The sequence below is a fragment of the Lynx rufus genome, unplaced genomic scaffold (assembly GCF_022079265.1).
Source record: "Lynx rufus isolate CCGP_SWC_20201006 ecotype Redwood Valley unplaced genomic scaffold, mLynRuf1.p SCAF_9, whole genome shotgun sequence".
NCBI lineage: Eukaryota > Metazoa > Chordata > Mammalia > Carnivora > Felidae > Lynx > Lynx rufus.
This window is the reverse complement of record NW_025814897.1, coordinates 49842676-49914764: the sequence shown is the minus strand read 5'-3', so window position 1 is coordinate 49914764 and position 72089 is coordinate 49842676. Positions and strand designations below refer to the sequence as shown.

General features: G+C 42.0%; 1 protein-coding gene and 1 long non-coding RNA gene across 2 annotated transcripts; both read right to left on the bottom strand.

Annotated features, from left to right (window-relative positions):
* Positions 1-34005: 34005 nt before the first annotated feature.
* Positions 34006-35724, bottom strand: FAM181B (family with sequence similarity 181 member B). Its single transcript, XM_047071521.1, has one exon. It carries the CDS (start codon positions 35708-35710, stop codon positions 34430-34432), a length of 1281 nt encoding a protein of 426 aa, XP_046927477.1. The 5' UTR covers positions 35711-35724; the 3' UTR covers positions 34006-34429.
* A 4298-nt stretch (positions 35725-40022) lies between these two features.
* Positions 40023-70825, bottom strand: LOC124506363 (uncharacterized). The gene is made up of 5 exons (XR_006960742.1): positions 70731-70825; positions 69425-69540; positions 64473-64559; positions 62968-63129; positions 40023-40815 (listed from the first exon to the last, which is right to left on the bottom strand). It is a non-coding gene; the product is annotated as an uncharacterized LOC124506363 (long non-coding RNA).
* Positions 70826-72089: the final 1264 nt, after the last annotated feature.

The window sequence follows — 72089 nt, the reverse complement described above, 5'->3', positions numbered from 1 at the left end:
CATGGTTAACTATTTCCTATGTATGTTTCAGTAATTTCTAAACTAATCTATTTGCTTACTTTGTAGGTCTGTTGGAGTTACAGATCACTTTAGATCAAGAGAGAGGAGTCCTATGATCCACTCTCTTCCTGTTACTGGAGTCATGCCTCTAGATGGGACCAGGTGCTGGTATTGTGGTATGTCAGCTCAAACATTACAAAAGGCAAGGGGATACATAGATGAATTCCTGTGGAGTTTGGAATAAACCAGGAACTCTCCAGATTAGTCACTAAAACCATGTTCTCTGTACTAAATTTATGTATCTTACCTTTTTTCCCATCTGAAGGGCTACAGCTGGAACTAGAAGGAATTGGACAATTGAAAAGCTTCAATGACATCTGATAGAATCATTACCAATATGATAATACAATGTATAACAATGTGATGCTAAGGCCCCAAGTGTGGGAGACACTGTCAGTGCTCTTTCTGTGCCCGTTCAGATCCCTCACTATTTACATTCATGTCAGAACCTGTGTCTTCTCATAGAGCTACCTCATGTTAACAGAACCCACTGCATGCACTGGAAATGCCTGGCATTTACACATACACACACCAGGAAAGGGAGGGTTAGGTAGCCTACAACCAATAACTACTAATACCCCAGCTCCTTCTTCCATTGGCTGGGAGAATTCTGAAACATGTGCTTTGCAGTGTTTTCTAGAGTTTCTCTATGGAACAAAGCAACCATTTCCCACTCTGACAACTAACTTAAAGCTCATGCTTAAGTGGCTGACTTCCCTCTCCCCATCACTTCCTCCTCACTTTCTATGTTTCTTCCACCTTCTAATAAACTGAATGCATTCAAATCCTTGTCTCAAGGTCTCAAGCTGGGGAACCCAAACCAAAATACCAAAGCCATCCACCCAGAAATAGAGGTTATCAGAGATAGGCCTGTGTCAACATGAATTTCCTGAGATAAAGTGGCCAGGTAAGCATGTGCTGACCTCCTTCCCTACAAAAGGAAATTCATGCTTCCATACTTTACCTCAGAGACTGCATGTTCCTCTCCCTCCTTCCAGGTGAGAAGAGCATTAACAGAGGACATGAAGCCAGCCGCACTCCACAGTTACACAGACTCTTCTTTCTGAGTCTTCTCCTTGCTGTCTTCTATTCATATTTAAGTTCTCAACCTACCACATGACACATCTCCCAGGAAGCCTTCTCGGATCCTTCATTTCTCTCCCTCTCCCTCCCAAACACTCTCTTTCCTAGCACCAACAGCCTGTTCGTGATTGCTGCTTCTGGTACTTTCCACCAGACTAAATTCAAGGACTGTATCTCATCTGTATCTCATCTGCTGGGACTGTATCTCATCTTCATGTTTACCTTCAAAATATAAAACAGGGCCTGGCACAGAGTAAGTGCTTAAAGAATAACTGTTGCATGAATGACTGCAATTTTCTAGATGCCTATACTAGTTCTGGTCATTGTTTACGATGTTTATGATCTTGGATCATATTCTCTTCCACTTACCAGAGTGAGTGACCTAAACTCAGGATACTTGGTTACAAAGGACCACAGAGATCTCTTAGGATATCACTTTCACAGGAAAACTCAGATCAGTACATTACAAGGCCAAGATTCAGAAAACCTGGCTTCTACCACTTTCAGATGCATAACCTTGAACAAATCTCAATTTAATTCTCTCATTCAACAAAGCCCCTGAATCTTTCTCCCCATCTATAAAACTGGGAATTTGCCTTACCTACTTCAAAGAACAGTGTCCTTGTCTCAATATTTATTGAGCACTAACTAGTTGCCAGATCCTCTGCCTGGAATTGAAAATATAACACTCAGCACTCAGACTGTCTGCAAGGAGCTGATACTGGTGATGATCCAATGAGATGAACAATGCATCCCACAAAGGGGGAAAGTGATATTCAGAAAGGTATGTTATCTGTGATATTCAGAAAGGTATGTATCTGTGCTGTTCTTTTAACAGCTAGTTAAAAGAATAAACAAACTCCAAATACAGCTTTATGTAAACAAAATACCACCTTTCCATAGCCTAGAGTTTCAGGTTCCCCTCTTCCACCTACCTCTAGTGCAAGGCATATATGTTCCTGCCCTTGCTTTAGATTTTAGCTTAGCTTTATATTTCAGTTTATAATCTAATTTTAGCAGCTGGCTGGTGGTATGGCCAAAATTAGCTAAATACTAAAGGAATAAAATGGCAGGCATTCAATAAGTGCTGGCTGCATTGAATCAAATTGAATAGTTTCAGTAATTGGGTTTCATAAGACGTGGAAAGTCCAAGGACCTGAATGACTTCAAGCACTCCAGCTATCTCCAATCAGTTCAATTCAACTCCATTCCATTCCATAAGCCTTTACTGACTGCCTCTGATGCAGGACACTGCACTAGGATGAATGATACAAAGCTGAACCTGTAGGACTAAAGAATATTTACAAAGAACTAATCTTAAGTGAAAGCAGCTGCTACCATGCCTGGTGCTTAGGTGCTGCCTGGTCAGTGTTTGTTGAGTGAATGAATGAATAGATAAGTTTGCATACTCCTATGATATTTGCCTTTGTAAAATGGCAAATGCTCTGAGTCACATAAACCTTTATTTGAATCCTAGTGTGCTACTGAGTCTCAGTTTTCTCATCTGTAACATGGTGATAATATTGCACCCCCCCACCCCTTTTTTTTAAATAAATAGTTTCTTGAACATTTAAGAAAGAGTGAGTTTGATGCTGGTTGCACTGCACTACTAAATGATGGATTTTAGAGCTCCTCCTTTGTACCCATGCTTCCAACATCTTTAGGATCTGGTCCTAGAAGCATAGACTAGAATCCTAACTGCTCAGAGACTTTGGGAAAGTCCGTTCATCTCTCCAAGACTTAGTTTCTTCATCTATAAAATGGGGACAATAATAGCAGCTAACTCACAGGATTATTGTGAGGACTAAGTAAGATAACATGGGGAATAAATAAACATTAAAAAATATATATATAATGGAGAAAGCTCCCCTCTCAGTGCCTGGCACAGAGTAAGCATTCTATAAATAATAGTTCTCTTCCCTTACACTGCTTCCTTCTTGCTGCCTTAACCCTAGCACACCAGGGTCTCATAACTCACTCCTCGACTTTCCATTGGGACCTTCCAGTTGACATTTATTAATGCTTCTGCCTGTACCACATCAAAAGCAGAAGCAGAAAGATCTCTCCCAACCTGAAATATACCATCTGTTATAACTGGGGGTGCAGCCACCCCACAGCACAGGAGCCTCATCGTGGGCCACCTAATTGCCAAGAAGATGGATCCTGTACCAGTTTCAGGTCATGAAAAGGAAAAGAATCACGCTAGGCCCTCTTTAACTCAAAAGAGAACCAACTCAGCTGTGCTCCCACCTGCCCAGAATTCAGAGTAAGCTTAAAGAGAAATCCCACCTACTGGAGGATGCTGAATCTGTGTGGAGGTCACGAAAGGCACCCATGGGCTCAAGGTGGCTGCTGCAGGAAGGAGGACTCTATTGCTGAGCTTGCAGCGCCACCCGGTGGGAATTCTGGCCAATACAGCTAATTTAATCCTCAGTCAAAAGCATCAATTTGTGGAGCCCTGCGATTCCATCAGCGTCAACCCTTACAGGTTTGTACCATGACTATCTACCAAGGGAAATAGATCCATCACCCTTTTTCTTAGCAATCAACATATTTCACTATTAATCACACCTTCCCCTGGGGAACTGTAGTGTGGGAAGTATGAGGGGGAGAAAGCATTGTATGGACCTGAGTTCAAATCCTCCAATTCCAAACCTACTGAGCTGTGGGTGGCCTAGGGCAACTTACTGCTTAGCTTCTGCATTTTCAGAACAGAGTTAGTTGTACTAACCTGGCGACATCTGTAAAGAATTAAATCAATTCTGTATGTAAAACACCTGGAACTCAGTAAATATTTGTTCACCACCACCGCCACCCCCCAACTACCACCAGCGTAAACTAATGTGAGCTCACTATATATACAGACATCTTACTCAAAGCAAGGAAGGTTAATGTCGAAATTAGTCCTTGGGTCCCATTTTCATAAAGCTTGTTAAGTGTTTAAATAACAACTTCCTGTTACTTTCTTCATAACCCTCTTCCCCAGAGACCTCAGTTAAGAGCCTCTTATTAAGATCCTTTTTTTTCCTTCTGTCTCACAAGAGAGGCCACACAAGAATTTGTGTAAAAGAGGGATTAAGCTTTCAAAGATTCAAACCTAATGATTCCCTGAAGAAAAAGGAAATAATAAAAACGATGTAGATAGAGCCCTGGCAACAGACCCTGAGCACTGGGTGCTAGGTGAGCCTGTCTCCACAATGGGTTGGAAAAGACTTAATGAGGGAAGATCTGATATCATGATGGAATTGTGGCATCAGGCTACAGTGTTCAGGCTAGAAAGGAATTTAAACATCCTCTCTCCCAACCCTTCATTTTATACGGAAGTAAACTAAGGCCCATGAGAATGGAGCTTTGCAAAGATAACATGAAATTAGTGACAGAGATGGAGACAAAACCCAGATCTCAAGCAGAGAGCAAGGCTGTTTGACATATGAAAAAAGAAGCCTTTCAAATCAGCAGGGAAAAGAAAGATTAACCAATAAATAGCACTGGGACAACTAGCTGGCCATCTTAAAAAAGGAAATAAAGCTAGATTCTTACCTTGCTTCCAATACCAAAATAAATTCCAGAGAGATTTTAAAAACATTTACATAAAAACAAAGAAATATAATTAGAGAAGTAACAGGAAAAAATAGGTTAAAAGTTTTATAAACACTTTCTAAGTATGACATAAGTCCCAGAAGCCGGAAGGCACATTTCACGTAGGAATTTATCTTCAGCCTTTTTTTTTTTTAATGTTTATTTATTTTTGAGAGAGCACGAGCGGGGGAGGAGCAGAGAGAGAGGGAGACACGGATTTTGAAGCAGGCTCCAGGTTCTGAGCTGTCAGCACAGAGCCCAACGTGGGGCTAGAACTCACAAACCGTGAGAACATGACCTGAGCCATAATCAGACGCTTAACTGAGCCACCCAGGTACACCTATCTCCTGCCTTTAAACCAAGGAAGGAAGAGCCCTCCCTGCCCCAGCAACAACACACGAACAACTGCCTGCAGCCACTGAGAGACCTACACAACCTCACACTGTTGTCCTTCTCCAGTGAACTTCTGTTCAGAACGACCCTCCCCAATTTCCTCCTAAAACCTAACTAAACGTTGACTTTCTCTTTGTTTCTTCAGACTTGCCTATGGTTCACCACAGCCTGCTTTTCCCAAATTGCAATTCCTCTGCTATTCCTGAATAAACTCACTTTTTTTACTTAAAGTTGCTCTTTGTCCTGTTTAAAATCAACACTACCTTACGATAAAGTTTACTTGATAAATCAGACACAGAGATTAACAACAATAGCTAATAATGAAACAGAACAATAATAACAAACTACTACAATAAAAGTTAAGAGAACGCTGCCTCACTCTCAAAACACCGACCGTACTGTACTCACCCTTCTTGTGATAACTGAGAGACAACATCCCGCCTGCGTGACGGGATGACGTCAAGTGAATGACGCAGGCACTGTGACGTAGCGTTAGGCTACTTATTGACCTCCCGATGATTCGTCAGAAGGAGGATCCTCTGCTTCCAGACTGTGGTTGACTGAGAGTAACCGAAACTGCGGACCGCGAAACCGCAGATATAGAAGAATACTGTATCCCCCCCTTCCACAGGGCTGGAGGATGCCACCTAGTGCGGAGGTGCGGGTCCAGCGTCTGTCCTTCACAGGCTGGACGTGGTGGTGCTTCTAGCAGCAGCAGAAACATGCCCCAGAGGGCTTGGGAGTAGGCAGTGCCCAAGTGTTGTAACGGATCTGGCCTCTGCCAGATGGGCTGGTGGTGGACCCTCTTCTGGATACCAGTAGTTCTTTGAAAATCTGTGAGCTCCTGGCTTATAGCCAAACCAGAGGGTTCCGTCCAGGTGCTACAGGCTCAGACGTTCACTCAGAGCCACTTCCCCAGAGGGCAAGAGAGCTGCAGGAGGGCTGGCTTCTGTGCACTCGCCACTCTTCCCCATCACTAGGATCACCAACATCGATCTCCCAAAGCAGAAGATAGATGCATGCAGGAAGGAAAGGGGAGAAGAGTAGAACACCCGGCCTCCCAGAGGGACTTTTTACAGCTATTGACCTAACTCCTCCCCAGAGCTTCCCATGGGCTCTATTAAACCTTTTATTCAGAGCAGGGACCCAGCCTGGTATACATTTGCAGATGAAAGATGTCATCCCTCAAGATGTGCTTGAGGGTGAGAGAAGCTGCCAGCTGCTTTCACCAAAAAAGAATAGTTAACGTATGGTAGGGCTCTCCCTTACACCAGGAGTGTGAACTGTAGGAATTTGCCTTACAGAAATACTTGAACAAGGACACGACGATAGCCATTGTAACAGAAAACTGAAAGCGACATAAATGTTCATAAATATGAGTGATTACGAAAATTATAGTATATCCATACCATACAGTGCCACACAGCTTTAAAAGCAATGAGGTAGATTTATGTTTACTGATGTGAAAAGATATGCAAGTTTCTTTAGTAATTGAGAAGGCATACCTCAAAGCACTTTTATAATATCCTCTTCCTCATTTTTAAGAGATTCTCTATAAAAATAACAAACACTACAAGCCAGATACTCTAAGTACTTTGCATATATTAACTCACCTACTCCTCATAACAACCCTATGGGGTAGGTGTCCATTTTACACTTAGGAAAACTGAGGCATAGGGAGCTTATGTAACTGCAGTTAAGCCCATGAAGCTAACAGGGACTGAGAGTTATCATTGTAACCAGGCAGGCTGGGTCCAGAGTCCAGCATCTCAGCACCACACCCCGTTTTTCTCTGTAGGTAGGTCTGCCCGCATTTGTTTGGAAAGAAACCAAGAAAACTCTTCTTTTTTTTTTTAATATATGTATTTATTTTTGAGAGATAGAGCAGGAGCAGAGGGAAGGTGCAGGGGAGGGGGGAAGGATGGTGGGTGGACAGAAGATCCGAAGCTGGCTCTGCGCTGACAGCAGCAAGCCCATGCAGGCTCGAACTTATGAACCACAAGATCATGACCTGAGCCAAAGTTGGACGCTCAACTGACTGAACCACCCAGGGTCCCTGAGAACTTTCAACACTAGTTACCTTCAAGAGTCAGGATTAGGAAACTGAAGGAATAGAAGGAAAAGTTTTATCTTTTAACTTATGGCTTTCTGTACAACTTGACTATTTTTATAATAAGCATGCATTGCCTTTACAATATAGACACATATACATGTGCATGTATATATACATACATAAACATATACATATATTTGTTATTTACAATTGAGTCTCTAGACTTGGACTGATGCCGTCATCCACCTTAGTCCTAATCCCACTGATACTCCCTACACTGATTTGCGAAAATCCTATTCAGCCTTTATTCATTCAGCCATTAACACTGAATCTGCTCTGAGTGCCTGATCACTGTCTCGCTTGAAACCTGCAATGACTTTCACCAGTCATGACAAAGTCTGTGATGCACTTCATACTAAAACTTTGGCACTTAAACCCTTGGCCCTTCATACTCAAACTTCATACTTGGGCAACACTAAACTATTAGTTGTTCCCTGCTCACAAATTTCTGTCACTAGTTTCCTGGATTGCTCTTATCCAGCCATCCATTTCTACCCTCACTTGAACTCTTACTCATCTTTTAATGACAGTTCAAGAAGTACCTCAGCATAGAAGCTTTCCCCAAGCTCCTCACTGATATCCTTCCCCATCAAGAATGAGTTTGGGGCCTCTCCTCCTGCTCCCATAAACCCTGCATGTGTCTCAATCCTAGGACTTCACACCTCATTTTAATTGCCTGATAGGGACACCTGTCTCCTGTGAGCTCCATGAGGGTTCTGTGTTCATCTTTGCTTCCTAGGCAACTAGCATAGAACCTGGAAAAGTATAAATCCTCGAGAACATCTGGGAACTAATAGAAAATATTGAAAATAATAGTTCGTCCAGTCATATGCCAGGCATTTAACCCTTTACATGGATTAGCTGTCAGTTAATTCTCACAGAAGCCTTATGATGGAGGAACTGTGATTATAGTTCTAGCCAAGAGGCCTTTTAAAAGCACAAAGTGATTATGCTATTTGCCTAAATTTGCACAGCTGGAATGTAGTAGTGGTCAGATATAGATCCAGACATGTGACCTCAGAACCATGGGCTGAACCCCTGTGCTACCAGCTGCCTCTTGATGGAGAGCTAAGTACTCTAATTCCATGCTTTTAACTCCTCTCCAGGTCCCCCATCACTGCCTAAGCTCTGACTTGGGAATGTAACACCCATGAAGCCCATGCTTTGTGGAATACATACAGTTGTCATTTCCTTGTTCCATCAAAGCTCCCAAAAGAGAAGCCAAATATTGACATTTGTGTTACCTCAATGATAAGCCAGAGCCTGGAGCCCAGGAGCAGGCACTAAGGTGAGTATCTTCAGAAGGAAGGAAGGGAAGGAGGGAGGGAGAAAGGAAGGTATCTCACCTCTTCTGAGTCAGTTGTCAGTGTAAAAAGCAACTTCAAAACAGCATCTCAGCCTCTTTCCTATGTTTTCTCTCTCTCTCTCGCTCTCTCTCTCTCTCTCTGTCTCGCTCTCGCTCTCTCACTCTCTCTCTCTCAAGAGAATAGGATGGTCCTTTCTTCCAGAATTCCTAGCTTCATCTAAGTGCCTCAGAACTGGCACTGCAGCGCCACCTTGTGTTCAAAGGCCATTATGTCACCCCAGTTGAAGCATGTAAATAAGGTAGAAGTCACTTTTTTTCCAGGTTGATGAATGTTAATGGTCACACACACAGTCATATATACCCCACCCTTTGATAAAATACCGTTGTATGGTGGACACAGTGTGCTCTGCTTACATTCCCTGTCAGTAAAGGAGTGCACCACTATTGACAGCATTTTGGTGTCAGCCCTAAGAACTGCCTCAGCTGCAGAGAGCTGCCTTGCCCAAGGTCACATCCTTCCTAGGGAGACTTATATACAATGTCTGATTGACACAGTGATGTAAAGGCTGGTGATCCTGGCCCAACAAAGATACCCCTGAAGAGCCATTCTCTCTCCAGAGCTCCCCCATGGGTTGGTTGGGGCTGTCACCAGACCTGCATTCAAAGAGCTTCCCCCTCTGCCCAGTCCTGCTTCCTGTCCCTCTTTTCCATAGGTGTCTATCTGAAGGGCACATGTTAATAACCATCCTACACACTAAACTGCATCACAGAATCTACATCCACAACACTGTGTCTCTGAAATGTGGAAGTATCTCTGTTTATTCCTCTATTCAAGAAGCATTTTCTAAGCCTGCATGTACTAAGGAATGAATGAGACAGAAGATCGAATTCTCTATTTCTATAATCTAGAGCTTAAACTCGTCTAAATGCAGCTCCTAATTCTGTCAGCTGGTTTATAGGCAGGCAAGAGTACAAATAAAGCAGGTGAACCAATTAATAGTAGCAAAACCCCCTTTGAGGTGCTGCAGTAACTAAAATAAATAGAACATCAGGGCCACATTGATGTTTTATCAATGTCATATGACCTGCCAATCATGGGGAAAGGGACAAATATTTCCCACATGGATACAAAGGGTACCTTTTGAAATTGTTTTTTTAAGTTAGAAGTGAGGAGGGGGGTAGAAAAAGGATCTTTCCTGTGGCAGCATTTTGTTACCCCTCTTCGCTTTAGCCCCTATCCTTAACTGAAGCAATTAAGGGCATTCTTGGGGAGATGTCAGATGCTCCCAATACTCTGACCCCTAATTCAGAGATGCAGGTCCTGGGAATTCCCCACCTATTTTCTAAATGTGAGCTCCTCGAATCTTCCATCATGAATTTCAACATTAGGGAAGCTAAAGCACCTTAACTCAATGCCAGCCTCACAAAAAAACCATATCACATAGACTACGTATCACCTAGCAGGAGGAGAAAGCCAGGAATTCTAAGGAGGTGCATGTGTTGTCTAGTAGCTCTGAATAGTTAACAAAATGCAGAACTATATGACCTATAATACCACTGCGTAGACACCCAATATTCTGTCTATCCAGCACCTGCACACCTTCACCATCTGGGGTACAACAGCTTCTTCTGGGAAATACTCTCTTTTTGCTCTAACAGGGGATGTTATGTCTGTATGTGGTTCTATCACCTCTGTCAACACCAATGTGGGGGACAGACCCCACCTAACAAAAGAAGTATGGATTTGCAAATCCCTGGAGGGAAACCATAGCAGGGGGCACCCTAGTAAGAAATAAACATACCAAGTACTAAAAGCTGGTTTGTTACACTCTAAATAAGTCACACACCTCTCTAGGTCTTCTTCGTCTGCAACAAAAGAAAAAACAGTACCCATTTTATGGCCTACTATGTCACGTGCCATGCTTGGGCTTTACTTACACTGCGGCCCTCACTTTTCTCAACTACTCAGGGAAGCCATTTTACAGATGAGAAAGTGCTGGCTCAGAGAGGTTAAGCAACTTGCCCAGTGTCACGGAGCTGGGAACTGGCAGAGCTCATGTTTGAACCTAGGTTTGTTTAACAGCAAAGCCCAGCTTGTTTACCTCACATATTGCTGTCTCTTAATAGCGTCTCACACGTTCTTAAAAGAGTGTATGTGAAAGTTCTTCCTAGCATAGCACCTGTACCTCATAGGCACTCAATAAATGCTGGAAGAGAATGGCAGCTGTTCAGTGGAAACTTGCACAATGGATTGCACAGCCCAGCCCACTGCCATCATATACCTGAACCTGTCAGTAAAGATGGTTAAATTACAACGAATATGGAAGAGGCAGTGCATGCTCCCTTACCCAGACCACCTCTCACCAAAACAGCATCCAGGGGGCAGTTTCAGGTGCTACCAAGACCTGAGTGTGCCTGAGGATTTCTCCCCTGTCACTCCAGCTCTTCAATTCAATGAACACGCTTTCTTCCTCTGTCTCAGGCGAGCAGTTTAAAGACTTTCATGTATTTTGATCACATCCCTCTGTTCCTGTGATTGATGCTTTTAGAATAAATGATCTACCCCTCAGTCACTAATTGCCTGAGTTTCAGGAATTTCTTCTGTGGTCACAGGAAAGTCAATGAGTCATTACTCACCCCCCTCAATCTCCTTTCAAGGCAAAACTGAAGCAGCGAAGCTGAAGCAATAGTATTTTATCGGCAGGTTTATGCAGAGACAACGAAGCATCTAACGGATCTAACGAATAAAAATAGTGAGGAGAATAGCATTCATGGCCCATACCCAACATATCTGACATCTAGTGGGGGTTATTTTTTAACATCTCCTTCCTCCATAAAATAAATTTGATTTCGGTAATAATCATGAACTAAAACAAATAATCAGGATGATAAAACAAGGAATGCAGGTGATAAAATTGTTCCCTTTTTTTGCACTATGTATATATATATATATATATATATATATATATATTCACGCCAATAAAATTAAAACTGAAATATTATGGGCGCCTGGGTGGCTCGGTCAAGCATCCAACTCTTGATTTCAGCTCAGGTCATGATCTCACAGTTCGAAGTTTGAGCCCTGATTCGAGCTCTGCACTGACAGTGCGGAGCCTGCTTGGGATTCTCTCTTTCTCCTTCTTTCTCTGCCCCTCCCCTGCTCACACTCTGTCTCTGTCAAAATAAATAAATAAACATAAAAGAACTGAAATAATTAAAGTAGAAAACGAAGGAACTGTGGATTAAGACTTCATATTTATATTAACTTACTTTTTCTTTAAAAGAGAGGGCAGTACGTGGGGCTGAGCTGACAGCTCAGAGCCTGGAGCCTGCTCCGGATTTTGTGTCTCCCTCTCTTGCTCTGCCCCCTGCCCCGCTCATGCGCACGCGTGCACGCGCGCTCTTTCTCTCTCTTTCTCTCTCTCTCTCTCTCTCTCTCTCATAAATAAAACAGGGGTGCCTGGGTGGCTCAGTCGGTTAAGCATCTGACTTGGCTCAGGTCATGATCTCACTGTTCGTAAGTTCGAGCCCTATATTGTGCTCTGTGCTGACCTCTCAGAGCCTGGATGGAGCCTGCTTTGGATTCTGTCTCCCTCTCTCTCTGCTTCTCCCTCACTCACGTTCTCTCAAAAATAAACATTTAAAAAATCTTTTAAAAAAAGAATAAATAAAATATTATTTTTAAAAAATTTTTTAAAATAAAAGAGAGGGCAGTAAAGACATAAAGAAATGCTTCCAAGAGACCGAACTGCATGATGTTCCAAGAATGATCAGCACAGAGAAGGATGGAACTGAAGTAACTCCAGTTTCTTCATCTCCCAATCACTGTGCTATCCATTTTTATTTTGAATCTACTGCTTAAATGCAGACATATATAGATCCATAGGAAACCATGCCCCAAATGGGCTAAAACAATTCCACATCATTTTGAATTTACTTTCCACACCCACACATGTAGCTGAGTCCACGTGTGTTGAGGGCTCATGGAAGAACTGTAAGTTCTCCAAATTAATTTCCATGTAAATTCCAATCTTTGATAAAAGATCAGTAAAAAAAACATACTGGATGAAGCATATATATGTGTACATGTCATAATTAATTCAAACTCCACAGTACTCACGGTGGTTTGTTTTTCTTCTCTTTCAGGGACAAGTATTTTGTAGCTGGCATTGTTTAGAATTCCTAGTTTATGGTGATAATAAAAAGCAAACCAATTTCCAGACAGCTTTATTACTGTTTATAAATTCTCCACAGACAGTGCACCCCTTTACTGCTTATGCAGGGGGCAGACACTTCCACCTGCCTGTTACACCACTGTTACTGGCTACTGTTTCTGGATTCCTGCTTTGTCCACAAACTGTGCCACATACTTTAAATACACTACTTAAGCCTCACAACAACCTTGATAAATGAATTCATGTACACGGGACGTTGCCGAGCACACGGTGGGGCTTCATCATCATCATCATTAACCCCACTTAATTAACACCCACACTGGGTAAGTGTGACCCAACTGGTAAAAAGCAGAACCAAAATGTGAAGTCCAATCTACCTGACTTCAAAAGTGAGTTCCATCCACAACATCATCTGATGAAACATTTGCAGGCTAGGTATAGTGTAGTAGAATGAGTAGCTGCCTGCCAGAGAGAGATTCAATATGTTCCGAACACACCTATGTCTGCAGTTAATTCCCTCTCATACTAGCCTTTCTTTTTGTTTGTTTGTTTCTTTCTTTTTTAAGAGAGAGAGAGAGAGCATGAGCAAGCGAGAGGGCAGAGGGAGAGAGAGAATCTTAAGCAAACTCCATGCTCAGTGCAGAGCCAACTCAGGGCTCAATCCCACCACCCTGGGATCATGACCTGAAACAAAATGAAGAGTCTCATTCAACCGACTGAGCCACCCAGGGGCCCCCACACTAGCCTTCCATAATACCTGACATTTAGCCACTCATCTTTCCTTTCAGTTTTTTGTTTTGTTTTGTTTTTAAATTTTTTTAAGTTTTACTTTAAATCCAATTAGTTAACATACCGTGTTATATTAGTTTCAAGTATATGGTATAGTAATTCAACACTTCTATACATCACTCTGTGCTCATCACAAGTGAACTCCTTAATCCCCATCACGTATTTCACCCATCCCCCAACCCCTCCACTCTGGTAACCATCAATTTGTTCTCTGTAGTTAAGAGTCTGTTTCTTGCTTTGCCTCTCTCTTACTTTTTTTTCCCTTTTGCTTGTTTGCTCCATCTTTTCAGCTTTAAGTAACATGCAGAGCATTTATTAGAGTTTAAATATTTCTGTGACTGTTGGATAAATGGTGGGTCCCTCATGGGCTGACAGCCACAAGAGGGCGGAGTGGGACCACATCTGCTTTGTTCCCAGTGTGTTCCCAGCACCTAGCATAGTCCTAGAATACTATCGGCATCAAAAGTGCATAAGTTGCATGAGTAAAGAATGAATGACTAGAAGAGTTTTTTAAAGTATATTTTCAGATTAAATGGGGTCCTCACAACAGGACAGGGAGGCAGACACTATTGAAACTAAATGAACACACTATTTTCACTAAATGAAAAATGTGAAGATTGAAAAAATGAAAACTTCCATCCCAAGGTTCTTCACTTGAGTTACTTTCTTGTCATTTCCCTCAATTTCAGTTCCCTTTAGCCTTCCTTCAAACCTGCCTGGAAACCTGCAGTAAGCCAGCACCTGCCTCCTTGGTTTCTATATGTTTAACTCCCATTTCCCTCATCTGTGTTCCCTGCTATACTGTGAGCTCTGTAAGGTCAGGGACAGCGTCTTCCTGTCATAACTGCGGCACCTAGAACAAGGTTTTACCAAAAATACACATATAATATGAACAAGTATATGCATAATAAATAATAAAATAGTCTGAATTTGAGTCTCAAGTCTGCCTTCTAGCAGCCATGTGTTTTTGGACAAGTCACTTAAACTCTTTGAGCCCAGTTTACTCATAGATAAAATGGGGATAATAATATCTCCTGGTAAAGCTTCTATAAGGATTATCAATGCTGGGATGCCTAGAAGTGATCCTGACACCTATTTAGAACCCAACAAATGACGAATGCTTATTTCCCCTGCCCTGTTCAGCTGTAGGCACAGAGGACCTTCTGACCTATGTCTAGTCGCAGTGAAAGGAGGCCTTAGCACTCACAGGTAGTTTGGCCCAACTAGGGAAGGATCCGCAGAGACATTTAGGGACCACATTTAGTAGTAACTAAAACTGTCCCTTTGCCTTCTAGGACACTGAAGGAATGAGTACTGTCACCATGAGCACTTGCTCAGAGATTCCAATTTTCAACCCCTGCTCCTCAGAGGAAAAGATGCCAGCTGGGGCCACCAGCTTTTGGAGATCAAGGTGCAATGAGCTCAATGCCAAGTACTGTGGATGCACGAAGCCCTCGAGCACTGGAGAGAGAAGCGGGCTTTTATCTCTTAGCTTCCACTGCTTTACCTTCTAGGCGCCTGTTTTTCCACATTTCTTTCTGGTTTATACCACTTTTCCCAGAATGGAAACTTTCCTATTCTTTCAGTTCACAAGGAGGCCTCCCCTCACCTGTGCCTATGTAGGCTGCTTGCCTTGACTGGAGATTTGGGGAGGGAGGAGGGCTACACAGCACAGCACAGAAGCAGCTTCCAGTGGAATGGTTGTACTCTCTCACCACTCCCTTAAGGCCCTGCACCAGGGAGACTCAGAGACCCTTCAGGCCACCTGCTTCCAGCCTCTCTTGTCTCAACTTCTCCTTCCTCCTTTCTTTGCCCCTAACCTTACCCTGACAGTTGTCCTCACCTCATCCCCTATGCCAGAAACTCCTTATTTTTCTCCCTTTCTATCCAAAACTATAGAACCAAAGTTATCAAGTCACTGAAAGGAACAAAGAACCTGCCATTTAATATTACCTGCTCTCTTTAAAGGTATATGGGAATCTGTAAGTAGCAAAATATTTTCTGTGGGCACATTTAATAAACATCATATCCTCCTTAGTTGCAGCAGCTCTGGGATTCTACCTTGACCCATTTCTTATCATTAGCATCAAGGCCATTATAGCCACACACCCCCTCCCCCGGCAGTGTCCAAACGCTGGCATTTAAGTCTCCAATACTAATGTAGCTCTCACTCAAAGGATACAAGAGCTACAATTCAATTCAGCATTTATAAATTGCCAGGTACTGTAAAAGCAGATTCAGAGTATTAAGCAAAATCGCTGCTCTTAAAGGAACTGCATTCTAGACAGAGACAGGTATATACCCCTCTGGACTGGATATAATTTGCTTTCAGTTTTATGTGCCAATTACCACAACCTAATTTCTTTCCTAGACACAGCTCTGAGGTCTGTTTTATTTCTTTCCTAGCTTGTCCCCATGTTTCTCTTTCTTTTTCAACGTGAGGCTAGCTACCTTCAGACTAACTAAAAGAAAGGCTTGAATGGGAAAATAACACCCTTAATCTTGTATTTGCTTAATGTCTTATATTTAATAAAGAAATATTTATGTGCCTAGTAATCCAACTTTTCCCAGCCTTATCTTCTTCTATTACATAGAACAGATCCCCTTCTGTGGACCTCTGGAGTGTTGCAAGAGAAAGAAATAAACTTCTACTATGTTGAACCATTACACGTGTGGGTCACACATGGCCATTACAGGCCATTACATGCCTGGACTGCACATACTAATTTTAAAACTGTTTGTCATACAAGGTAGAATGAAGTAAATGCTGGGTAGAGATATAAGTCATGTGCTTTGAGGGGCACAAATGAAGAAATGATATTTTCTGCTTAGTATTTATTGTTTAGCTTGTCAGATTTTATCCTCACAATAACAGTGCTCAGTATATTTTCTGTCCTTTGTATAGCTCAGGAGACTGAGATCAGAAAAATTAAGGAACTTGCACATCACTAAGCTAACTTTAAATAGAAATAAGATACAAATTTAAGTGTTGCTTCAAAACCTATGTCCTTCCATGACACCATGTTACCCATTGTAGTGGAGGTCAAAGGTGACTTAACATGGATCTGGTATATGAACTGGGCCTGAGACAATACATAGTGGATAAACCCAAGTATCAGAGGCCATCTGATATCACATTCTTGTGCAAATGATCTTTGCATATGTGACCCAGAGTCATATCATGGTGGCTACAAAATTTGAAGCAAAACTTGTTTAATTCACAAAGCCACTTTCTGGAGAGATAATTAGTATTCTTGAGTGGAGCATGCATTTATCCTCTTCTACTGGGTACACAAGTCATTGGGATGATGAGCCCATCCACCATCTGTCTGGGTAAGTGATAACTGCCAAATACCAGGGGCTGAAGCTCTTAGCAAAGTGAGGACACTAGCAGCAGCAGTTGGCTTGAGCCTCCTCATATAGGAGAACTAATTAAGAGAAATAATTAGGCTTCTGCTAGATCCCAGTGGGATTCATTAAAGGAAAATCTTGTAAAATATTTTATCCCAGAACGTGTTTTTGGATCATCCAGAAGAGTGATTTAATTAGAGGATTAAAAACTCATTGAAGTAGATTCCAGAATGGAACTGTTTCTGTCAAAACAACGTGGAGATCACTATCCCAGGGCAAAAAAGAAAAGAGAAAAAAAAAAAGACATGCCAGGCATCCTTTGCCTTTCTTTTTAATGGGCAGATGGCTGCAGTTACTCATTTCTTTTTTTTTTTTTAATTTATTTTTTATTTTTTAATATTTACATCCAAATTAGTTAGCATATAGTGTGACAATGATTTCAGGAGTAGATTCCTTAGTGCCTCTTACACATTTAGCCCATCCCCCCTCCCACAACCCCTCTCGTAGCCTTCAGTTTGTTCTCCATATTTATGGGTCTCTTCTCTTTTGTCCCCCTCCCTGTTTTTGTATTATTTTATTTCCCTTCCCTTATGTTCATCTGTTTTGTCTCTTAAAGTCTTCATATGAGTGAAGTCATATGATTTTTGTCTTTCTCTCACTGACTAATTTCACTTAGCATAATACCCTCCAGTTCCATTTGCGTAGTTGCAAATGGCAAGATTTCATTCTTTTTGATTGCTGAGTAATACTCCATTGTGTGTGTGTGTGTGTATGTGTGTGTGTGTATACACATATATATACATACCATATATATATATTCCATACCATATATACATATATGTAATACATATATGTAATACTCCATTGTGTGTGTGTGTATATATATATATATATATATATATATATATATACATGCCATATATATATACCACATCTTCTTTATCCATTCATCCATCGAGGGACATGTGGGCTCTTCCCATACTTTGGTTATTGTTGATAGTGCTGCTATAAACATGGGGGTGCATGTGTCCTTTTAAAACAGCACACCTGTATCCCGTGGATAAATGCCTAGTAGTGCAATTGCTGGTTCATAGGGTAGGTCTATTTTTAGTTTTTTGAGGAACCTCCATATTGTTTTCCAGAGTGGCCGCACCAGCTTGCATTCCCACCAATGCAAAAGAGATCCTCTTTCTCCACATCCTCACCAACATCGGTTGTTGCCTGAGTTGTTAATATTAGCCATTCAAACAGGTGTGAGGTAGTATCTCATTGTGGTTTTGATTTGTATTTCCCTGATGATGAGTGATGTTGAGCATTTTTCATGTGTTAGTTGGCCATCTGGATATCTTCTTTGGAGAAGTGTCTATTCATGTCTTGTGCCCATTTCTTCACTGGATTATTTTGCAGTTATTCATTTCTTAAGGGTCAAGCATATAAGAGTAATTTTCATTGAGTCTTTCCTGCCATGATTAAACCACATCATTATTATAGATCTCAATACCTCCTCCCAGTGTTGCCAAACTGTGACATCATTGGGGACTTTAATCTCCAACAAAATTCAGGTGTAAGATCAGCCTTGAACTGGAGTTCTGTGTATCCCCTTCCAAATTATGAGCAAGACAAAAGCTGTGTCACATAATGTTAATGCCAACTCAGTGCCTGGTACATTGTGGTGTAACCCAGAGTCTAAACTGCTTCATGCAACAGAAGAATATACTTGAAATTTTCACGGGTCCCATATTGCCCTAAACTTTCAAATGCTACCTGTGAGTGAGGTTGGGGTCACAGTAATGGTCAAAATCCAAATTCCATTCTTTCTTGCCTCTGCTTGTATATGTAGAACCCCAACTTCTGCAAAAATAGTTTCAGAATATTTTTAAGAATGCCTGAGATATGTCTAACCCATGCTCTGGAGCAAAGCCAGGCCACTACCAAATGAGTGACATAATCTGTCTCCTCTTCCCACCCCTCTTCTTCACTTTTCAAAAACTTAGACCCAGAACCAATAGGGACTGAATGAGGAAACAAACTGAAATAGCAGACACCACACTATACTCAAACTTGCCCTTCCCAGTTTGCCACCAAGGCCTCCTGGTTGGGTCTAGTTTATCCAGACCTTTCCCCTCTTAGGGCAAGGTCTTTTTTAGAGGCTCCTCAGACCCTCAGGCAAACAGGCTTCTGATGAACCAGTCCCCTCCTAGGCAGCAAAAAACTTTCTCAGACTAGCCCAGGCTTACGTTCCTTTCAAACACTTACACAACATGTACCCTACCTTCATATCACTTATCAGAGCTCATGCCATTTATTTACTGTGTATTTAACTGATTAAAATATGTGTCCCAGGGGCGCCTGGGTGGCGCAGTCGGTTAAGCGTCCGACTTCAGCCAGGTCACGATCTCGCGGTCCGTGAGTTCGAGCCCCGCGTCAGGCTCTGGGCTGATGGCTCCGAGCCTGGAGCCTGTTTCCGATTCTGTGTCTCCCTCTCTCTCTGCCCCTCCCCCGTTCATGCTCTGTCTCTCTCTGTCCCAAAAATAAATAAACGTTGAAAAAAAAAATTTTTTTAAATATATGTCCCAGCACACCTGGCTGGCTCAGTTGGTAGAACGTGTGACTCTTGATCTTGGGGCTCTACGTTTGAGCCCCACATTGGTATAGAGATTACTTAGAAATAAAATCTTTAAAAAAATATGTGTGTCCCAACTAGACTATAATCTCCAGGAAGTGACCGCGCACATTTTGCTCCCCACTGCATCCCCACTGCTTAGCACAGAGCCTGTCAAATACAGAAGTCATTCAGTAAACAGTTATTGAGTGAAAGGCTCAAGCTTGTAATGCTTCCTTGTTCCTCTCCCCTTCCCTGGTTTGTAACTGCTTATGCTGTAGAAGACTAGCTGGTCAGGCCAGGAATTACTGTAATGCAGAAGCGATTCCCCGTCTGCTAGAAAATTAAGCTTCTGCTTAAATTAGGCTTTATCACCTCCTATGTGCCATGCACCTTCTAAGCATAGTCTCTCATTCAATCCTCACAATGACATGTAATAACACTATGAGGTAGATCTTGGTATTATCTATATTTTACAGAGGAGAGGACCCAAGCAGAGAAGTTAAGTAGATTGTTCAAATGCTAAGAACTAGCAAATGATAGAGCAGGCAGTCCAGCTACAACATCTGCATATGCTTTGATATGAAAAGTCTGCTACAGAATGGCCTCCCTAAATCTACTGGGCCACACTTGAATTGGCCCTGCTGGACAAGCCTATGCAGAATAAGAATTGAGGTCAGTTTGTTGGGAATTTTGTTTTGTTTTGTTTGGGGGGGGGTGGAGTTTTGTGGCTGGGAGGGGTTGAGGGCAGAGGTTGGTGCCAAAACCCAGGACCTCATGAATTTTAAAAGGTTATGGTGCAAAGATGTTTGGTTTTCTTAGACCCAACACTAGGAGAAATGGTCATGGTAGTGACTATAACACAAAACCCCAGCATGGCACAACAGGGTTTTCCTAACATTGACAGTGGAGGAGCTCAGTGACAGTGGACAGTCTCCCATACCACCTGTCAGTAGAACCCACAGTGATGGCCCAGTGGCACATGGGCAGAGGTGAAGCCAGTCAAGCAACTGGCTAAGCAATGCCACGGAGTTAGTCATGAATTCAAAGACAGTCTTGCCCATCTCCATCAAACTACAAAAGGACAAAAAGCATAGAGGGTCACATGTGGGAAGTTTTATGAGCCCAACCTACAAGTGAATCATACTGTTTCCACTCACATTTCACCGCCTAAAACTCAGTCACATGGGCACATCTAACTGCAAGCCAGAACCTAAGAATAGAAATTGTAACTTTGTAGCAGTTCAAGCCTGCAGAAGCTCCCAGTTTTCATCCAGCACCACTCTGCAGTCTGGTCTACAAGAAGAGAGGGTGGAGAATTACATCAATTTCCATTTGGTGGTTGCCAGGGTTGACAAATTTAAGAGGGGAAGAAAACAAATCTGTTCCTCTTACCTCCATGCCAGTGGAGCTACCAACCAAAGATGGAGTTGTTCACAGGTGTTACCACTAGATGGCTCTTTAGGATCTTAGATTCCCCAAGTTTTGATCTGAGATGCTTTTCAGTGAAGCAGGACAAAAGGATTTTCCAGTCATCTGAACAGAGATATAAATGGCCTTATTCTTCGTGGCCTCCCGCAAAGAATGGGTCTGGGCCTGCCTTCACTTTGGGAAGTTTGGCAACCGAGAGTAAAGAGAAGTCAGTGCTGTTGAGCAGAGCACGGAGGATGTCCACAGGAGGCAGAGACACGGAGCCCACAAGGCTTGGCCAGATCCCCAGCTCTGCCCTGAATGCTCAGGGGGATGTCACCTCACACTAACTCTGTTTCATCATCTGTGAAATAAAGACTATTATACTACTGTAATTTAATGCAAGCTTTCGACTTTTTCAAATGCTTTCACAAACACCCTCTACTTGGTCCCCATGACATCGGTCCCCCACCGAGGCCAGCATTAGGCATTACTGGTCCCATTTTGCAGTTGCAGAAACTAAGGGACTAAAAGGGAAATTAATTTGCCCAAGATCACAAGGCAACTGAGGGCAGATGCAGAACTTGTGACTTTTTCCACTGTTGTGTTCTTTGCCTTCTACATATTATTGCCAATGCTTTGCCTCCAAACAAGAAGAAGAAATGATATCAAGCCCATCTAAAACTCGGCTACAAGTATGAGGAATAGAGTGGGACACCACTAAATAGCCAACAGGACTTTGGTCTTCCTCAGACTCCAGAGGAAATGGAAAAAAGTTCACAGCTAAAGAAAGGATTGTGTTGTCTGACCATGTGAGTTTCAGTTTCCACTAATATTTACTGATGCCTTGCACATGGCATAAACTATGCTGGCGACTGTTTATATTTTAGTTCATCTCACAGCCACCAGCAGAGACACCAGAGCCTTCATTTGAGAAAACACATTCAAAAATGTCACGTGACTGACTCACTCAGCGCTTGTAAGTAGCAGGATTGGTTACATCCAAGGGTTAGAAATAACAGTACCTACCCTTGCCTGGGAGTCAGCTCTGTGCCTGGCCCTTTGCCAGTAGCTATATATAGGATTTCTAATCATCAACCAACCCTAAAAAACAGGGAGTATTTGTATTCTCACTCTCCAGATGAGAAAGCCAACACTTAGAAAAGTTCAATAATTCTACCAGTGGCAGGCATCCCTGGGAAAAGACAGAAGCGGAATTCAGCACAGGTCAGCCTGGGTCTGTGTCTAGTGCAGCGTCGGATCTCCAGGCCCAGGGTCGCTCTTGTTGCACTTGTAATTGTTCCCATTTTCCACTATTTTCCAACTTGCTCTCAGCAGTTGCTGTGTGGTAACATACAGGAGCAAAGGTAAGGCCCTCGCACTGAATTGTGGCCCTGCCCATAGAAAGGATAGTAATTAAAGTCATGTTGCCGCACTTCCTGTTTCCTCATGCCATTGTGTGGGCAAGAATGGCTTTTCTTACAATGTTCTGGCAGCAACCAAGACCCAGGCCTGTGCCAAGGTGATTCAGATTCTGTCTGAGTTCTGGGCTACTGTTCAAATGTGTCCCGAGTTTCTCTCAGCCACTTCATCCCCGGCCATGCATTGAAGTCCTGTTGTTACGGACAGAATTGATTAAGAGATCAGGTTCTGAGCAGCATTCTGCACCCAGGACTCGGGTGTCCCCGGAGGCTCCCTGGGAACAGCACTGACCATCCACCTTCGGGCCCTCAGAGGGAGGCCAGCTCCCCGCCAGGAAAAGGACAAGACACAGAAGCCGGGAAGATGCAGACTCCTGGCCAGCCGCTGCTGGGGGTCCTTTGTGGGGGAATTTGTTTTGTCTTCTAGGGTAAAGTCTCGCTCTGCCATTGCTCCTTTATGAGCCAGCTCGTGTGAAGGGACTGGTTAGTCACGGCTTCTGAGTCATTGTGGAGGGATGGGCCTTTCTCAGCACCAGAGCTTCCAGTGACCTTTTAAATCCCGAGATGAAAATCCTGGGGCTTCCAGAGCCCTTCCTCACTCGATGCAAAGAAGGGAGGGACTGAGAAGTTCAAGCTCTCTGCTGAGGACTCTCTGAGCAGTAATGGTAACAATAATAGTTACTGTTTATGAGTGGTCTTTATACAATACTGGGGTCTCTATAGATACCATCTAGTGCAGCCACAATCCTATGTGATATCGTCATTGCCATTTGATGGAATTAAAAACTGACGTTCTGGGGGCGCCTGGGTGGCGCAGTCGGTTAAGCGTCCGACTTCAGCCAGGTCACGATCTCGCGGTCCGTGAGTTCGAGCCCCGCGTCGGGCTCTGGGCTGATGGCTCAGAGCCTGGAGCCTGTTTCCGATGCTGTGTCTCCCTCTCTCTCTGCCCCTCCCCCGTTCATGCTCTGTCTCTCTCTGTCCCAAAAATAAATAAGCGTTGAAAAAAAAAAAAGTTTAAAAAAAAAAAACTGACGTTCTGGTTTAGTAATCTGCCCAAGGGCACACAGCTACAAGGGAAAGGCAGGAATTAACGGTCAGCTCTGACTGCAGATCCTCCGAAGATGCCCTTCAATCAACATTCAAACCCCCTGACTAATGTAGCCAGCACCCACCCTCAGTGAGCCCTCCCAGAAGGTGGGAATTGCAAGCTACAATAGGAACTATGACAGACAGGAACAGGAAATAAACCAGAAACATTGAGGGAGCCCCATCTTAAAAGTAAGGAGCCCAGTGGCACTTGGGTAGCTCAGCTGAGCATCTGACTTCAGCTCAGGTCATGATCTTGCAGTTCATTCAAGCCCCACATCAAGCTCGCTGCTGTCAGCCTGTCAGCGCAGAGCCACTTTGGATCCTCTATCCCCCTCTCTTTGCCCCTCCTCTACTTGTACTCTCCCCAAAATAAATAAATATTAAAAAAAAAAAAAAAAAAAAAAGGTAAGCAGCCCCAGTCTTAGTTAGCTCAGGCTGTTATAACAAAGTACCATAGACTGGGTGGCTAAAACAGACCTTTATTTCTCACAATTCTGGAGGCTCAAAGTCCAAGATCAGGGTGCCAGTGTGCTTGGGTCCTTGGTGAAGGAAGGCCCTTCTCCTGGTTTATGGATAGCTGTCTTCTTTCTGCGTCCTCACAGGATAGAAAGAGAGTGAGCTAGCTCTCTGGCCTCTTCTGATAAGGACACTAATCCCATTCATAAGAGCTCCACCCTCATGACCTCATCACTTCCCAAAGGCCTTTCCATCCAAATATCACCACATTGGGGATTAATTTTCCATGTACAGATTTGGGTGGATACAAACATTCAGTCCATAACACCCACAGTTCAGAGAAGGGGGTTAAAAGGAAAAGCTGATGACCCAAGGAGATTCAAAGAAAGAAAAAGAAAGAAGGAAAGAGAAGAAAGAGAAGAAAGAAAGAAAGAAAGAAAAGAAAAGAAAAGAAAAAAGAAAAGAAAAGAAAAGAAAAGAAAGAAAGAGGAGCATGGTGGGGCTGGATCCCTGAGGTGACATATGCCACAGCCAGTCCTGACCCAATGTTCCTGGGCTCTGGTCTTGAGAGAGGAGATTGTCTTCCCACATGAGACCTTCTCAGCAAATGGGAGCAAGTCTGTTCTTCTGAGTAGGATCAGTTGTCAGCGGTGACCCCCAGGGCCACAGCTACCTACACAGTACCTTTGTGCAAATCTGAAGAGGGAGAAGAAGAAAGAGGAAGAAGAGGAACAAGATGACAGCATCCCCTTCCTTGGGTACATAGCTCAGGGAGAGCAGAGAAAGCAAGGGCTGGGGGTTAGTCAGCATCCATCTCCTTGGCTGTTCCATCTCTGCCATGTGTCTTATCCGTACAATTCCATGATCCTGAGTTGTATGACAGGCAATGATGGCAGCAGATTTATCAGACCCCAGAATTAATACAGTTCATGAATACAGGATATCTTTCCTCTTATTTGCATCCTCTTCAATTTCTTCCATCAAAGTTTTCTAGTTTTCAGTGTACAGATCTTTCTGTCCTTGGTTAATTTTATTTCAAATATTTTCTTCTTTTTGATGTTATTGTACATGGGATTATTTTCTTTATTTCTTTTTCAGATAGCTCACTTAGTGTTTAGAAACTCAACTGATTTTCATATGTTGGTTCTGGACCCTGAAATTTTATAAATTTTGTTTATTAGTTCTGGTTTTTTGGTGGAGGCTTTAGGGTTTTCTACATATAAAATTACATCATCTGCAAAAAGAAACAATTTAATTCTTCCTTTCTGATTTGGATGTCTTTTCTTTGTTTTTCTTGCCTAATTGCTTTGGCCAGGACCTCCAGTACTATGTTGAATAGGAGTGGTGAGTGGGCATCCTTGTCTTGTTACTGATCTCAAAGGAAAACCTTTGAGCTTTTCACTGTTGAGTATGATGTTAGCTATGGGTTTGCCATATAATACCTTTATTACATTCAGGTATATTCCCTCTGTACCTTTGTTGAAACTTTTCATCCTAAGACAATGTTGAATTTTGTCAGATGATTTTCTGCATCTGTTAATATGGTCATATGACTTTATTCTTCATTTTGTTAATGTGGTGTATCACATTTATTGATTTGCATATATTGAACCATCCTTACATCCCTGGAATAAATCCCACTTGATCATAGTATAGGATCCTTTTAGTGTACTGTTGACTTCAGTTTGCTAATATTTTGTTGAGGATTTTTCCATCTATGTTCTTCAGGGATGTTGGCCTATAGTTTTCTTTTTTTTTTTAGTGCTGTTATATGTCTATGGTATCTGGGTAACGCTGGCCTCATAAAATGTGGCTGGCTACACTGCATGATCAAGTAGTGCCACAGGTTGTGCCTGTAGTTAGGTGGGATCACAGGTTGGATTTCATGCAAGGGCTGCTGGGTTTGCTCTCCTGTGGGCTGGGCTTGCTATTCAAGATATTTGATGGGGTGGGGCTGGAGACTATGCTTAGCAATCAACCTAGGCTCTGAGACTGGGCAAGGCAGATGCCCAGGCTCCCTAGTTGGGTAAGGCTACAAGCAGTGCTCTGCAGTTAGGCAGGGTTGCTGGCTTAGCCTCCTGCCCGAGCAGGGTGATGAACTGAGCTCTAAGCCTCCCTACGGTCTCTGGCCGGGCTCTCTTATTAAGCAGGGCTGAAAGCTATGCTCAGTAGTTAGGCAGGTCTGCTAGCTTGCCACCCTGTCTGGGCAGGTCCATAGAATGGGATCTACAGCTGGGAACTCAAACTGGGCAGAACTGCCAACTAACCTCCCTGGCCAGACAGGGCTATTGGCTGGGTTCTGCAGATAGATAGGTAAAATCCCTGGCTGGGCTTTCCACTGGGGTGCCACCAGCAGCAGGAATGCAATCGGCCAATCTACACACTAGCTGCTCTGAGCCTCTCCCTCTTCTCGGTCTCTAGCTAATCCCTGGAGGTCTAGCCCTGAGGGAATCACTAATTGCCTCAGGGATGAGGTAAGATCAAAGTGGACCTCCTGGGAAGCATCCCAGAATGCTAGAGGAGCTGGATGTCCACCTTGGGCTCTCTTTTCCCTTAGGAAAAACTGTAGGCCCAGGGACACCCTCTAGGTGGGGTGCTGTGCTGGCCTGGGAGAGGGGTGATATAGTCAAAGTGAAACAGCAGCTTACTCATGAGGGCCTAAAGACAAGTGTGACTTGGATGTGTGTCAGGGGAAGAACAGGATGAGAAGGGCATGTGAGACATTCAGGGTTGTTACTCTATGAATGATGGTCCCATAAGAAACAGTATTATTATCCCAAGGCATCTTTGAGTCTACTTAAAGAAGTGCTTTAAGTGCTGAGAATTTGGTAGCAAGGAAGGACAATAGCAAGGAGAGCTAGAAATCTGTTCGCGTGATACATATTTGAGTCCCTGAATGTCAGATGGTCCAAGATGGTATAACAATGAACAGGACACACAGGGCCTGCACACACAAGCCTAAAGTCTAGCAAAGAGGAAGGGTGCCAGCCCCAGCTAGGCATCCTAATAGACCTCCAGACCCAGCTGAGCTTCAGAGGGAGACAGAGCAAAAACCATGTCATACAGATCAAGTACACACCAAGGAGAGTAGACAAAAGGCTGTACCATCTTCAGCATGCTTGCCTGCTTCCCCACCCCCACCACGGGGTATCAAGGTGGCCATTAGACCACCTTTTGTTGAAGAGCAGATTCCCCATGCACAGTCAAGATAGATTCTTACTGGTCCAGATGCTGAATATTTGCAGCTGAGTGCAGCTGGATGGGGTGAAGTTCAACAATAGTAGTTGAACTACTGTGGAGTAGTCCAGCAAGTAGTGGACACAACACTTTATCAGACATGCTTCATTCTGACCAAGGCTGAGGCAAGGAAGGGGCTACTGAGAGCCCCTCCCTCAAATTATGGACAGCTTCCAGGGTTTTTGTTACATCTATACAAAGTCCCTTTCCTAGTATTCCCTGCAATAAAATGAAATAAATGTGGTCTGATTATATAGGTCTTGTTTAAGCACAAAAAAACACATTATGGCATAAGAAATAGGAATAATTTTAGTTGCCATAGAGTTCATTATTTTATTAGTTTTCCTAGGGCTGCTGTAACAAAGTACCACAAACTGGGTGACTTAAAACAACAGAAATTTATTATCCCACAGTTGTGGAGGTAGAAGTCTGAAATCAAGGTGTCGCTATGGCTACACTGTCTATGAGGATGCTAGAGGCAGATCCTTCCTTGCCTCTTCTAGTTTCTGGTGTTTGGTGGACAATGCTTGGTACTCCTTAGCTTTCACACACATCAATCCAGTCACAAGGCTGTCTTCTCTCTTCATTTGATCACATCGTCATCCTGTAGGTATCTATCTCTGTGTCCAAATTTCTTTTGGAAATTTGGCATCTTTTCATAAAGGTGTCAGTCATATTGGATTAGCTCCCACCCTACTGACCTCATTTTAACTTGATTCCCTCTGTGAAGACCCTATTTCCAAATAAGATCACATTCTGAGGGTCCGGGAGTTAGCATTTCAACATATCTTATTGAGGGAACACAATTCAATGCAAAACATTTACTATGGGTAGTAAATGGATCTTGAACCACTTGCCAGGAATCTAGCCATATATTGGTTCCCCTCCCCCACTTCCCTCTCTCTATCTCTGTCTCTGTCTCTCTCTCTCTCTCTCTCTCTCTCCCTCCCTCCCTCTCTGCCTTTACATTCTATGGGGAAATATATATGATTTTTATCAATTTGAAATATGCTTATAGGAATGTCACATCACCTTTTGAAAGTGAAAAAAATGCCTATACCATTCATTTAGCAAAAAAACTAGTACTTTGTGACATCTTTCAGATGATTTTGTTTCTTCACTTCCTTATGGACACTGAACATTTCATAGTGTCAACTGCTCAACTCAATTTCAGACTCATTAAGAACAAGGTTTCTACTTATTGTTGATCTCACAGAGGAAAATTCTGGTCACACTCTATATATGGGACAAATGATTGAAAGCGTGTCACAATATCCTCAATGTCTGCCACCAAATACACTGCTCCAGGCAAAACAACTCTGCTCTTTGATTTGACAAAATTGCTATTGTGGTTGTTATTCCACATACACAATTCCTGCCACAATTAGGGTTCCTACAGAAAGGGGCTCTCTTTGCACAGTAGATCCTTAACAAATAGTGACATATGATTATTTGGGAAATTGACAAGTTTGGGGTGAAGCTCAAATGTGCGGATGAATGGAAAGTTTATTTTTCATCTTTAAAGCACCATAAACCTTATCCAGTAATCATTTATAACATGTTACCATTACCAGATTCCAAAAAGTGAGAAGAACGCAGAAGCAAGTACCTGCCCCTGATAGAGGAAGCAGAGGAATAACAAGTGTTATAACAGTGCAATTGCTACAAGAGAGTAAGCCTGGGGTTTCAGAATATCATAGATGATTCCAGAGTAGAAGTGCTTAATTGATCTAGGGAGGTTAAAAAAGAAGTTGAGACATAAGCTGAGAATAATGTTAGTAGAAATTAGCAAGCAGAGAAAATGAGGCATACAGTCTAGGTATAGATAGGGCAGACACAAATTTATGGGGGTGATATGTGTATGGAGTATTCAAGCACCTATCTATAATTAGAATTAAATTCCTGAAACACAGGTACTATAGAGGACTGGTAGGTGAGACTAGGCAGGAGCCACACATTTAAGCTAAGGACTTTGAACTTCACCTTGAAAGTGACAGGAGCCACTGAGAGAGTTTAAGGAAAGGAATGATGGCACTAAAGTTGCTTTCTAAAAATATCATCTCGGTGAGAGAGATGGTTAAGATGGATTAAATGATCATGACTTCATAGACAGGAAAGTCATTAGGAGATCATCACACTAGGTTAGGTGAGGGGTGATGAGTGCCCAAACTAGGGAAGTGACATTGGCAAAGGAGTGCCGAGGTGATACACAAGAGTACCTTAGAAGAGCGTCTTTCAAACAGCAGGCCCAACTCATTAATGAGTCATAAAAGCCATAGAGTGTATAATAGACAGGTTTTAGTAAATAGAAAAGAAAGTATCAGTGTTTCACATAGCTCCTAAGAAGAATCTTGGCTTTGCAAAAAAAAAAAAAAAAATCGATTGTCTGTTGAATAGACAATAGACATTGAATATTAATATAGATTATAATCTAATAATATTTAAATTATCAAATATGAGTATGTTTATAAGGCTGTGAATTCACATGAATAGGGATATGGATATATTGAGACATAACATAAAATGAGGTTTTTCTGAAGGTCATGAATAAAAATATTGGAGACATACTGACTTAGAAGCTAGTATGGAATAGGCCAAGGTAACTGTTGGGTCAGGATTCTACGAGAAAAGTGTGGCCAGGCTGACTGTGGGCTACTCCAGTTGTGTGTGTATTTGATTTTGGACATAAAGCTTGAAAGCTTATGAGCCCACCCCTCCAAGAGAAGTCTAGGAAATAGGTGGGGAAATGAGTCTAAGATGGAAGAAAGCCGAGCAGGCCTAAATTTGGGGGTCATCAGCACATTAAGTGATGGCTGAAGCCTTGGGAACAGCTACCATCACCAGGAAAGAATGTATAGAGTATGAAGAGCAAAGGACAGAAGTGAGAGGAGCCAGGGTCACACCAGTGTATGGGAGTTCCAGCAAGAAGTAGGCATGGCCAGAAAGGAGAAAACCAAAAGAAAATGAGATTCCACAAAACCCAAGGAGGAGAGCTTCAGGAAGGTGGAGCCCAGATGTTCAGATGCAGCACAGAAGCCAAAAAAGGTGAAGGCTAAAGACCTCATGGTTGGTGACCACGGTTTCAGTGAGAGCAATTTTGGGATAACAGTGGGAAGAAGTAGAGTGGTCATCTGTCCCAGTTTGCCCAGGACTAAGGGGCTTCTTGGAACTTTCAGTGCTAAAACTGAGATGCTTTCATGCAAACTGGGTGGTTAAGACCCCAAATAGGCAAGGTTTAAATAGTAGGTGAGGGGCGCCTGGGTGGCTCAGCTGGTTAAGCTACTGACTTTGGCTCAGGTCATGATCTCGCAGTTTGTGAGTTCGAGCCCCGCGTCGGGCTCTGTGCTGACAGCTCAGAGCCTGGAGCCTACTTCAGATTCTATGTCTCCCCCTTTCTCTATGCCTCCCCTGCTCACACTCTGTGTCTCTCTGTCTCTCAATAATAAATAAACATTAAAAAAATAATAAATAAATAGTAGGTGAGGTGGAAGCAAAAAAAACGTGGCTTCTTTCCTTGAGAGACTCAACTTTAGAGAGAAGATAGATTAATATCTAGAAAAGAGTTTTGCACTTCTTTATTCTCCTTATTTCTTGTTTTTAATCCATACTAAAAGTTTATTTGTAGGATGAGAGGAACCAATGAGGGTGAAGCTAAAGATATAAAAGACTAAAGATAATTAATTGATGGAGAAACATCTTGTTCTCATGAGGTAGAAAGGGCAGGATGCTGAGCCTGGAGGGCAGGAGAAGTTCCTGCCTGCTAGAGAGAAACACTCCTGTGTGAAAGAGGGGATGAGAAATGGAGGGAGACTTACAACAGATGTTCTCCATCTTGTCAGGATGTGGGAGTGAGGAAAAGGGTAGGGCAGAGGCTTGAATGGAGATGAGCAATGGCTTGGGACAGCCACTTATAGGATGTAGGAAGACACTAAAACACATTCCAGGCACCAAGGCTGAGATGGGGAATCACGAATATGCAGCATACAGTGTAATTATTGTTACCAACTAGTTTAGAATCCCCAGCCTGTCCAAAGTCATACAACTACATATTATATTTCTGATCTTGAAAAATATCTACCATTGTACCTAAAAAGAAAACTCTACAAACAATTATGTGGCTAAACAAGAGACAAAAATACTTTCTAACACAGGCTGCAGTAGAAAATGACATGTGAGAGGAAGTAACAATACATTCAGCCCTTTGCAGGAGTGTTATTAATGGCTGCTACTTACAGCAGGTGGCATGGTCAGACACACACGTGCTCAGACTGGAAGGCAATGTGGGGAGAAAAGGAATTAGACATGGGGCAATCTGGAGGCTACATAGTGACCCAGCACACATTCTTGGCATCCTGGATAACAGAATGGTTTGAAACCTTGATATAATGCCAAGCCTGCTAAGGACTACCTCTCTCTTGGTGGGTATGCATATAGTCCCTAAGCCAAATCCCCACGATAACTCTTTGTGAAGATTGTTGTCCAATTCTGCCAACAGGAAGACTTTGTCTCAATACAGCTAAGTAACTGGTCCATGACTCTTAAATTAGCACAGATAAGATACAGCTAAGTTAATTGATTTAACCCCCTCCCTTCAGCCTTTTCACCTGTAACAAATAACAAATACCTAAGTACAGGCCTTTGTAAGAATTAAATGAGGCCATGTCTGTGAAAGTGCCAGGCACCCCATAGACACTATATATTTGTCTAGCATAATAGTTCTCAACTGGCAGCCATCTTGTCCCTCAGGGGACATGGGGTAATGGAGATATTTTCGATTGTCGCTACTAGAGGAGTTATATAGTGAGTGGAGGCCAGGGATGCCGCTAAACATTTTACTATGCACAGAACAACCTGAACAGCAATGAATTATCTCCTGCAAAATGTCAATAGTGGTTGAGGTTGAGAAACCCTGCTGGTAGCGTAATGTAGGGGACTGGGAGCCATATAGACTAACAAAGCACAGCAGAGCCTTGCAAGTGGCGGGCAGGTCGTGGTGTTAGGACACTTATAGATCTGGATATTGGACTCATTGCTTGCTTTCAACAAGTTACTTAACCTGTCTGAGCCTCTCTTTTCAAATGGGGATAATAAGAGCACCTACCTCATGCACTGTTCAGAAGCTCAGGGCTGACACATGGAAACACAGTGTTGGTATTATCATTATTAATGAAAGGCATGGCAAAATACTGGGAGTCAGATAGCCTGTTTCACTGAACTGGGTAAGAAGAAAGAAGAAATTAAGAAAGAAACATTGCAGTGACTACTATAGCCTTAGTCAGTGTCATGGGGTTAATGTTTTCCTATTATGCTATTCTGTCCTGGATTGTACTCATAGTACAGTTTAGATAAATTAAATGACAGTTGGAATATTACTCTGCTTACACAATGGAATTAATCCCTTTTTATCACTTTGAAAGAAATCCAGCGGACAAGCTCTCTTGGTTAAGCTTGGTCAAGCTCTCTTGGAAAAGCTCTCTTCGTCATTAACAAGACTCATTGCTGTATTTCCTGTGGTGCTAAAGAAAGATTTTAATCATAATAAAGAGACTTAGTAACAGCATTTAAAGTTGTCTGCCATGGCTTGATACCCATTTGTTTCTTGACAAATTCCTTTCTGAAAGTATCACAGCACTTTTGATTTGTACAAACATTAATCTGGATTTTAACATCTTTTGCAGTAACACTGGGGTTTCTACTTTCTCACATGTAGATATTCCTAGAATCTATCTTGGCTGCCTGGAACTGAGGCAGCTCTCTTTGCAATGTCATTAATCAGTAAATGACATCTCCTTACACTTCCTGAGTGTTGGTCTTCATGCATTTTCATGGCAGGTCTGCAGAACTAAAGGGCTCCCTCTTTTCTGTCCAGCTGCTTATTCCCCACCCAGTCTTTCGTCCTTTGCCCCTCAAAGAGGCATTACCATCCTGGTAATGCCATGTGTCCTCTCTGCCACATCATGGCTGCTTAAAACATTCATCTGACTTTCCCCTAAATCTCAGTTAACAGATCTGACTCTTTGGGGTCCCTTCAGATTACAATAATCAAATCTGCTATTCAGGGAATAGAGACTCCTTTGGAAACATCACACCCTCACCATTCGGTTCCACGAAGGGATGTGAGGAGTACAGGAAATGAGGAAGCACAGGGAGGTAGAAACCAACCTAGGCGGGTGGGCTGGGCAATGAAACAGGAGGAGAAAGGGTAGAGAGCATGTACAGCTTGTAAGGGAAAGGGCAATCACCAGGCAGAGGCCAAAAAAGAGCATGGGACTCACAGTCCTAATGGCTTCCATATGTATAAACCATGAATATATGTATATAAAATATGTATACCTGCAGAACCAATCAAGTAGCCCCAAGGAGTTTTATGTATTTCCCCTCTGCACTACCCACCAAGCTATGAAGAAGTGGTCAGTGAAGGCATATTATCCCCTTCCTCTCAGATAAGGAAACTTAAATAAGGTGACTAGTGCCATCCTCGCAAAGTGGCTGAAGAATGGGAAAGGGAGAGAAATTGACCCCCAGTTTTGCCAAATTTAAGCCTCCTACGTCAGAGATTTTCGTGAAAAGCTGACAGAAATATATATGTATGCATATATATATGTATATATATATACACACACACACATACGTATGTGTGTGTGTGTGTGTGTGTGTGTGTATATATATATATATTTCTATTTATATATCTTGAAAGAGAGCAACAAGAGACCAGAGAAAGAGAAGGAAGGGAAGCAACGGCACCGTTAAGAGTGGAAAAGAAATGGAAGAGGAAGGGAGCAGAAAACACTGAGGGCAGAGAGGAGTCCCACACCCAGGCGGTCAGCAGTGGGCCAGTGGCCTCCTGTCTTCAATAACACTCTCACCTAGCAAGGCCAAGAGACCGTAATGAGAACCATCCTCTAAGAAAACACCCAAATCAATAACATATCTTCGCTCCATTCTTTTCAATACAGGCTTTAATTCATAATGCACTCAAAGGAGAAGGAAAGGGAGGGACCAGCGCACCGCTTTGAAGGCGCAAGTACACTACACACACTGACCTTTTGCTGAAAAGTTGCAGAAGGGCTGCAGGAGCCACCGCTTGCCCCTTCCGCCAGCCCCACCCCAGTTCCCAAAGCCCGTCTGGTCTGGTCCAGTAAGAACCTACCAACGTTTTTTGTTTCTGTTTAAACACTTGAGGCTGTGATTAAAACCACCCCCAACTCCTCTTCAATTCTTTTTCGTAAGTTTCTTTTATTAAGTGATTATTTTTAAATCGTTTCATCTCCACGTGCACTTTCCCAGCGTTCTTAAGCTTAGGAGAGACCCAGAGGCGGGAGCTCCCCACAGCGGTCTCCAAGGGGAGGCTACGGTACCCCTCCATCAGTCCCGGTGCGCCCCCTCCTCCCCGGGCGCCCCTTCCCAAACCCCGTCCGGTCTCCAGAGGCTGGAGTAAGCCGTGCGGCTGTAGCCCGCGCTGTAATCGTAGGACACCTGGTGCGGCGGCGGTGGCGCGGGCAGGGCGCAGTCTGAGAAGAAGGGGGCGAAAGACGCCAAAAGGCCGGGCCCGTCCTCCGCTCCCGGAGAGTCCGCGGCGGAGGGGTACAGGGGGCGCAAGGGCTCGTTCAAGGTCAAGCCGCCGCGGGGGGCAGCCAGGGGCGGCTTCTTGGTCTGGGGGCAGCCCGGGGCGCTCCAGGACTCGGAGTACAGTAGGCTCCCCACCATCGCAGGTGGCGGCTCAAAGAGACCGGGCTCCAACTCCGGGGGACCCCGCAGGACGGCGGCTCCCGTAGGGAACACATCGAGAGGCTCTGCAGCGAGCAAGACGCTCGCCTCGGTGCCGGCGCCGTAGTCGGGCCCCAGCAGCTCGAAGAACTCCAGGGCCTCGGCGCCCTTCTCCAAGTCGCCCAGGCTCACGCCGGGCCCCGACGGGCCGCAGCCGCCGCCGCCCGCCCGGGACGGCTCGGTGAAGAAGGACGGGGGCAGGTTGCGGGCCCGCAGCGGGACCTTCCTAGCGCCGGGGACCGCCGTACCTCCCGCGGTGCCGGCCGCCTCCCCTCCCGAGCCCCCGGCGCCCGCTCCGCCGAGCCCGGCGGCGGGCGCAGCCAGCGAACCCCCGGCCCGCTCGGTGTCCCCAGGGACGTGGCGCAGCGAGTCGAAGAGCGCGGCCAGGCTCCGGCTCTGTAGGCTGGCGGCCGCCGCGGCCTGCGATGCCTCCCGCCGGGGGACAGCCTTGCCGTGGGGCGGGACCGCGACGGCCTGGGCGCTGGGGGCGGCGAGCGGCCGTTTGGCGGGCGTGTCGGCGGCGCCCGGAGAGGGCGGGCCGGGGGGCGCGGCGCCCATCAGGCCGCTGCAGCGCTTGATCTGCTTCTGCAGGTACTTGCGGTGGTTCACCTTCCGCTTCGACTTGCCTGGCTTGTCCAGTGCCAGCTTGATGTTGCTGGACGCCGAGTCGATGAAGCTGAGCAGGTCGCGGGTGGCCTCGCGCATGTCCCCGCCCTCGTTGCCCGCCAGCAGCTCGCCCGCTGGCGTCCCGGTCTCATCATCCTCGAAACAGCAGCCCTTGTCCAGGGCTCCGAAGGCGCCCCCCAGCCCGTCCGGGGAGCCCCCGAAGCCGAAGGGGACGAAGGGGTGCGTGCTAAGGAGGGCCGCCTGCACCGCCATCGCCGCGACTCCCAGGAGACCCGCAGCGCGGCGGGTGCGTCCCCGGCCGGTTCCCGCCCGCGACCCAGGCCCGGCTCCCGCCCTCGCGCGGCGCGCGCGGCGCAGCCTCCTCGCTCCGGGCCCGGCTCGCGGCTCGGCCTTGCGGGGGAGCTCATTAGGTCTTGTAAGCAAGGGGCGGAGGGAGGGAGAGCGCGGCTACCGCCCCGGTGGTGGAGGGGAGGGGCTTACTTAGCCTGGGTGGTGAGGTGGGGTGGGGGGGAGCCGTTTTTCTAGCTTTCTGGGCTTTCTCAAGCTCGTCACTTTAACCCCTTCGTTTCCCTTCGTTCTGGGGGCGCTTTTCTTGCCTAGCTGCAGCTGCACGAGGCGAGGATTAGATGGCCCGTCCACAAATTCTAGCTCCTCTACAACCACGCCCTGGCGCGTGAGACTCTCTGTCAGGTCGAGAAGGCAGAAGTCCAGAGAAGTGTTTCAGCCCAGCTTTGGTAACAATAATAGCCACCAGCTACTGGGCGCTCGCTTATTCCAGGCGCTATCCGTACATTATCTCATTTAATCTGTGAGCAGTATCCCTGTGAAGTGCATATTGTAACCATATATTCATCTAACAAATGAAAAAACAGCGTCAGAGAGGTTCGTTGAGTTGGCCGCGTAAGCTATATCCCCTCCAGTTCAACACCAAAGCCATTCCTAAGTTCTTGACAGAACTTGTGCTCCCTCTTGGCCTCCTCTTCTTCATCTATAAGATGGGAAAAGGAAACCAGGGTCTCTTTAAGATGTAGCCCTAGTCCTAAGACTCTAACTGGAGTGTCTGTAGGACTCTTAAGACCAATGCTCTTTCTTCTACCCTATTTCTATTATACCTTTGTTTCTATTAAAAGTAACAACTAGTTTATAGTAAATTGAGGCAAGCGCTTGGTCCATCTTTTAGTATTGTAGATAGACAGCAGGAGGCAAAGGAGAAAGGAGTTGCTCCACTAAGCCAGCAGGTGCTTGAGAGAGAACCCTGTGTGTGTATAAAACTCTTAGCACCTTAGGACAAAATCTGGATCAGAACCTCTCCCCTACTTGTCATGCCATTTAAGTTGTCCAGCTGGAACTTCTGTTCAGGATCACTCTGAAGTTCACTTCGACCCAGTTTCACCTGGGCAATCCTCTTCAGATAGAGAAAATGAGCAATATGGTAGAGCATAGAAGATGATTCAGAAAAGACTGGTCTTTCCCCCATTCTGTCTTAGCTCCACCACTCAGTAGCTCTGTGGTTTGGGTTAAAATCCAGATTCTGATGAGTACATGGCTTTGGTCAAACCAGCTAACCTCTTTCTGTCTTTTATTCACATTAAATGGAGGTAAGGTTGCCCACCTCATGGGTGCCTGTCATATTTAAAGGAAACATCCTGTGGAAAATCCTTATTTGTTGACTCTTGCATAGCCTGTGATGGGTATTTGCCCTTACTTTTCTAACACGCTACAAAGGTGACTATATTCCCTTATGTGTCTTTTCTGTCACAGGGTGTTCGTGAGGATTCAATGAGATCACATATATGAAGACATCATGATAGAAAAGACACATAAGATGTGTGATAAAGAGTTCTCTAAGTAAGTTATGATAATTTAGGTGCAGAGTCTGCCCCAGGGAAATGCAGACCATCTCTTATAAAACTCTTTTCTTTGAGGGGCACCTGCATGGCTCAGTTGGTTGAGCATCTTGATTTCAGCTCAGGTCACGATCCCAGGGTCCTGGGCCCTGCATCAGCCTCCCTGAGCACGGAGCCTGCTTGGGATTCTCTCTCTTTCAATCCCTCTGCCCTTCCCCCACTCACATGTGTGTGCTCTCTCTCTCTCTCTCTAAAATAAAAAAAAATTAAAAAATTATTTTCTTTAAGCCTCCATTTTCCAGGATGTAGCAAAATTTTTGAGCACCCTGAAGGTACAGACTTAGCAAAGAAGAGAAGCCAGAGAGCATTCCCATTGAAGTAGACACTATCCAAGCCAACATGGCTCAATCAAACTTTTTATTTTTTTAATTAAGGTGGCTCAGTTATAATATTCCTTTTATTAGAGTAACACAGGATTTTGTTCTTCATGATCGGGCTGTTTTACTCTTGGTGACATTTGCAGTAAGAAAATTGTGTGAGCCTGTTACCGATTTGTGTTTTTCACCTGTCAGATGTGGCTGTCAGCACTTACCTTCTCCTTTCTGACATGACCATTCCATAGGCCTTCAGGTCTGACTGCTAAGAACATCTTTTTTCACCTTCTTTTAACTGAGCAACTCTTACAAATCCCCAGACACAGATTGCATATGGCTTTACATTTAATTGATATCTTTAGTCTGAAAAATCTCTTGTAATCTGCAGAGAGTTAACTAAGCCCTAACATAATCATATTCAAAATAAATGGAATGTGAAAAGTTTCATATGTAAAATCCCTTCACTTCCTTATCTTTGGAGTTTTAAGCTCAGAGATTGTTTGGAGTTAATAAGGCCGGGTTCAAATTCTGGCCTGCCACTTGCTAGGTGAATGTCCTTGGACAAGTCAGTTCATCTTCTAAGGCTCCGTTTCCTTATCTGAAAATTGGGATGGTCATAACTGTTTTCAGAGTATTTGTGAGAATTACACGACATAGCAGGCAAATAATACCTCTTAGTCTTACTTTTTTCTCTCTGTACAACAGAGATCATCTCAACTCCTCAAGGTTTTTGTGAGTTGGGGCATATGAAAGCTCCTGGCATGAAACAGCAGCTCCACAAATTTCCATGTTCTTGATTCCTTAGGTCTCACCAGTTTCTTAACAACACATCACTCTATAAAATCAGCATCATTTGTTCTTTCCCCCAACAAAGTGATTATTTTCAAATGCAAGAGAGCAGCTATACTTGCCGGCTATAGAAACTTATAATGTAGCAGAGGAAGAGCTGAAATTAGAGCCTGAGATTGGAGTCCAATCTTGCCTTTTATTATCCAACTGGTTATATAAAAGTCACTTAACCATCTGAACCCCCAATATTCCCATGTATAAAATGGGAATAATAATGTGAACCAATTTGATAAGGCTATTGTGAAAATCCATGTGAGCAAGAGGAAGTTCTTTGTCAACATAAAGCTATATAAAGACATATAAGATACTCATGGCTTGGAAGTTCTATAGCCTGATTCACAAAATTGATCCTTAGACATAAAATATCCAACCAGTCACTTATTCATTCAGATATTATTGACACCAACAATGTTGGTATTAGTACTGGGGAATACAGATACCAGAAGCCATGATCTCTACCCTTTCTGATGGAAAGACATGCAAACAAGTCATTGTAATATAATGTAATACATGTCTCAATGGAAGTAAGTTAAAGGTGTAATAGTTGATGGGATCAAAGGACCCACCAGTCGGCTCAGAAAAGTCAGGGAAGCCTGCATAGACAGGTAGCTTTTGAGCTAAGACTTAAATGATGCATTTGAGCATACCGAGAAAACAAGCAATGTCTCTGGGAACAGCCCGAACAGAGACATGGTTATGTGAAAGTAAGGGTGTTTATGGAAAATTATAGAAAATAAGGCAATAAAGAATAACTTCTACTTGAAATAACTAACACCTGAAGCCAAAATAAATCCTTAGAGCTTCCAATATCCAACTAAATTGCTCATGTAGACCCTACCTCATGGTCTCAGTTTCTTTCCCCCTTGATCTACTTTCCTTTGGGGAAGAGCTCTATCTGGGATGAAATTAGTTTCAGCAGTCAGTGGCCAGATCCTGCCAAGCCCATCAGCCCCTCCTCCTACACCCTGAGTGAGCACACTCACTTGAATGGCTTTGACATCAATACACTTCACTTCCTATGGGGCAAAGGGACCCAGCTCCAGCCTGCGCAAGGGCCTCTCTGCAGAGCTCCAGACTAGAGCTCTTTTGCCCTAGTGATACCTAATGCTAAGCAAGTGGGATTAGTCTCCTTGGGAACCAAGCCCCCCAGGGGCTCAAGGGCTGAACTGCCCCAAACAGTTTGGGAGAATTGAGATTTCATATTGTTCTTTTACACTTGGATTTCAGGACATTACTTCAACAAAAGCCCACCTGAGAGCTGCCTCCTTTCTTGTGGGTAAATATAGCAGCAGGATCAAGAGCTGACTTACTTATTTTGTTTTCCTCTTTGTAACTTTAATCATACTCCCTGCAGGACGATCTTAGTCCTCAGAGATGTCAGGAATGCACATTCATAAAGGGAAAAATAATTATGCATCTTTTCTCCCCTCCCCCATACCAATTTCTCATAGCTATTTTTGAAACCTCAAATAAAATAAATCAATTCCTCAATTTCACCACACAATTTATTATCATTTTCATCATGAAATAACATTACCTCACAAATTGAACATGCCCAAAAACATATCTCTTGGTTTGTTTTTGGGTTTTTTGTCATCCTTTCCTCCTGCAAACCACATTCTACTAACACCAGATCTTAATTTCCATCTTAAAATATTAGATGTTATTCTGTTTGTCTATAGTTGTATAGCAAACTACTCCAAAACTGAGTAGCTAAAAACAAACATTTTATTATATCTCACAGTATTATGGATTACTAATTGAGCAATGCTTGGCTGAGTCATCCTTCTGGTCCACTCCACATCGACTATAGCTGGTGTGGAGGATCCAAGATGGCATCATTCACATGACTGCACCTGTGCCTACAATGCTGGCCTCTCCAACATACTGGTCTAAGAGTACTCAGACTTCTTAGGCTCAGGTATCCCAGAGACAGTGCTGCAAGTGGCCTCATGTGGCACCTCCCAGGCTTCTTACAAACTAGCCCCAGAATTCCCAGAATGTCATTTTCACTACATCCTGTTGATCGAGCAAGTCACTAAGGCCAGATCAAATTCAAGGGGAGGGAAATTAGAATCCAACCCTCAATGGAAGAAATAGCAAAGGATTGTTTTGGTATGTCTCTTAAATCTCTGTTAATCTATATTGCCTCCACTTTCTGTTTTCTTTGCAATTGGTTTATTGAAGAAACTGGTCTTTGCCTTGTCATCTTTCCCACATTCTAAACCTGGTTAGTTGCATCCAATCTGCATGGTGTCATTTAACATGTTTCTTTGGTCCCTGTTTCCTGTAAATGGGAAGTAGAAGAAGAGGCTTGATCAGATTCATGTTCTTTTTTATGCTATAGCATACACACATGCACACACACACACTATAGAATATATGCTACAATATGTGTAATACTTTCATAATAACAATGCCAATGTTCTTAATAATATAATTACTACAAACAATTCTTTTTCTTTCCTTCTTTTTTCCCCCATCCTTTTGTCCTTCAAACATATCCCACTGGTGAGGAACAGTCTAATTACTATGTTTTAAATTTCACTTCAAAAAATCCTAGCGGTTATGTCACGAATTCAATAGACAGGTGGGTTCACTTGTTCTACTTTGTTTCATATAAAATTTGCTTTATACATGTTTAATTTTGTTTTATAATTTTTAAACATTTACATGGTTTCAAACTCAAAACTACACCATAAGACATAGTCAGGAAGGGCTAGCTTTCATTGTAGCCCCTCTACCCTATTTTGTCCCCTCTTCCAATAGGTTATCATCGTTGTTGTTTTGTTTGGGTTCAGGCTTATTCTTTGTTAGATAATCATATATATGCTTTCCTCTTTTTTTTTTTTTACTTCACAATAATATATCTTCATTCCTTTTCTTTTATAGTTGTATAGTATTCCACTGGGTGGATCTACCACAGTTTATTCAACCAGTCCTGTTATGATTAACTTAGCTGGGTTTTTTTCCCAGACCTTTTGTATCACAAATAGTGCTGCAATGAATAGCTTCAGTGTAAAGCCAAGATTTACTACCTACTCGTCTGGTTCTCCTTTCATGGTATCAGTGTAGTTATGAATTGCTTAGGATAAAAAGAAGAATCCTTGCTACTAGACACAGTCAGATATTTCTTTCAAGGGTTCCCATCAAGAGGAAAGTATAAAATGGAGTGACCAATCTTCATAAATAACAGCTGTGGCTGATCATTATAAAAATGGCCCCAATAAATCACTGATCCCCGGGTCCAAGCCCCTTTACAATGTGACATTGAAACTTCCCATGCGGTTTATTTCTCCACACTTTTAAGTCTGTGTTGGAGATAGCACACAAGTTCCAAACCTTTGCAACTTCCAACTCAAGAGATTGTGCAGCTTCCACTTTCATATTGAGACCCCCACACTATGAACAATCCCAGGAGAATCCTGATGATGGGCAGCACCACTGCCAGGCATGCCAGTGAAGCCACTCAGCACCTTCCAAACCCACTCAAATCATCAGATAACTGAAGCACATGAGTGATTCCAGGAAAGGCCTGCGAAATAACCACTCACATTGCCAACCTATACAACCATATGAGGTAATAAATTTTAGTTCTAAGCCAATAAGTATTGTGATGGTTTGTCATGAAATAACTTTCATGGGCTATTTGTTAAATAATAGCCTTCTCGGGGCGCCTGGGTGGCACAGTCGGTTGGGCGTCCGACTTCAGCCAGGTCGCAATCTTGCGGTCCGGGAGTTCGAGCCCTGCGTCGGGCTCTGGGCTGATGGCTCAGAGCCTGGAGCCTGTTTCCGATTCTGTGTCTCCCTCTCTCTCTGCCCCTCCCCCGTTCATGCTCTGTCTCTCTCTGTCCCAAAAATAAATAAACGTTGAAAAAAAAATTAAAAAAAAAATAATAGCCTTCTCTGCAGAAGAATAGCCCCACACTTCAATAAATCTATCAAAAGCAACTAAACAGAAAGCTTTCATTCTAATGGAATACCTTGGAAATATCTCTTGAGCAAGATACTCCTTGCCCTACACAGGAAACAGCAGATGTTGGCGAGGATGCAAATAAAGGGGAACCCTTACACTGTTGGTGGGAACGCAAACTGGTGCAGCCACTCTGGAAAACAGTGTGGAGGTTCCTGAAAAAATTAAAAATAGAACTACCCAACCACCCAGCAATCGCACCACTAGGTATTTACCCAAAGGACACAAAAATACTGATTCAAAGGAGTACATGCACCCCAAAGTTTATAGCAGCATTATCATCAATAGCCAAGTTATGGAAAGATCTCAAATGGCCACTGACTGATAAATGGCCCAAATGGCCATTACTCAGCCATCAAAAAGAATGAAATAAAAGAATGAAATCACTAAATTCTAAATTCTACACGTGAAACCAATTTTTACCATATATGTTAACTAACCAGAATTTAAATAAAAACTTGAAATAAAAAAATAAAAGATGATCCCTTAATTAAAAAAAAAAAAAAAAAAGGCTAATCCCTGCCCTGCCTATTTCAACTGAGATAATGGATGTGAAAGCACTTTGCAAACTGGAACGCATCCTACCAGTGTCTGTCCAATTTTTTTAAGGTTTATTTATTTTTGAGAGAGAAAGAGCGCAAGTGGGGGAGGGGCAAAAAGAGAGGAGGACGGAGGATCCCAAGCAGTCTCTGCAGCAAGCCTGATGCAGGCTCAAACCCACGAACTCGTGAACCATGGGGACCACCTGAGCCAAACCACCTGAGTCGAAGTTGGACGCTCAACAGACTGAGCCACCCAGGAGCCCTGTCCAATTTTTTTTTTTAATGCTATGAGCTTTCTAGAATATTGCTAAACCAGGGCAGCAAGCAGTACCATAAAAGCAACATTAGACTCTCCTACCCTAGACAATCACTAAGTCAGTGTTTCCTATACTGTGCCCTCCATCCCCTGCTTGTTATCAATGATTGATTGCTCAGGTGATCCCTAGTGATTTCAAAAGAAAAGAGAGCTGAAACAATTTTGTGGGAATATATTCCATAAATTTTAAATTAAAAATTAATTATGACTTTCACAGAAATCACAATTTAGTCTTTTTTTTGACAGAGAGATAGAGAGTGAGCACAAACAGGGGTGCAAGTGGGGGTGGGGAGGAGGGGGGGAGAGAGAGAATCTTAAGTAGGCTCCATGTGGGGATTGGTCTCATGACCCTGAGATCATGACCTGAGCTGAAATCGAGTTGGCAGCTTAACTGACTGAGTCACCCAGGCACCCCTCAATTTATTCTTTATCATCACATCCTAGTTATTACACATGTATTATAATATGTTTGTTCTGAATATGTTTGTTCTAATTAAATTATGTGACCATTCAGTTAAGAGAGGTGCTTTTCACCTCATTTTTATATAATTTACACATTACAGGTTTTGTTGGTAACATTTTCACTCTCTTCATTATTAACACAGTACATCTGGATGTTAAATCTATGAAAGCAGATCAATAGCTTCAAAGCAGTTTTTGTAGTACTAAATTAGTGAGGAAATGTAAAAAACATTATAAATGTATGTATAGTGAATAAGACAAATGAAAATATAAAATGTATATGCTGGCATAAATGTATCTATAAGCATAATAATTTACAAAAGCATGGCAAAAGAAAAGAAAAAGGAAGAAGAAATTTGGAAACTAGCTGATTTGGAAACTAGCTGACCAGGAAAGCTTCAGTATTTAAGAAAGCAAGAGTGAGGAGAGGTACTGAAAATAGGAGAATTGGTTGAAAGCCTGTGTAAGAAGCAGTTAGGTTCTAAGATCCCTTCCCCAACCCATGCAGCCACATAACAACATCTCTCCTAATTGGATTTGAAAACAAGATTTTTATTTCTATGAAACTGAACCATAATGGTTCTAGTCTAGGAGATTCCATGCGCAATGGAGAGGGAGCAATGAAACATTGTACTGAAAACAGAGGATTAAATGAGGTTCTGCATTATGAATTATGACCTTCAACCTTTTCAGTTTCTAGAATGTTTGCAGCAAGTTACCTACTCCTCAATCAGGAAATTGGAGTTGTCTCCTCTGTGCAGTTACCAGCACAAGAGAAAAAGTTGGGTGGCCTTCCAGTAAGCTTTTTAGTTATCCACTCTTAAACATAAATTGTCATGCAAGGTTCATCAAATATTTGGGCAATGTCCTCAACATGGATGGCAGAGACAAACAAACAAAAGCAAAACAAAACAAAAGCAAAATCCTTGGGAGATGAGAATCCCAGAGGAAACTGACAATGCAAAAAACAAAAGAAAACTCCCTATAAATTATAATTTAAAGAGATAAAATAACATTAAAAAGATAAGAGAAAATATTGCAGTCATGAAACAAGAATTAGATGCTACCAAAAAAGGAAACGGTATCAAAAAATAAAGAGCTCTTAGAAACTTGTGGTAATACATTTTAAAAAGTCAAGAGAAGAATTGGAAGATAAAGTTGAGGAAATATCCTAGAAAAAACAAAAAGTCAAAGAGATGTTCAATATTTAGCCTAAAGAAATTTCAGAAAAGAGAATAGATAAGTCAGAGAAGAAAATATTATGAAAGAAATTAAAGAAGGAAATTTTGTAGAATTATAAGATATGCATTTCCAGAATAAAAGAACCCCCTAAATGCCTGGCAAACTTAATGAAAAAAGACTCACACCAAAGCATATTATAAATTTTTAGAATATCAAGGAATAAAGGACTCTAGAGAAAAATTACCATCATGAACAAAAAATGAAAATAAAAATGGAATCAGAATACCATCAGATTTCTCATTAACAATAGTTGGAAAACAATGGAGCAATGAACTTAAAAATCTGAAAGAAAATTATTTCCTACTTAGAATTCTATACCAAACCCAATGGTCACTCAAGCATAAGCAGAGCATAGCCACATTTTCAGATACAATATCTTATAAAATTATCTCTCAAGAAACTTTTCTCAGGGAACCAAGAATAATGTACTCCATTAAGAAATAGAAGAAAAGAGTATCCAGAAAACAGGAGATCCATCATGAGATAGAATCAAATAGAATTCCCTGGATGATGACCAAGAAAATATCACAACAATAACCATATAGAGACTGAGGGATGACAATCAATCCAAATCTAAACAGGAAAATGGAGAATTCCTGGAGAAGGAGGGGATGTCTCAAAACAAATAAATGGAAATGATAGATATACTTATGTGTTTGACCATAATGGTAGGAGGTGGCAGATACCCTTGCTGCTCTCAATATCCTACCCTTATTCTTATCCTTACCTGACAGGGCCCACCTACTTCTGTGGAGGCTGAATATGACAGACAATTGCACTTCCCTTTTAACTACAGCATGGGCTCGAGATCCAATCTTGGCCAATGAGACATTAAGAGAAATCTATTCTTGGAATTCAAGGAAAGTACCCCCTTACCTACATATCAAAAAGAGAGATAAAAGGAGAGAAAAGAAAGAGGAGAAGAAATGTTCTCCTTCCTGCCTTTGTTCATATGCAAATGATATTTGGAGCTGTGGCAGCCATCTTATAACCATGAAGGGGCAAGCCAAAAAAACAAAAAAATCAACATGCTGAGGTTGGCAGACCAGAAATGTGAAAAGCACCTGAATCCTCAATGATATTATAATGTCACTGCATTAACTAACCCCAGAACTCTCTATCTGCAGACTTCTTGAAGGGTGAAATAATAAACCTCTTTTGTTTAGGCTACTTTTAGCTGGGCATAATGCTACTTGCAATCAAAAGCATTCTAAATTCTATAAGAAGGTGTTACCATTCTGTTAACCTGTTTAGGGAAGAATTAGTGAAATGTATATAGAAAACTAAGTCCCCCTCCACCAAAATAAGGCAGTTATTAACATAGGGTTAAACAAAAGCTGTACAAGAAATTTCAATAAAATGTAAATGAGCTGTGAAGAATATTTACTAATAATAGAATAATCATTGAATATTGGGGCGCCTGGGTGGCTCAGTCGGTTAAGCCTCCGACTTCGGCTCGGGTCGTGGTCTCACAGTCTGTGAGTTCGAGCCCCGCGTCGGGCTCTGTGCTGACAGCTCGGAGCCTGGAGCCTGTTTCAGATTCTGTGTCTCCCTCTCTCTCTCTCTCTGACCTTCCCTCATTCATGCTCTGTCTCTCTCTGTCTCAAAAATAAATAAACGTTAAAAAAATTAAAAAAAAAAAAGAATAATCATTGAATATTGATTAAACTAAACTTTGTGCTAGAACTATGTCAAGGGAGGACTGGAAAACAGATGGAAAAGATATTAAGTGTTCTATAACCAATAGTTTCAGGGAAGGCAGCCTTTTGAGGGATAACACGGAAGATAAAAGGGAGAGAAATCAGAATTGGACAAGGAGAGCCTTCAGATTCCAATGCATATCTGAGACTTCTGAAAGGAAAGGAAAGAAGAGGCCAAATCCAGCAGGGAGGGCCTCAGACAGTTCCGTAGATCTTACAGAAGTCTCTGCAAGCCCAGAGACGTCTGCTGCAAAGAGGACTCATTAAAGGAGCACTGCACTAGGCAGAAGTAGCTAGGTTTTTGCATCACCACTTCAAGCAGTTGTCTGAAGGGGTCGCCTCAATGAGAGCATGATCTCAGCTTAGAAGAAGAAGCTTGCGGTGCCTGGGTGGCTCAGTCGGTTAAGTGGCCGTTCGACTTTGGCTCAGGTCTCATGGTTTGTGAGTTCAAGCCCAGTGTCAGGTTCTGTGCTGACAGCTCAGAGCCTGGAGCCTGCTTCAGATTCTGTGTGTCCCTCTCTCTCTGCCCTCCCCTGCTCACACTCTGTCTCTGTCTCTCTCAAAAAATGAAAATAAACATTAAAAAAAAAAAAGAACAAATGAGAAAAATTACACGTCCCTGCATGTGGAATCTTCTTTGGTTCAGACTTCATTCAAATACCTGATTGCATACCCCTCTTAGAGACTTAAGTTGAATCAATGCGGAGCAATATCCATCAGGGCAGAGCATAAGGCTGCTCTGAGCCCACGGAGGTTTACACCAGAATGTGACAAGTGCCAACACTGGAGACACGCAGGGTCTCAGCAAGGCCGGGTAACTTGAGCAGCCCTCAGCCTAATATCCGGTACGCCAGACAGAAATGCTTAAAGACCTAGATCCTATTATATGAGGTTGAATTCATTCAATTAAACAGCTTAAGCAGCTCGGATCAGCCGCTGGAACCCTTCTCTGCGGAGTGCTAAAACAATGGCCTAAGGGGCAGCTGAAGTTTGTTTTCTCTTGTGTGAGGCCAGCTGGAGTTGCCTAGCACATGGCCAAACTGGGGAGGGCCAACACGACATAATTGCATTAAACCTGCCTGTTCTTTCCGGAAAGCATTTCCTGACAGCACCAAGGAGGAAATGAATAAAGGGGGAGCTTTTAAGTCTTAGGATACCACCCTATCTTTCAATCTCCCTTCCCCAATCCCTCAAAATCACTTTTATGAAAAGAGAACCTGAATTTAGACTCCCCTACCTAAACACTTGTTTTGCTATATTATGCTTGGTCTTTCCTCATTATTGTTATAGTGACTTTTGTTGGGCATAGCATTAGGGGCAGCTGAAAATAAACTAGGGTATAGGTCTATAAGGTAGAATAAGGTATCACTAATTCCACTGCACTTTCTGAGAATCCTATTCTGCTTTCAAATCCATATTAAATGTTAACCTTTCTCTCAAAAAGCCCTCCCAGGTCTTTGTTACCACCAACTCAGGCTGCCATATCTCCCTCCCTCCTGCTTTCCTGATGCTTTACCTCAGTCTCTTTAATGACACTTTTTTATTCATCCACCCATTCACTCAACAAGCATTTACTGAGTTCCCACTGTACATCTGAAGTATACTGGGCACCTTCATTATTCATTTAACCCTCACAATAACGCTTTCAGGTAGTTAATATCATCCCCCTTGTACTGAAGATACCTAAACTCACAGAGCTTAGGCACCTTGTTGATGGTCAAGGAGCTGGTACGGACAGCGTTTAGCTTCAAATATAAGTCCAGTGTCTCCATGCCCAGTCTGCCGTATATCAGCTATTTGTGTACTTGTCTATCTCTGTCCCTTAAGAAATATCTATTGGGGGGCATGTGGGTGGCTCAGTCAGTGAAGCATCTGATGATTCATGGGTTCAAGCCCTGCATCAGGCTCCTTGCTGACAGTGCAGAGCCTACTTGGGATTTTCTGTCTCTTCCTCTCTCTCTGCCTCTCCCCTACTCTCTCTCTCTCAAAATAAGTAAACTTAAAAAAAAAAAAGAAATATCTATTGGGACCTACTATGTGGTAGGCACCATCCTAAGCACCAAAGATACACATGTAATTAAGTCCTGGTCCTAAGAAGACAGATATATTCCCAATGATTTATTTTAGTCCAACAGTCATGTCAATTTATTCATTCAGCAGGCATTTGCTGAGCACCTGCAATATCCTAGGTACACCACGCTCCAGACATGGAGAAATGCCAGACATGTTTTCTGTCCTCAGGACAGCGTTCGAATAGAGGCACATGGAGCACAGAAGGGGGAGAAGCCTTCATAAAGAACATGCCGTTGAGTTGTGCTGTAAAAGATAAGGAGAGTTTTGGTAAATAAAAGTTTTTAAAAAGGTGGTAGGAAGGGCATCCTACAGAGAGCCTCGTGAGCCAGGACACAGAGGTATAAAAGTGCAGGGTAGTGTCAGGGTAACTGCGGGAGTACCATGTCGTTGGAATATAGGGTGTGAGACAGGGAGTAGAGAGAGACAAGACCAGAAAGGGTGCCTCAAATGCTATGCAGAGGAGCTTAGATTTGATCTTAGGAAAATGGAGAGAACCACCGGAGATTTCTGAGCAGAGGAGCTTATTTATCTTTGTGTTCCATGGCTTGTGGCAAACCGCCTCATCCGTGGTAGCAGTTTTTAGCCTCTGTCACTTTCCTGGCACCAGAGAAGACTTTGGCCCCCAACCTGATGCCATGCTCTGTTTACAGAAGAAAAATAATGCCCATGCTCTTGCGTATAGCAATTTCCTTGCCAGCGCCTCTGCCAAGTCATCCCAGGTCTGAGAGCAATCTTTTTCTTTTATCCAAGGCCAAATTGCTGACTCCATGTTGTTGTCACTGCTACAGACTCTGCTAATTTCTCCTTGGCGAACTGAAGCTGGTCCAGTAGAAGCTCCAGACTGGGAGATTTAAGGAACCAGTGTCCTGATCCCTGCTTCACAACTACCTAGAGTGTCACCTTGGCCTGTCTCCCATCTATAAAATGGATAGACGATCTTGACATTCTCTTCCAGACTTGAGAATCTTGCCAACATACCTTCAGTGGGGCCAGATGGTAGCTATATCTACAACATTCTGCTTTACCATGCAGCAGAATTATTTTCTGTGGTTGTAATTTGTTTTATTCTCTCTGTACTTTGCCTTACATGTCCAACCACCACGAACTAACTCTGTGCCCTTTCTAGAAAGGTTGCTAGGGACATTTGCACCTATGCCTCAGGAGAGTTTTGTGTTGCCAAGCTAGAAGCAGAAGTCGCTAAAGAAAACCCTCTGCATCAGTCTTTTTTTTTTCCTCTTTATTTGAGAGAGAGAGAGAGAGCGAGCATGAGTGGGGTAGAGGGGCAGAGGGAGAGAAAGAAAGAGAGAGAATCTTAAGCAGGACCCATGCTCAGCACAGAGCCCAATCTGGGGCTCGATCCCATGACTCTGGGATCATGACCCTAGCTGAAACCAAGAGTTGGCTGCTCAACCAAATGAGCCACCCAGGCGTCCCTCTACCAGTCTGTTTTGAAAGACTAAATGCACTGAGGATATTAGGTTATTTTTTCCAAAATAGGGCCCAGAGAGAAAGGAGCACTCTTCAGAAGAGAGAGGCAGGAATGGCAAGGTTGAGAATTTCTGTCTTAGTATGACTGATTTTCCAAGGGAGTACATTTTTGAAAATAACTTTTTTAAATGTTTATTTTGACAGAGAGACAGAGCATGAGTGGGGGAGGGGCAGAGCAAGAGGGAGACACAGAATCCGAAGCAGGCTCCAGGCCCTGAGCTGTCAGCAGCACAGAGCCCAACTCAGGGCTCGAACTCACAAACCATGAGATCATGACCTGAGCCAAAGTCGGAAGCTCAACCGACTGAGCCACCCAAGAGCCCCCACATTTTTGAGAATAAAAGGTAAAATGCTTATCAGTAATTACACTGGAATCAAGGCATAAACCAGGATGGTCATAGGCAAACTTCATGGTGCAGTCACTCTATACCATCATTAAATCCAAGAATTGTGGCATCAAGACTCACTGTTCAAAAGACATCACTAATCAATCATCACATTCTTTCTACTTAGCCCAGATGAGCTTAGAACCCTTCTCAAAATAGTACTCCTGACACTACTAATCTATCAGTTTTGGCCCTTGAGTTGAAATCTTTTTATCACAGGTAACTTTGTAATAAAAATCATACAAAGTGGAAATCATGGTACTCTGCCCAGATCCCTTCTGGGAGCTGATGAACCCATCCCCCAGCAGCTGACTCTATTGTCTACTAATGGCTGACAGCCCTAGCCCTTATCAAGCATTGCCCACTGCTGAGGGAATTGCCTTGCTCAAGGTCATATCCTTCCCCAGGTGCACCAGAGACCAATGACTGGCAGATGGAGGGCTACAAAGGCCAGAACCCCCACCTTGCTTCAATTTGAGTCAAGTGTGAAAGGCCATCCTAGGTCCAGAGCTTTCCACAAGATCAGCTGAGGCTAATAGCAGGTCACCTTCTTCTGCACAATCTTGACTTTCTCACTTCCTACAGGTGTATCTACGGAGAGCCCCCTCAATCAACCTTCTGAGCACAACTCTCCATCTCAAGGTCTGTTTCTAGGGATCCTTATCTGAGGAACCAAACTACCTTCTGTGCTGTTAGTAAGAAGTAAACCCCAAGGTTAACTTTTTAATTTGTATCTTAGTAAAATGGGTCAGTTAGCATTTATTTCTTATTTCCATATTTCATTGATCTTAATTTAAAAGCTGCCCTAGGGGCGCCTGGGTGGCGCAGTCGGTTAAGCGTCCGACTTCAGCCAGGTCACGATCTCGCGGTCTGTGAGTTCGAGCCCCGCGTCAGGCTCTGGGCTGATGGCTCGGAGCCTGGAGCCTGTTTTCGATTCTGTGTCTCCCTCTCTCTCTGCCCCTCCCCCGTTCATGCTCTGTCTCTCTCTGTCCCCCCCCCCAAAAAATAAATAAATAAAAGCTGCCCTAGAAAATACATGCCCCTTCACTCTCTACAATCAGAAAAGTGTGAGTTCTCCTCTTCCCTGGTCTCTAGAGGAGGAGATAGGGTTGCTATGTGGTTCTATAACAGTAAAGTGGAACAAACACTTTTAGGAAGACAGGAGACCAGGATTTTAGTTCTGGCTTTGCCAATAACTCACTATGATGTGGGAAAATCATTTCCTCTCTCTAGGTGGTTCCAAATTTACTTGTCGATAAAATATAAGGCTTGTCATAAAAGTTACACAAAACTTGGAAATGAAGTAGAAATGTGAGTCCTACATTCTTTCACTGTTACGCAGGCACAAAGACCACCCAGAGATTGTCTAGAATAATGAATTTAATTTTTCTCACAATTTGTTATTAGTTGAAGTTTCCAGATTTAGTAAAACTACTTATCACCTGGTAGAATTTTGCCCTGTAGATATGCAAATTTCTATCCATGGAACCACAGAGACCTATAGCCCAGCTTTTATGCAAACTCACCCTAATATTGTAATAATATATACCTGGCTTTTTAAATGTTCTTTGAACCAACTATAACATCTTAATGGCTTCTTCACTAATTCATAAATTAAATAGACTCTCTTACCTGTGGTTCATTTATATTTGCCTGAGAATCATGATTTTACCTTTTTAAAAATTATACTTCAACAGGCTTGATCTGCTCCATGATGCTGAAAGAAAACGAATCTACACACCCATTTTGAGAATCAGGGGATCTCATAGTATCTACACAAAAGTATCCAGGACTTCTTTCTGAAGAAATCCTCTGGACTGTGTTACCCTTAGGAGAGTAGTCAGCAGCACCAGAGCCACCATCACTTGACTACTGTGCAGCTAGGGTAGAGGCTGGGAAAAGAGCAGCCCAGCCAAGGCTTAGTGACAGGGACTTTCCCAAGGTTTCCCAAGGTCTGAAAGGTATGCAAGTTATATACACTCAGAGTTAGGACTTAAACCCAGGCCTGTCTAGCAGTATGGGAAGCCCATTACTACCACTGCTCATATTTTCATGCCATAGCTCATCTGCCTGCAATCCCAATGTATACCACATATGCCTAGCACAAAGTAGGCAATCAATGTATATCCCATGCAATTAAAAATTTTTAACTCTTCCTAGTGACTAGAACTTGGATATTTCCAAAGGACAAAATCTATTGATGAGCCTCACTTCAGACCACTAGAAAAGACAGACACTGGGGAGCCAGACAGGCCTACATTCCACCTCCTCATTGCCACTTAGTGGCTAATTAGTACTGCCACCTTGAACCAGAAATAAAGCACCATGAGCCTTTGTTTCCTCTCTTGTTACATGTAAATAATTCTCATAGGCTTCTTATGAAGACTAAAGTAGAAAAAGGAATATGAGAGCACTTAGCACAAGACTTAGCCCAAAGGTGCCTCCACCCACAATGATCGTCCCCTCTCAGAAGACCCTGGAAGGCTTTGAGGCCTTGGCTGGGCTGCCGTTTCTACCAGCCCCCACTCCAGGCACACAGTGATCAAGGGATGGGAAAATCCCTCTGTTCAAACAGGTGTCACTGTTCTAAACCTACAGTCTCATTTCCTGATCGTGTCTTAATCTGCTCGTCGGTGGTGAAAGTTGATTTCTTGCACATTCTTATATCAGTGGGAATTTCTGCCCTTGGCTGACAGGCATTATGGGCTGGCTTTGACATACAGCCCTACAGGGCCTGAACAGCCTCTATTCTTTCCCAGTCCTGAAAGGGAGCTTTGTGCCAAGGATTCATTAAACTGCACTGCACAGCCCCTTCATAAATGGGGCTCAATAATGAACAGTCGATTTAACTGGAAAAGCTGCTGGAGCTGTTAAATTAAAGGGAAATAAAGTGCATTTTAGACTCAGTCTGCCAGAAGAAATGGTGACCTAAAAGGAAAATCTTCATTTTTATTGAATTGAAGTTTTTAAAAAGTTTAAAATGTCCAGGAAGCTTCCTTGTGACAGGCAATGAGACATAAAAGCTCAGAATGCAGGCTTGAGATAGTGGTGCTTTTTATTCACCATCCCTATGTGAGTCTCAGGCTCTTAAATGGTGCAAAGGAATGATCTCATTTTGAGAAGAAAATATGAAAAGACTCTGTAATATGCCACAAGAAGTTTTTTTGTTTTTGTTTTTGTTTTTAACTTTAAAAAGTATTTTAAGACCAGGCTCTCTCTTTCATTCTTGGAACATTCAAAGGACCAGGAGCCATTCTTTTTAATTTTTCTGCTCTCTTTCAGGGATAAGAAATTTCTCTGGGAGGAATCCAATTGTTTCTCCTCACACTACACCTCAGAGTTTTGTTTGGTTTAAGTATTGTGCTCTGACGTCTGACTGAGTAGTCTCTCTTTTAAATCTGAGATTTTCACAAGTATGCATAAGTGCTCCGAAGAACTTTATTCTCTATTTATTTTTCTGAGTTATATAACTTCCTGGCATGGTGACAGAGAACATCTACTAACATACGCTGGAATGTTGTTTCCAATAACTCTCAGGTGCAAGAAGCAAAAGCCACTGTGCTTTGGCAGATAGAATAACCATATGGTGATCTTAGCTTTTCTCTGCCACGCTGTTGTGAGCTGGGAATTCTTCTTAACATGCTTCCCTATGCTTCGTGTTTTCAAATCTTTACATAGAATCTGCTCCTGGGCATGTTACAGGCTTCAGTACCCTAGTCAAGGCCTTTTCTGGTTTTCATCGTTAAGCATCATTTGACCATCAACAACAACAGTCAGTCATCACAGGGAATTTAAAGAGAAATCTGAAAAGCAATGTGAAATAAATAAAGGCCAACTTCCAGCCTTACTGTTCAGGGTCACTGGAATCAAAACTCAGATTTTCAGTTGCAAAGCTGTATAGAAAGGGCAAAACTTCCTTTTTAAGAAGTTATCTGCTCTTTTTCTGAAACCTACTTTTTCATTTAAATTCTAAGCCATCGATTTAATTTTTTAGGATTCTGCAATAGGCGATTCAAAGCCACCTTGAGAGAATATCCTGAAGTTGAAAAAAATATATCTGCGCATGTTTTTTTTGTTTTTTTTTTTAATTTTTTTTTTCAACGTTTATTTATTTTTGGGACAGAGAGAGACAGAGCATGAACGGGGGAGGCGCAGAGAGAGAGGGAGACACAGAATCGGAAGCAGGCTCCAGGCTCTGAGCCATCAGCCCAGAGCCTGACGCGGGGCTTGAACTCACGGACCGTGAGATCGTGACCTGGCTGAAGTCGGACGCTTAACCGACTGCGCCACCCAGGCGCCCCTCTGCGCATGTTTTTATTTTAAATGGTAACTATGGTGACCCAATAAGTAGTATTTTTTTATTCTTTGTTCATCTATCACTAATGAGTCACAATCAACCAGTGTAAATCATAGGCTCTCCACACCATGAAATTCTGGATTCATAATAAAACTGCTGTTATTTTAACAAATTCTAGGATGAACTTTGTCCATAACGAGCCCTGATGGTTATTAGGGTCTACACCTGCATCAGGACAATTTCATTCACCTTCCACTAAAGATTACCGCACTCCAAAATGGCTATGCCATCCTGTGTGGATTGTGTGGCTTGATTGCATTTTGACAATTAGCATTGGGATAACTATTCATTAGAAAATTCATATTAGACCAGTCCATATTTTACATATGGCATCAGTCATTCAAACATACTCTTCTAGTCATGACTTATTCCTACACAAGCAATCATTAACCTATTCAAAACATATTTAGCTTGAAGATGGGAGGTAAGAGGATTTTCTGAATCTGCACAGATTTGACTACAGCCAGATTGCAAGTTAAGGAGAATGTTAATATATTACAGCTTATCTAAAGGAAAATGACTGGGAAGGCAATGGTGATCAAAACCAAAGCACAGGAGGAAGTATGCTTTTATAGGATTCAGAACACTTATTAATTCATTACTCTATTCATTTTAATGAATAAAATCTTACGTGTTTTTTTTTCCTGCCAGTGCATACTTTTTCTGAGGAAAGGAAAGAAGTTATTTTCAGTGCCTAACAGAAAATGTGTTAGGTAGGGGTTTAATAAATATTTGACAAGGGAATAAAAGAAAGAGGAAAAGGAAGGGAAAGGAAGGTAAGAAAAGAGAAAAAAGGGAATGTAAGACAAGGAAAGGAGGATGTTAGTCCAGGGAAAACTAGAAACAACATGATAGCTTTCTTCATATATTTAAAGTACATCATTTGGGAAAAGGATTAGATTTATTCTTTTAGAAACCAAATAATTTAACCAAGAGCTATAAGTAGAAAGTTGGAGATTTCTGGGTCCTGGGTGTAAAGAGTCACTATCCCATTCAAACAACCAAAAAGCTGAAAAAACTGAGAAATCAACAACTCTTTTTAGATCCATAAGAGAAATACGGTCACAAGGCAAACCCCCATCCCCCAAATTGGAGGGAGAGAAAAATACAGAAAACCACATTTACTGGCACAGAAACATCCATGGGACCAGTGCTGGGGTAAGATAACCTGAACTGTTAATGCAAAATGCTGGGGGCTCAGTGTAGAAAAGCCTGAGAAATAAAAACTTCAGAGGGACCCCGTCATCATGGGATTCCCCCAAATTTTATAAGTTCCTGGAGCTCCCCCAGTTCTCACAGTAAATAACTGAGGAAAAAAATCCCCTTGTACTTATAGGAGAGGCAGAAGAAAAGAAACCACCTTGAATTATGCCAGACCATTCTGTCCTGAAGAAGGTCTGCCCTCAGGAAAAAATATTTAACTAGAGCCTGACCTACCTGGAAAAAAGGAAATACCTAATTCCAGCTCACACTTGCCATCCTGTCCCACCTAAGAGGAGGAAAACACACACACACACACACACACACACACACACACACACACCTGCCAGGCACTTGTGAAATTCGTAGTTTGGGGCACAGACTCATAAAAAGACTAAGCCCTATTCATAGGTCTATAAAATGCTTCCCCTCCCCCCATACCTCACTATCACATTACTAAAGTCTTATTTACTTCCTTTTACCTAGTACACAATGTTCAACTATCAAGAAAAATTACAAGGCATACTAAAAGGCAAAAACAGAGTTTGAAGAGACAGAGCAAGCATTAGAACCAGACTCATATTTGGCAGGGATATTGGAATTATCAGACCAGGAATTTAACTATGATTAATATGCTAAGAGATCTAATGAATGAAGTGGACAGCATGCAAGAAGAGATGGGTGATGCAAGCAGAGAGATGGAAATTCTAAGAACCAGAAAAAAATGCTAGAGATCCAAACACTGTAACAGAAATAAAGGATGTTTTTGATAGACTTATTAGTAGACTGGACAGGCTAAGGGAAGAATCTCTAAGTTTGAGAATATATCAACAGAAGCAACCAGAACTAAGACACAAAGAGAAAAAAGACTGGGGAAAAAACAGAACAGAATATCTAAGAACTGGGACAATCACCAAAGGTATAACACAATAATATGGAAAATACCAGAAGGAGAATAAAGAGAAAAAGGGACAGAAAAAATGTTGGAAACAATGCTGCTTGAAAATTTCTCTCAAATTAATGTTAGACACCAAATTAGAGATCCAGGAAGAGCAGAGAACAGCAAGCAGGATAAATGCCAAAAAACAAACCAAACACTCATTTTGGGATATCCTTTCCAAACTACAGAAAAGCAAAGATAAAGAAAAAATCCAAAGAAGCCAGAGGAAAAAACACCTTACCTTTAGAGGAGCAATGATAAAAATACATCCAACTTCTCCTTACAAACAATGCAAGCAAGAAGACAGTAGAGGGAAATATTTAAAATGTTTGAGAAAAAAAACACCAACCTAAAATTCTGTACCCTATAAACTTATCCTTCAAGTGAGGAAGAAATATAAAGACTTCCTCATACAAACAAACATTGAGGGAATCTGTTGCCAGTAGACCTACCCTGCAAAAAATGTAAAGAAGTTCTTTAAAGAGAAAGAAAATAGTATAGGTCAGAAACTTGGATCTACATAAAGGAAGAGCATAAGAGAAAGAATAAATAAAGGTTTATAAATAAATAAAGGAAAAAATATTTTCCTTTTTGTTTTTAAATTTTTATTTTTTCTTATTCTTTTTAAAAATTTTAATGTTTATTTATTTTTGAGAGAGAGGCAGAGTGTGAGTGGGGAAGGAGCAGAGAGAGAGGGAGACACAGAATCTGAAGCAGGCTCCAGGCTCTGGGCTGTCAGTGCAAAGCTCGACACAAGGCTCGAACTCATGCAGTGCGAGATCATGACCTGAGCTGAAGTTGGACACTCAACTGACTGAGCCACCAAGGTGCCCCTATTTTTTCTTATTCTTAACTGAACTAACAGACAACAATTTGTTCAAAATAATAATAGCAATAATGTATCTGATTATGTATGCCTATGTATATGTATATATACATATATATATATATATATATATATGCTTATGTATAAATGGAATGAAGGGCAGCAATGATACAAGGGACAGGAAAGGGGAGCTAGGATTAGTTTGTTATTAGAAGGTATTTGCACTATGCACAATGCAGTGTAGTGTTATGTGGAAGCAGACTTGGATTAGTTGTAAATGTATGTTTCATACTCCAGGGAACCACTAAAAAAAAGTAAAAAACAAGTATAACTGATGAGCTAAGAAAAGAGAGAAAATGGAATCATACAAAACACTCAGTTAAAACCACAAAAAGGCAGAAAAAGAGTGGACCACAATAAAAAGGCGGGGGGGAGGGGGACAAAGACTAAGGGCAACAATTAGTAAACAGCAATAAATATGGTAGATAATCCAACTATATTAATAATCACTTTGAATGACAATGGTCTAAATCCATCAATTTAAAGACAGAGATTGTCAGAGTGGATTAAAAAACAAGATCCAACTATGTTTTGTCTACATAAAGCCCACTTTAAATATAAAGCACATATAGACTGGGGTGCTTGGGTGGTTCATTTGGTTGAGTGCCTGACTCTTGATTTCAGCTCAAGACATGATCCCAGGGTCATGGGATCCAGCCCTGCATCAGACTCCATGCTGAGTGTGGAGACTGCTTGGGATTCTCTCCTCTCTCCCTCTGCTCCCACCCTGTTTGTGCTCTCTCTCTCAATCTCAAAATAATAAAATAAAATAAAATAGAATAAAATAAAATAAAATAAAATAAAATATTAAAGCACATATAGATTAAAGGTAAGCGGATGGAGAAAAATACATCATGCTAACACTAACATAAAAAAATGAAATTAGCTATATTAATTTCACACAGAGAAGACTGACAGGAAAGTTATCAGCGATAAATAGGGACACTATATAATGATAAAGGGGTCAATACTCCAAGAATGCATAAGTCCTTAACACATATGCACCTAACAACAGAGTGTCAAAATACATGAAGCAAAAACTGATAGAACTGCAAGGAGAAATGGATAAATCCCTTATTAGGTTTGGGACTTAAATACCCCATATCCAGCAGGCAGAAAATCAGTAAGAACATAGTTGAACTCAGCACCATCCATCAGTTGAATATAAATGGACATCTATAGACTACTTCATCCAACAATAGCAGAAAGTGCATTCTTCTCAAGTTTACATGGAACATTCACCAAAATAAGCTACATTCTGGGCCAAAAACAAACCTTAACAAATTTACAATAGAAATCATACAGTGTCTTCTCTCAGACCATAATGAAATTAAACTAGAAATCAATAACAGAAAGAGAACTGGAAAATCCCTAAATCCCTGGAGGTTAAGCAATGCATTTCTAAATAACACATAGGCCAAAAAAGAAACCTCAAGAGAAATTAAAGGATATTTTGAACTGAAAATTAAAGTACAATCTTCCAAAATTTGTGGGAGGCAGCAAACCAATGCTACAAGGAAATCTATAGCATTGAATGTACTTATTAGAAAACAAGAAACAGCTTTTTAAAAATGTTTTCAATAAAAAGAAATAAAAAGAAGACAAGGGACATCTAATATCAATCATCTAAGCTTCCACCTTAGGAAACTAGGAAAAGAAGAGGAAATTAAATCCAAATTCAGGGAACCACAGTGCAAGAAGAATATGAACATCAGCAGAAAGAGCTGGAGGAAGTCTACAACTCCATCACTACCAAACTGTACCAGAATGCAGGTGTGAGGGGAGGAATGCTTGAGGGCTCGCCCCATGGTGGAGCTCCTCCATCTGGCATTGCTTCCTCTGGGCCTACCACTGAAGAGGTTGATTAAGCCAACATGAGCATAGGTTTACCATTGCTATACACAGAACATCAAAGGACCCAAATCTGTAGTAAATTCCATGGAAGTTTTAAAGTTGAGCTGCTACAGTAAATAACTGGGCATTCTTGATACTTAAACATGGAATATGTGTATAGAGAAAGGAAATAACATTACACTTTATAAGTACTGTATGGTAAGTGGAAAATGCAATTTAAAATTGGCACCGGATAAAACAAACAAACAAAAAATCTACAATTCAACCACAAATTTTTACTGTATTCAGATGTAGTTGTCTTTTGTTTTAAGGATACAAGACAAAAATATGAAGGTGTGTTTCCCTGGGACCTGAATGGTGTTAATTATGAGAGCAGATGTTTGAGAGTACAAGCACCAATGACCAAATCACAGTGCTATCTACATGATTTAAAATATATATATTTTTAACATTTTATTTATTTTTGTGAGACAGAGAGAGAGAGAGAGAGACAGACAGAGCATAAGCAGGGGAGGCAGAGAGAGAGAAGAAGACACAAAATCCAAAGCAGGCTCCAGGCTCTGAGCTGTCAGCACAGAGCCCAATGAGGGGCTCAAACCCACAAACCATGAGATCATGACCTGAGCTGAAGACAGACGCTTAACTGACTGAGCCACCCATGTGCCCCTACATGACCTTTAATAAATGCATTTTTGTATGTGTTTGTGATATGTGAGGTCTCTAAAGTGTGGGACCCGGGCAAGGACCCATCTTTTCCAAATACAGTAGTTCTTATACTCATTTAACAACTGAGAAAACTGGACTTCAATGTATCGGTCAGCATAAAATGCTATTTGAAATAGAAACATCTACAGACAGTTCAAACAGAAATTTCATACACAAATTATGAGTTTGCAAAATGATAGGAAGGGCTAGGGCATGGAAATAGAAGACTACTTTCTCTTACAACAAGAAAGGGAAAACTAGAAGCAGATACAGTTGGGCCTTGTTTTGGGGAGAGTGGGTATAGATATGTAGATTTGATGCACAGAAGATGAAAAAGTCCCCAACCAATGGCTTCTTTTGGTCAATGGAAGGAGGAGGAGACAAGCTGAGGAGACAAGCAGAGTGAGGTAGGAGGTTTGAGGAGAGAGAAAAAGGTATGAAAAGCCATTATGGAAAGTGGGTAAAGGAGCACATTCCAGGAACCTGGTATGATTGCCAGACAGTGTTTCAGGTTCACCTGGGGCTGTTAATCATTAATTTATAGAAAATCTGTCTAATTACCTGCTCTATTTTCACAACCTTTGCCAAGTTCCTTCTCTGGTTTTCAGTTCCACATTCTAAAATAGTGATGATAAAAAGCTTATCTAGTAATATCATTTTGTGGAACTTAGAACTTGTTTTCCACCCTAGATATGTCACATATACAGTCCCAGCCCAAGCCCATAGCCCATCAGAAAATACCTCATTCTCCCAAAGTTCCCCTTCACTACCTCTTGACATCCCTCTTCTAACCCAGATTCCCTCAGAGCTCCCAGCACCGAGGTCTAACCAGAGCTACCACAAGCCATGAGACCCAGGCCCACAGCAGAGGCAAAGGTAAGTCTCTCCTGCAGGCCCACCCATAAAGAAGGTCATCCCAAAGTTGAAAGAAGAGGAAGTTTGAAGAAAGGGCCTGAGTCAGTGTCACATTAAAGGTTCTACCTCACAGAGGTGTGGATGGAGAGAGCTTGCTTCTTGACAGGAAGAAGGATAAGGAGGATGGGAGGAAAAAGGGAGTAGAACAGTACAGGTTAAGTAAAAAAATTATGGTCATTAAAAGGTCTGGAGGCCTTTTTGTCAGGATTCTGAGGTGGGGAATGTCTTCCTAGGCATTTCCATTCCATTTAATGTGACCTCCTACATCAATGTTCTTTAACTAGAGTGTATATACACCTGAGGGTATAAAAAGACTCTTCAAAATACTTGGATAGGGGTAGTGGAAACAAGATGAATGTCCATACCCTCAAATCTCATATGTACTCTTTCTTAAAATTGATTGGAGACGTTTATTTCCCATCCTGTCTCTCACAACTGTCTTTATTTTAAAAAGAGGAGGGAGGGGCACCTAGGTGGCTCAGTCGGTTAAGTGACTGACTTCAGGTCAGGTCATGACCTCCCGATTCACTCACGAGTTCAAGCCCTTCATCGGGCTCTGTGCTGACAGCTCAGAGCCTGGGTCTGCTTCAGATTCTGTGTCTACCTCTCTCTCCCCCCATCCCCCACTCGCTCTCTCTCTCTCTCTCTCAAAAGTAAATGAACATTTAAAATAATTGAAAAGAAATTAAAAAGAGGAGAGAAAGTCATAACCATTCCTTTCTCTCCCATTCCTTTTCCCTTTTCCTTTCTTGCTCTACCTTTCTCTTCCTGAACAATCCAGTCCTAAAGCATTCAGGAAAGGCAGAGCAAAGCTAATCTCTGTGCTAGCAGTGAGATGGGTGTGGTGTAGGAGAACTGAAGTGGCCCACTGTAAGGTGTCAGAGCCTGAGCAACGAAGGGATATCAACCCATGTGCCAGTCTAATGTTGGGAAGGAGAGAATCCATGGAGGAGAGCTCCTTGTTCAGTGTCAGAGCCAAAGCACAGTGAGGAATGGGGTATGACATCTCAGAGCCCAAACAAGGGAAGGAGGCATCCTTGTGGAGGAAAGGCCCGGCATAGAATATTGGAGAGAGTTAAGGAGGGCATTTATGTGGAACAAGGGGTAGAGACAGATGAGAAATTGGCTTTATACAGGGGGATTGATCAAAAATTAAATATATTAAAGATCAATAGCCAGGATTCTCCCTTTTAGAGAAGAGAGGTACAAATATTCAAAGGGCAGGGGGTCTAAAATAAGCCCTGGGGTATTTTATTAGAATTGGCAGTTTTGCTGTGAACTTATGGTTTTTAATATATGTAGATAAATATAGAAATAAATACAGGCATAAACGTGTGTTCCCTAGTCTTGTCTACTGGGAGAACCTAGGAGCAGCAACAGTCCAACAGCAATAAACATACTTTGCACTCAGATCTTGATTCCTTGAGTAATTAGCTGGTTCCAATCCTGAGGAGGGAAAGTATGAGGTGAGTCTGGAATATCTCTTTGCGTTGGAAGGGAAATGCTCAAATAAAGATGGAGATCTGCCAAAAGGACTCAGACGCCAGCCTGAAGGGTTCCCACTGACTAAATAGAAAACAACTTGAGCATCAGATAAATAATGATCGTAACAGATTATAAACTATTGAATAAAACTGAAAAGTATGAGTCCAAACATATACTTAGATAAATGAATAAATTAAAAGTTTGGTAAGGAACTATTTACATAGTTTTAAAGAATCTCCTAACAAAATATGTATTATATATAAAGTAGAAAAGAGTAACTTCATATAGTAAAGAAGCCTGGAAGTTACCACATCAGTCAAGTGATCAAAGTAAATATTATTAGTAATGGGTCAAATTAAAATCACACACCACTGAGATAGAATACATCAAGAAGAATACAGAATTATTTCTGAGATACTCCTGCCTAAAATACATAATCTGAATCTAACATGAGAAAATATCAACCAAACCCAAGATAATGTGTGTTAGAACTGCCTCTGCCATGGAGTGGGACCATAAAAGCCCATTTTAGGGGACACAGTGAGGGGAAAGAGAAAATTGACCTCCTGTGGACAATTGTTCTTCCTTTTCCTGATTCAGTACTAGGTTCCAGATAAAACATATTAGATTCTTCTGAGAAGTTTCTCTGAGTAGCAGTGATGTTGTTACATGGAACAGAGCACTTTTGTCCTGGATCTGAGGCTTGGATACAGCTGGTATTTTCCCTCCATGCAAGTCTATTCACTAGACCTTTGGCTGAAGGAACAAGCCTACTGACTTAACATTCCAATTGGAATTCCCTGGACTTAGTGACCTCCAGATGGAAGCAAGGATCTAGGCCAACCTGGGAAGAGGAAGATAAAGATGTCAGGTTCTAAGCTCATTTTCCTGCACACATATTCCTGCCCTCCTCCTAAAGAGTTATTGCTATGGACTTGATGCCAATGTATGGATTAGGAAACTGGGGCTCTGATGAAGTCTTGGCAACAAAGGATAGGGATCTAGGGGCATCTGGATGGCTCAGTCAGTGGAGCGTCTGACTCGATTTTAGTTCAGGTCACGATCCCAGGGTGGTGGGATTGAGCCCCACATCAGGCTTTGCACTGAGCATGGAGCCTGCTTAAAATTCTCTCTCTCTCTCTCTCTCTCTCTCTCTCTCTCTCTCTCTCTCATTCTCTGCCTCTCTCCCCTGCTCATGCTCTCTCACTCTCTAAAACAAACAAACAAACAAAGGCTAGGGATCTAGACTCCCGGGCTACATAGGAGCCTAACACAGTCCAGCACAAATAGTCTCTACCCATTTCTAATAGTCTCTACCATAAGTCTCTTTATTATTATTTAGCCCCACATACTCCTTCATGGCTTCCTTAGGCTGGTCCCTTCCACCTTTGTGGGAATACAGGGAGTAGGATCTGCTCACCTGCATGTTGGTAGTACTTTGGGCAAAAAGAAGCAGAGCAGATCTGCTTTACCACCAGGTTCATAGGGCTCTTGGATTTGGATGCTTCTGAAAAGAGAAAGAGAACAGAGATGGAATCTGGGAAGACTCAAGGTAAGTTTGGGCAGATAGAGGAGGCTTGACTACATATACATGGTTGGCTGTTTCTACCCTCCCAAAGCCCTGGGACAAGGTCTGAGAGGGGATAGCTACTGGATTCTGGGGGGGTCTCTTTTCTGACCTGAACATAGAACGAGGAAGGAGCTGGAGATGTTGGAGGTGGGAAGGGTAGGCCTGGACATGGGTGAGATAAGCAAAGCATTCAGGGCGCTCACTCTGAGGTCATGAAAGTAATGGTGCGAGTGAGTGCCTCTTTAAATTTGTGCTCTAGGTGACTCACTTAGCTCACTGCAGATGAAAGGAGGAAGGCACATGAGAAAGTGTGACTACAGAATCAGAGGAACAGAGGTTTATCTCCCTTAGGCCAGAATCTGCCTTTGTCTGTGGGAGGGTAGGTTTCTATAGCAACTCTAATTGTGTCCTACCTTTGGATGGAAGATAGTTTACCCTTGCTGCTTATAATAAAATGGAAGAGGAAAGGATAAATTGAAAAAATAAACTTTTAAACACAAAGGAACCAGTACTTGATGATTTGGAAAATTTCCTGGCTATCAAGATATCATGCTCTAGAAACAAGACTAGGGATATGGCCAGAAAACCATTTCCTAGAGATGGTTAAAGATGCTTATGGATACATGAATATGCATGTTAAACAACCATCTCAGCAGAAGCAAGGAGGAGAGATGTGGTTATCCAGAAAGACTGTGGAGGACCCTCTGATGGGATGGTTTGGACTCCCCATGTATTTCACAGATACTTGTTTTGTTTTTGAGAATGTCATATCAGCAGAAACACTGGACTGAAAGGGACAGAGATGTGACAGAATGAAGAAATAATTATTCCTGTGGCAGAACCAAAAATGCAGAGTCCAGAAAGGGTAGGGCTGCCACCCCAGCATGCCCAGAGGACAGAGCACTGAGCCACAAAGGATTATTCTTAGGCATGGAATCCAGTGGAATTTCCTCTACTAAGTTTTGGTTTGCTTGGGATCTGTGACCCTTTTTGTCTTTCCAATTTCTCCTTGTTGGAATGCAATGTCTATTCCATCCTCTTCTATTTTTGAAGCAGGTAACTTGTTTTTTAGATTTTGTAAGTCCACAGGTGGAGAGGAATTTTCTCCCTAGATGGATCATGGTTGGAGTCTCACCCATACCTGATAGAAATGATTTAGAAGATGGAATTCAAGACTCTGAGTTAATTATAGTTAGACAAGATTTTAGATTTAGAGTTGATGCTGGAATAAGTTAAAAGTTTGGGTAACATTTAGACTGGGTGAATGTATTTTATATATGGGAAGGACATGTATTTGAGGGGGCAGTCAGAGGGCAGAATGATATGGATAGAATTCCATCCTCCAAAAAGATAGACTGAAGTCCTAATCCCCAGTACCTGCAAATGTGAATTTATTGGGAAATAGGGTCTTTACAGATGTCAATTAAGGCGAGGTCATACTGAATTAGGGAGAGTCCTAATCTAACAGGACTGGTGTCCTTATAAGGAGAGGAAAAGAGACACAGAGAAGAAAATGGCATTGAAGACCTGGAGAGAAAGAAGGAGAAAACAGCCATGTGAAGATAGAAGCAGACATTAAAGTTACACTACTCCAAGCCAAGAAATGTTTGAGGGGACCAGAAGCTAGGAGAATCTGTGGTACATCCAGGCAATGGAATATTATTCAGCACTAAAAGAAATTAGCTATCATGTCATGAAAAGACATGGAGGAATTTTAAATGCATGTTACTAAATAAAAGAAGTCAATCTGAAAGGCTACAGACTGCATGATTCCAGATATACAACATTCTCAAAAAGGCAAAATGATAGATGGTAAAAAGATCAGTGGTTGCCAGGGGTAGAGGAAAGGGAAGGATGAATAGGTGGGGCACAGAGCATTTTTAAAGGGGTGAAACTACTCCAAATAGTACCATAATGGTGGAGACATATCATTACACATTAGTTAAAAAGCACTGAATGAACATCACCAAGAATGAACACTAATATCAACTATGGACTTTGGCTGATAATGAGGTATAAACGTAGATTCATCAGTTATAACAAATGTACTGCTCTGGTGTAGGATGTTAACAGTAAGAAGGCTAGGGAGAGAGGGAGTATATGGGAATGTCCTATATTTTTTTAATGCTTATTTATTTATTTTGACATTTATTTATTTTGAGCATGTGAGTGGGGAAGTGCAGAGAGTGAGAATCCTAAGCAAGCTCCACACTGTCAGCACAGAGCCCAACATGGGGCTCGATCCCACAAACCGTGAGATCATGACCTGAGCCAAAATCAAGAGTCAGATGCTTACCTGACTGAGCCATTCAGGCGCCCCTGTATTTTTTTTAATAAGCAAAGGATTTAAATAAACATTTCTCCAAAGAACATATGCAAATGGCCAATAATCATATAAAAAATTCTAAACATCATTAACCATTAAGGAAATACAAATCAAAACTATAATGAAATACTACTTCACACTCACAAAATGGCTATAATCCAAAAGACAGAAAATAAGTATTTTTGGTGATGATGTGGAAGTCCTGATATATAGGTGGTGGGAATGTTAAAAAGTGCAGCTACTTTGGAAAACAGTGTGTCAATTCCTCAAATTATTAACCTTAGAGTTACCATACACTCCAAAAAATCCAGCAGCTTTTTGGGTCACTTGGCAAACAGGCTGGAGTAGCACACCCAAATGAGAAATAGGCAGCCTCCAAAATCAAAAAAGATCTACGAGGCATTGTGGCTCTATTTTTGTTATAGGAGTGGCCAGATGAAGCACTTAATCCTTCTTAGAAGGAATAGGCCAACATGCCCCACATCACTGGACTCCTAGAAATTTCACTGAGGTAGAAGGCCTCTAAATTTTTGTTGGATTAATTTCCCACTCTCTGACACACAAATATCTGACCAGTAAGTCTAGAGTCATCACTACTTGGCTCACTATCAGCATAATGTCATCTCAATATAATGGACTCAATGTGATATACTGCGGAAGGGAAAGATGATCAGAGTCCTTGCATAAATTATGATATAGAGCTGGAGAGTTGATATACCCCTGAGGTAGGATAGTGAAGGTGTTGAAAGAAAACTGCTTCTTATTGTCTTAATTTGGAGATTAAGTATGGTTAAAAGATACATAGGGGTGCCAAGATGACAAGGGGTGGCTGTTGATGGTTATAATATTACGTGTCAATTGGACTAAGTTATAGTACCCAGTTGCATGCTGAAAGTCCAGATGTTGCTGTGAAGGCATTTTTAAGATATGTTTAAAATTTAAATCAGTAGACTTTGATTAAAGCAGCTTACCCTCTTTAATGTAGGTGGGCCTCATCCAATCAACTGAAGTTCCTAAGAGAAAACACTAAAGTCCCTTTCAAGGAACCCTGCCTACAGATTGCCTTTGAACTCAAGACTGCAACATTAGCTCCTGCAGAAATTTTCAGCTTGCAGCTCATCCCAGCAAACTTCATCCCTCACAACTATGTGAGCCAATTTATTAAAATACACACACACACACACACACACACACAGAGAGAGAGAGAGAGAGAAAGAAGAGAGAGAGAGAGAGAGAGAGAGAGAGAGAGAGAGAGAGAGAGAGAAACCTTCTATTCATTCTGTTTATCTGGAGAAACCTTACTAATACAAGGCTAAGGCATATGGGGTTTCTTTTTAAAGTAATGAAAAGATTCAAAATTGATATGATTATATTTACTCTGTGAATATACTAAAAACCACTTAATTACACACTTTAAATGGATGAATTCTATGGTATGTGAATTATATCTCAATAAATCTGTTAAAAATATCTATAACCACAAAATGTTTTAAGGATATTAGCTAAAAATGTAAAGGTAACATCCAAGGAGAAGTGGCTGTAAGAGTTGATGAACTTTTGATGAACTCTTGATGTTACTTGATGAACAGAACTTAGAGGTGGAAATTTCTCAACCATTATCTCTTCAAATATTTCTTCTTGCCTAATTTCTTTCTCTCTCTCTTTTCCTTCTTGGACTCTAGTTACAAATATGTTAGACTTGTTTTTTATTGCCCCATATCTCCAGATGCTCTGTTTTGTTTTTGTCCCCTCTGTTTAATTTGTGTTTCACTGTTGGTTTCTATTGATTCATGTTCAGGTTTAAGGATTTTATATTCCAGTGATTCCAGTGTACTATGAGTTAAATGTTTTACAAATCATTAAAGGGATTGAAGGAATGGCAGTCAAGGAGCCAGCACTACACGTTACAGTCACATCACCACCAGGTTTCAAGGTCAGGAAATTATTTCTGCTCCTGCAAGTTCAGAAAACTAGGAAACCACTGCAGTTGATACAACTGCCCAATATTCACAAAGCTGCTGGCTTAGAATGTGGAATCTGGCCACTGCAAAAACTCTTGACAGCTGACGTCCATACATCAGCTGCCATCACCCCAATAAAAATGACTTCTACCTTCCTTCCATCTTCCAAATCTAACACAAATGTACCTCACTGGAGGAACCTAAATTGCACTTGGAATTCTAGTAACAAGTGAGTCTTGGAAATGACGTTTTTACCTTTCCAAAATCTGTAATACAGGGAGAGGTTGAGAACACAGAAGAGGTAGAAACAACTACTAAGTGACAATAGATAATATATAGTACATTCCACCCCTTTGTTGACATAATACATAAGTTTCTATCATACGTAAACTTCCAATCAACAAAGTAGAAAATATAATAATATAGTAATATAATATAATATAATATAACATAATAGAATATAATACAATACAATATAATATAATTACCCCTCATTTAAACGAAAATGCACTTACCCTCTGCCCAAAAGAGGGGCTTAACAACTAAAGCCCTATTACTCTCAGTTTTTATCTATTGGTGATGTTCTTTTCTCTTCCAGCTCAGCCACAATCCCATCTTGATATCCTATAATCTAATGAACCAAATTATAAAGTTAAGCACCAACAACATACCTTATATAAAATAGGTATGGTAAGGGAAAGGAAGAGTGGAATAAAGGAAATCGGTTAATAAATACAAATATATACATGACAAAGCAAGAAAATATGCATAACTACCACAATTCTCATTTCTCTAAGGTTCACAACCTTGTCCAGATCTTCATTTTTAAAGGGTCTGAAGCTTTAGCAGTCCTACCTTTATTTGGTCACTGTAGTGCACCTGGAGAATCCCCTGGTTTCTAAACACAGTTCTCTTTGCCCCATTGTGCAAACCCTGTTTTCTCTTGGAAATTAGAATCAATCACCTCAGCCACTGCAGTCACATCTTTCTTTGTATGTTAGATCAGTGACACGAGGAGCCCAACATTCCCAGGTGACAGTTTCAACTGCTAATTTGATGGAACTATTGCATGTCTCCTCATGAAAACATTCTTTCTTTGTGCATTAAGCCCTCTAAAATCAGCAGTGACCAAATATTTAAAGATGGAAAGAAAAAAATTTGCAATTGTGGGGGCAGTAAAAGGAGAAATTCCCACTTTAACTCCTAAATTTCTAGCTCTGTGCATTCTAGCTATGAGATAAACAGCATTGTATATTGGTTGTTAGATTAGCACATGTTTCACACTGTAGAATAGCATCCGACCTCCAAAAGTGTGGTTTCCCAGCTGGTGGAGCAGGACCATTCTACTGTCCTATAAAGCCAGCTGCTTATGGATAGTAGGAAACATGATTGCACAAGGAAAACAGTGAATACCATGAGCTAGAACCCATAGTTTCTTCCTTCTGCTGTCAATAATTATTTCCTTGAATAAAAGCAATGAAATGTGAGAGCTGTGAGGGTGAATAAGGCATTCTAAAAGTCTATAGATGATGGAGCTGGCAAAGCATCTGAGGAGGAAAGTTAATACATACCCAGAATGACTATTCTAGTGAGAAAATTTGTTCTGTCAGTAATTGAAAGGACATTGAAATCAACTTGTTACCAGGTGGCTGGTTGGTACTCTCAGGGTATAGCATTCATCTCTGATGTTGGCAAGTTGGGCTTCCAAATGTGATGATAGTTCAGTCATGGAGAGGGAGAGTCCCTTGTTGTGAAAACCATGCACAACTTTGAGCAGGCATCAGAATGGCTGAATAAAAAGACAGATTGACTTCTACAAACCTTGGCTTTTCTGCTCCTCAAGAACATTTCTGGGGGCACCTGGGTGGCTCCATCAGTTAAGCATCTCTTGATATTGGCTCAGATTTTGATTTCATGGTTGTGAGACTGAGCCCCACATTGGGATCCATTCAGAGATTCTCTCTTTTTCTCTCCCTCTGCCCCTCTCCTCCTTTCATGCGCTCTCTCTCTAAAATAAAAATAAAATTTTTTAAAGTATATTTCTTTGTGTATATAAACCACAATTTCTTCATCCATTCATCAGTTGATGGACATGGAGGGATTTTTTTGAGTCTATTATGGTTATGGGGGGGAGGGAGGGGAAAGTGGGTGATGGGTATTGAGGAGGGCACCTTTTGGGATGAGCACTGGGTGTTGTATGGAAACCAATTTGACAATAAATTTCATATTAAAAAAATGAAAATAAATAAAAATATACAAAAGTTCCTACCAAAAAAAAAGTATATTTCTTGCTAGAAATACGTGGAACCGTATATAGACCAGGCTAGAATTTTCTTCCTTTGTCAAAGGATTACAGAGACTTCCCCATGAGGCCATGGGCTTAGGGAAAGTTTGCAAAACAACAGTAGATGGATGAAAGTCTGAATTATACACCTTATGTGTGCCATCAAGTCCTGCTCTCCATCTAAGTCACTTTTAATTGGTGGAATGTTTTTTCCAGTTTGCTTAGGGCAGTCTCAGTTTTAGCACTGAAAATCCCAAATCCTAGGAACTTTCTCAGTGCAGGTAAACTGGGAAAGCAAGTCACCTTGGTTACTGCACACACCCAACATCATGGCTTGGATTAAATGACATCCAGTTTATAATATGCATCTCCAGCAGCATGTTCTCTTAGAGTCCCATGATCAGGTATTAAGTTTCTACCCACCCACCGAGGCCTAATAGCATTTCAGAAGTTTTCCCAAAAGGAAAGAGTAATTTTCTAGAGAAAATATAGCTTTGCTCCAAAATCCTAAAGGCCTACATTGTAAGTTCCTTCAGGAGCTTGCCAGAGCCTCTGTAGTATCCAAACATATATGTATATTATGTACAAAGAAAGTACAGGAAGCTCTAATATATCTGTTCCCCCTTCCCCTACACAATTTCTCCAATTTTTAATATGTTGCATTTGTGTGGTACATTTGTCACAACTGATGAACCAATATTTATACAAAAGTTCAGAGTTTACATTATACAGTTCTGCGAGATTCACTGCAGATCTGGACAGATGCATAATCCTATAGTCTGCCATCAGAATATCATACAGAATAGTTTCACTCTCCTAAAATGTCCTGTGCTCCATCCATTCATCTTTATTCCCTTCCCCTGGACCACTGGCAACCACTGATCTTTTTTACTGTT

What these genes read in the sequence shown, in the direction of transcription:
- FAM181B (XM_047071521.1), bottom strand. Translation starts at nt 35,710, where the DNA reads ATGGCGGTGCAGGCGGCCCTCCTTAGCACGCACCCCTTCGTCCCCTTC.